This window comes from Cebidichthys violaceus, unplaced genomic scaffold (genome assembly GCF_023349555.1).
Source record: "Cebidichthys violaceus isolate CVI_PGR_0920_01 unplaced genomic scaffold, fCebVio1.0.p SCAF_8, whole genome shotgun sequence".
Classification (NCBI taxonomy): Eukaryota; Metazoa; Chordata; class Actinopteri; order Perciformes; family Stichaeidae; genus Cebidichthys; species Cebidichthys violaceus.
This window is the reverse complement of record NW_027176964.1, coordinates 15,403,494-15,475,582: the sequence shown is the minus strand read 5'-3', so window position 1 is coordinate 15,475,582 and position 72,089 is coordinate 15,403,494. Positions and strand designations below refer to the sequence as shown.

Genomic DNA, 72,089 nt, shown 5'->3' with positions numbered 1-72,089 from the left:
GTGGAAGTGCCTTCAACCTGGATTCTTTCAAATGACCAACAGGGGGCGACTCCTCTGGCTGCAAAAAGAAGTCAGACATAGAAGAAAATGACTCTACTTCTCACTTGATTTATTACCTTAGTTAACATTGGAAACATGAATTTACTGTCTCAATCGCTAGTTTCCAGTCTTCTTCAATACAGCATGTGTTTTTTTTTTTGCGTTCACAACGTTAAGTTCCACTTCCACTTTACAAACAGCTGATCGTGTCCTGTAGGTGTTTTAAAGGTGCAATATTACAACACAACATTCACCGTAGTGGGGATTGAGAACATGTTGATCACTGCGGTCGCCTAAAAATGTCTTGTTCAGTGTTCGGTTGCACTTGGCTCCACCCTTTAGTGTTACTTCTGGTCCCAAAAAAACCCAAGATGGCGATGGCCAAATTGCCAAACTCGAGGCGTCAAAAAACCGTAGTCCAAAAACCAACGGATGGCATCATGGTGACTGTGTCCACTTCGCTCATGGTGGCGCAAACTCCAATTCATAAACTAGGTAGAAAAGAGAAATAGAAAATTGTGGAAAGAATTGGGATCCTGGTTGAGCTTTCGCACACTCACAGCGCTAGCAGCTAGCAGCTAGCTACAGCTAGCAACCTAGCAAGTGAGAATTCTCTCACACGTTATTACAGCCGTGTAACTGCAGGTTGAATCAAAGCCTTTCTCCATCCAGACATTCAAAATAACACCCATTGATTAAAAGAGGCACATTCTGTACTGCAAAGGCATGTGTACAGATGCAACCCAGTGAGCCGATAAAACTGAAACTGCAGTATCCTTTTCCCTTCAGGTAAACAGAGGACTGCTGAATCACTGAAACCAAATTAAATAGCAGTCATTAGCTTCGCTGTATGTATTTGCCTCTTGTCAACATACCAGATGAGAAAACCAACAAAATCAATACACACAGAGCCAAAGAGGTTCTCCCGCCAGCAGCTGGGACAAAAGATTAGGATAGTGTCGTTTTATCATTTTGAAATAATATTCCCATTTACGGTTTTAATTATTTAACTACCAACACCGAGTCTTGTGTTCGGTTCTCCGTGCAATGTGATTACACATTGTTAGCAAAGACGGAAGGAAAAACAGAGACTGGGCTTCTGCATTTATTGCCAGAGAAAAAGGTTTGTCTAAAAGCAATTTAGCTCAGGGATAAACAGTTTGTCTGAAGTGTCACTGAGCTAAGCATTAAATATTGTACAAACACAACCATTACGCTAATAGGAAATCACATACAGTATATTAACTGAGAACGTGCGCCCAGCATTGCAGACTGTCCTTATTCTGTTCCTGTATTACGGCATCACTAAACACCATTGTACATCTGTAGGTAGCGATAATGTACAAATCTATCTTTATGAGTGTGTTTTGGACGTCACTCGGTGAAAGGGGAAGTGATGGAGTTGAAACTGCTGACACGGGTGAAGGGGGAAGGAGGAGTGTTGTTACTTCCTGTCTGAAAACATCTGTTCACAAAGGTCTAGTCTGCCTGGCATGTCTGCACATTCAGAAAACACATTGAACTCACGCAGAAATTATTACAATTACAATTGAAAACGTAATAGACTCCACTGAACCAGCAAGATACTCACAAAAACACACGCAACACAACACAAACCTTCAACAAACATAGAAAGGTTAACGTTTGAAAATCAAAGTTAAGGCTTGAAATTTCTTCAAAATGTGTCGTTTGCAATATTCCATTTGTGTTCGTGCATTCAAAGGGAAAGTAAACAATATGCCTCAGTGGGATTGCTTTCATCTAAAATTGGGACACTGCATGTGTGATCAAGAGAGAGGCATGTGGGTGCTGAGCGGAGAGGCTGGGCATCGATAAGGCCTTGAACCTTCCCGAGAGAGAACAATATGTCAAACTAGGAAGGACAAATGAAGAACTTCTTCTATTTCTGTTCATCATTTACCACATTAGACATTCTGTTTAAGGACATCGGTTTTTGTGCTTCTATCCCATTTTCAATGTCAAAAACGGTGTTATCCACTCATTCATTCGTTGCGTGATTAAAAAAAAGTTTTATCTGAGCAAATGGAGCTTGGAAATGAAAATTCACTATTCACTCACGCGCGCTTTTAGATTGTTTTTTCCGCAATTATGGGCAGACGTGCGGTGCCGTGGACCAAACAGGCTGGGTGCGTTGAGCCATTGTGAACGCGTCAAAAATGGTATTATGTTCAGGTGTTAGGATGAACATGATCTAGGGAGGGGTGTGGTTTAGGGACTGCAACCCGCTATACCAGGAACTATTTTCACATTGGACAATTCTGCACCGCATGATTTATGTCTAGCGTCAATGTTCAGTGGCAAATAACAGTGTGCTCTTAGACGGGCGTCTGACTTTCAAGAAGGCGACCAGTTTGGGCCATCACAGAACCGAATCCTCTCAGTGCGTTCCTATTCAGCGTGCCAGAAAGGTATTCTGTATGTCCCAATACATAACAAAAGGCAGTTTGCCAAAAATGGGACGTCCTACTAACATTTTAAGCTACTTGTAATACACTTGAATATTTATATTTCATGCTTCTACTCCACTGCATTTTGGAGAAAATAGAAATTAACTAATGAATTATGTTGTCTAACTACCCAGCAGTACATAACGTATTATATATGGCTCTGAAAATGGGCTTTTCTGCATAACCAATACTTTTACTTTTGTTGCTTTCATTACATTTTGATGCTAACACCTATGTACTTTTGATTGAGTGTGGTTTTGAATGCAGGGCTTCTACTTGTAACAGTAGTATTTAGACACTGTACTATGGCTACTTATAATTAAGGGAAATATCTGAATACTTCCACTACTTTATGGACCCCATACACATCTGTATATTGACTCCTTATACTGTCTGTGTGTCTGTGTCGAGCTGACCATGAGTCGGCATGCAGTCATTAGAGTGGGGAAAAAAAAAAAAAAAGTGTAAATAAAACATTATTTTCAATTTTCTCCCACACTTAACCAAGATGTATGTCAATATTGATTAGCTGCGTGATCATGGTTGGTGCAGAAGAACAACATTTGCCCACCTCCCAATAATCCAGCAGTGGTGCTTTCCAGCTTTCAGTCTTGCAGTTTTATAGATAATGATTCATACTGGGTGGTTGGGTTGCTTGTGCAGTGAATGCAAAAACAAAAAGTAACATAATATATGTAACCTCGGGGGCATTACTGGGCTCATCTTGTCTTAAACATGAGCCCAATTATTTGGAGACATACAGTAAGCAGTCCATGTGAGGCCTGGGGTTTCACATGGACCCTCTTGAAGCTCTCCTTCTCTCATTTCGCAACCCACATAATAATAATAATAATAATAAACTTTATTCATACGGCACTTTTCTTAACAAGGTAGAAAAAAAGCGCAGATAAAAAACAACAACAAAAGAATATAAAAGACAAACAACAGAGGGATCATTAAAACAAAGGGACGATAAAAATAAAGTTAAAATACATAAAACGGCCAAGAGGGACGATGAAATCCAACAATACATCAAATATTCATAAACGCTTTGCAGTAAAAAAAGAAGACGCTACGGATGTAGTCTGTCTGATTTCAATGGGCAGTCTGCAGTCTGAGGGCTCTGACTGCGAAGGCCCGGTCGGGCTGCATCCGTCGACATAAGGCCACATCCAGGCACACGGGGGTCAATAAGTCCTTGATATATTTTGGAGCAAGGCCCATTTAAAAAGGTGCTAAATTTGGCATTCAGAGCATTAACGCAGCAGCACACGGCGTGGAGTAAAGGCTCTCCCTCTGTGTGTAGTGATCAGAGCTTCTCCTCGCTTTGTTGACATTGGAATTGGAAATTTATGAATTAGATAAATGATGTGATAGGCTGATGAAAGGCTATTATCTTCAAATCATATATCTATAGGGGTGGACTGTCTGCTAACGCAGTCCAGTGTCTTAGTTTATGTACTGGAAGGTGACAAACTGATTAGTAAATGATTTTGTAGACCCCCTGACACTCCACTTTGAGACTCACTGGGCCAGTCAATGTGGCTCATACATAAAATCAATGTTCTTACAGTAGAAAGACAAAAAAAAAAGCACTGAGAATGAGGGCGATGCAGAGCAGAGCAGCGGACACATCCAGAGAGAAAAGAGGCAGAAGCAATAGGATCCACATCAAAATATAATGTTACAACCTGTGATATTAATTCACCTCATGGTATTTTTTTCTCCACTCTGACCAGAATCGTATTTTTACAATATTACAAGCTGTGCATTGATCCCTCCAAAAAACAAACAAACGATGAAAGCTTTTATTTTCACAAAAAAAAAATAAGCCTTTACCAAAATGAATTTAATAAGATGTGGCAATAATAATCACATTATGTGACAGCATTAGCTGGGTTCTTATCTGGTGGGTTAAATGAATATGCAGTGTGCTGGCTTGAAGGCTTGAAGGCTGCTCACTGTATGTGTAAAACGGCTTTCACAGCTCTGCGATCGGGCATCGGGATCTCCCTCATTAGACTTTACAAGAACGTCGAGAGCTTCCAGGAAATGAGCTCCACTTTTTGTCTGATGTGTCTGAGAAACAGACGGCACACTCGGCTGCACATCGGTGACATCATTTCCCTGTGAGCAAGTCACGCAGGTGCTCCCTCCACAGATGAAAGGCGAGCCACTTTTCGGTGTAAATTGTCAGCTCACAGCATGAAGTGAATGCGGAATGTACTGGCAAGCACAACAAAAAAAAATGTTTGCTCTGGTCTGCTGTGAAATGGCTGTGATATGGGAAATGACTCTACACTCAGTATGTGTGGATTCTCTTGTACTGAGCGACAACATCCGATTCAGGAACTTACACTGTGGTATTTCTCAATTAATGTATACATAATGTAAAATAGGGGGCTTCACAGCAACAGCTTATTTTATGATCACGTCAGATAAACCAATTTCGGGTAAATGATTGTAAAGTAATATTAACTTGTTCTAAACTAACCGCCAGAGAAAAAAATATATATATATGGATAACACAGAGTCAATTTGAGGGGCTCTGCATTTGAATTATTATCTCCAATCTTTACTTTTTTTTTGTGTGAAATATTTGATAGTTTACCTGTTTGGACCTTGATACTGTATTAAAATGAGACAATTTAAAAAAAGTTAAGAGGTCAAGATTTGTAATTTACAGACTTGTGAAACCTGCAATTAGGGGCAAAAGAGGTGACACGCCTCCAAAGTAGGGAAACACTGTCTTCATCTTGGACTTCAGGGCAGTCTGACCTTTTTTCTCATATTTCATCGCCCAAACAATAAATTGATTAACCAAGAAAATGACCGTCAAATTTACCGACAATGAACCAAATTACTTGCAGCTGTAAATGTACCACTAATGTGGATCTAATGAACAATGTGGCCCACTGACCTAACCCTAATGTACACAGCCCAGCGAGTATTTGTTTACATATCAGCCTTGAATAAGATGCTTTGACAGGCGAAAAAGGACTCAATGCCGCCACCTCCTGATGAGGTGAAGCTCCGTAATGCAGCCAAAGGCTAAACTTCCTCCAGACAAACGTAACACAAAGTTGCACGTTCTTATGAGTAATCCAGTTTTCATGGGTTTGCCACGGCGGAACATGAATAGATATTTTCCTCAGTTGGAAGAATGGAAGGAGACTCTAAACAGGTTTATGCATTTGTATGTCTGTTCACAGTTACACATACAAGATGTACTGTCTGGACTTACTCTGTGAGCCAGGAGCTTATTCAGACCCTGTTTTTCTGCCTGCAGTTGCAAAATGCTAACTCCATCCCGATTACCATACCCGCTGTTGAAAAGATCGTTTTTCACATTTAATTTTTTCCTCTTTTGCGAGCGTGGCGTTTCAAATCAAAATGGACCACCCCGCCTCCTCTCGTGAACAAATTGGCTCGGCTACTGCATCTTACTTCCATTTCAAATGAGAATCAAATGCAAGTCAGATTCCACCACTCTGCCATCCCATGAATAATGCATCTGTTTCTGCACACTCTTTTCACATTTATGTTTCATTGTGATTTTAAGTTTAGGTTCTTATCCAATTTGAGATTATTCTCTTCCTTAAAATATTCCTTTCCGAAGACGTAGGATGCATTCCTCCGGACCAGACACAAGCATCTCTGCTGGGACGGAGCCGAGCGAAGGTGACTGTGCCAAGACGAGGTCTGCAACGCGAGGTGGTTTTTTTTTTGTTGTTTTCTTTGTTTTGTTTTGTTGCAATGCCCTGTTCCCTTGTGCAGACACCCTGAGTGATGTGGTTGTAAAGAGGCCTGGACAGAGTTCTTTATCATAGGTCTATGAGACTTTCAGAGTCTCTCCAGTAATCAGGTCCACATGCCAATAGTGATGGATTCTACTCTGCAGCTACTCTGCCCCAGACAACGCACACATACAAATCAGAATTTACATGCCAAGTCCTTCTTGATCAATAAACATTTACTCCTGAGGAGAGACTGCATCTGCAAGCCTGTCTCGGTAATCAAATCAAAGCGCTCTGTTGATACATGAGATAATGCATCAATGGGATGACCTCTCGGTAAATATTTTTCCGTCAATGCACATAAACAAAATCTAATTTTCTCACATCAGCATCTGTTGTTTTTAATTCTAGTCCAGACTCTTGCGAGAAAAGTCGGACACCGAGCAAAATGCAGGTAGACACGGTCGCCAAAATTATAAAGATGCTAATGACATTGCCGTAAAACACACGGAGATCATTTTAATCAATTAGCTGAAAGCATTTGCCTTCGCTGATGAAGACAGAGAGGAGAGCAACAAATCGCCTTTGCTGAGGTTGGACGAGGAGGAAGTCGCCCTATTTCAGCCGTGACAGATGTTGGAGCGCGCCCGGGCGCCGCCGGACTGCTAAAACTTTGCAGACAGACGCTTGGTATTTCACATTCGACCTCAGTGTCTCTTCATTGCAAGAGACGGAATAGAAGTTTGACTGCCGGACTGCGAGAACAGAGTCACACTGTGACACAGATTGGAGTTTTGAATTGTGAAGAGCCTGTCTGCAGGAACAGCAGCTTGTGAAATTGTCTGCCGTCTTACTTTATATTAGGGCAATATTTGTTTTTTTTATATGAAACCATAACAATAGTAATAACTTAAACACTAAGGTGAACGGATTACAGCCATAAATTGTGTTTTGGAAATGGACTTGATTGGTTTTCTATGAATGAATACTAACGTGTGTCAATTTTGCCTCCACAAATAGAACAAACTTTAGCCTTATTTTTTTTGAATAATCCCCCTCATAGTCAACATTCTTGCAGAATTCTGAATGCTCGTGCTTCTTCTCACGGAATCTGGTTGACTGGTGCTGCTATCTCATCCGTGCAGCCAGGGGAAAGTAGATAGTGTATCATGCTCAAAGAGCAAGATCTTTTTGATTCACTTCCTCCCCTCTGCAGGGAGGTCAGAGGTCAGAGTCAGCTACAGGCCAGTAGTCCTGGAGCCGGTGGGGATTCAGTGTCACGCTCAAGGACGTTCTGGTCACAGTGTCTCTTGCCGAGTCCTCCGGCATTAAGGTCTGTGACCCTGCTCGGTGTGCCATTACCTGCTGCCCAAAAGTCACCTCTAGACTATATTTAGCATTAACTTATTGTTTTTTTTTTCCATTGATTTGAATAGAGTTTGGTAACTTGTATTTCAGAAAAGATTGTATTGCTCTACAGACTGTCTGTGTCACAATGTCAATAAACTTCAAAGGTAATGTTCGGCACATTCCCACAGCAGCGTTGTGTCCCCTGTTGATGTTCCGAGTTCTAACTGAACAATAACGCTGTGCAGAAAGCTCCCATGTGACTCTTTATCTGTTCTTCACCATAGGGAAGAAAATGAGTCACATTCATCCCACTATATGCTATTGTATCTGTAATTACAGAGGGTACATCCTCATATTTTCATTTAGACTATTTATGGTAAAATCATAAAACGCTGCCACAGTGCCACCTGCTTTCTATCTCTCATCTCTCCCCCCCCTTTCTCTCTCCGAATTATTGTGAAGGTTGAAATGTTGCATGGCTCGTCATTGAGGTTTGCTCTCCCTCCCTCCCTCCCTCCCTCCCTCCCTCCCTCCCTTCCTTCCTTACCCCTTTTCCTCTCTGTCTGTCATCCCAATAGCTTACAATCTCAAAAAAAAAGTCCAGTTCTGCCGCTCTCACATCGTAAGAGGCAAGTCTAATTAGAGTGAATCATTTGGCTGATGGTCTGTGAAACACATTGCGGCAATTATCAGTGTACTATAAACAGACTGTTATCTGTGAAATCCCTCTCTGCCTGTGAGCGTACGAGGACGGAGGCGTGATTAATATGCAAAGAAACCAGGTCACAGATAAAACTAACCAACGGTCAAACCGGAGAAAGCTGCGGTTGATTCTGAGCGGCGTGTTTTGTCCGAACGTGAGAAATGTCTCAGTTTGGGGCGAAGCACATTGTTAACATCGTAAAGCTCCAGTCTTACTGAATCCATGTTCAAACATTTAAGACTAGAGCGGTGCAGGGATGACATATTTTTTTTTTTTTAGGCCAACCCCGGAAATTGGCACCGTTTCCCTCGACAAAAAAAGCCAATGGGATTTTTGGATTATTGCAGAAAATAAGCTCTGTAGCAAACAAACGTTTATGGTACTTACAAGTTTTGCTCAGCAACATAATCTTCCCAAATGAACGGATTTTAGTCTCATTTAGCCACTTTTTAGCAACCGCATAACAACCTCAAAATTTACTGACGTATTCTAGAATTTTCTTTTTTTTTTTTTAAATCTCTTCAGCTTGTTTTAACCTCTAACCTTCTTTCAGGCATCTATAACTAAAAACCCATCAAAAACACAAGGAGTGATGCTTCTTTCACATGGAATCAGGCAAACGATAGACTGAAAAAACCCAATAATATGTCAGTGGATGACAGCAGGGCGGTAAAATGAGTTGAGGCCGGCAGAGTACCGGCAGGAGTGCCTCCCAAAGTTAAAACCTTTTTACCATTTTGCCGTCCTCTCCCACACCGGAGAAAGTTGTTTAAGTTTGGAATAGAACATTAGGAGAAAGCTGACTTTCATAGCTACATAAATTACTAGAATAATTACATAAAACAGTAGGCACAAAAACGCATTTATTTTCTATATTTTATTCCATCACCAAAGCTAGTTTTTCCTTTTACTGTCATTCTTACAGATTGTTTGTTTATTTCTCTCGTGCCGTCCAGAAGGTGTTTTCCGTCTGCGAGTGGAAAATCTGCTGTTGTAATTACTGTAAACCGCATACTGGTATGTGCACCGTAGAGCGGACAGCTTGACAGGTGAAGCAACAGTAACAAAGGGAGGGTGGGGCTTAGTGAGAGACGATGACAGCGCCATCATTACGGCGCCATCTCTCCTGCTCTGCTCTGAACTCTACAGTAGTAAAACGTTCATGCTTGGTAGAGGCGAACACTTAAAGCTCTTTGATTCGCTAGGCTGCGTTTAAATTTGAGTTCGTAAACCTTAACGTCCGACCCGTAGAGACGCGTTAAGATCGTGCCAGGAACCTCAACCCTCTTACAGCAGCTAATAACAGCAAACCTCATCACGTTATAGAATGCATCATAATGTTTACAGCACAGTTTGTAGCATCGCCAGCCCACTACGCAGTGCCTAATCTTATTAGTTATTCTGAATAGCTTGTGCTCTAGTTAACACAATTCATTTGGGTCTCATTAAAGTGTTTACAATGAATAAAAAAAAGAAGCGACATAATGTGCTGTGGTAGTGACCTGTGATGGTTAAGAACATCATTAGAATCACCAGCGATCAAAGTGTAGGCTGATCCCCGGCTGATTACCTTGAATGTGCACAAAAGCAGTTTTGAAAACCTCGTAGAGCAAATTGTGGCTTGTTTACAGTGTGCTCCTTACTGTAATTATATCCAAACATAAAGTTAATACCGGCACACGATATGTAGTTTCCTATTACTGACGGTTAGTGAAAGTAAGACAGTGGAACGTGGGTCCACATGTATGCACTCAACCCCTCACTATCACACATTGATCCTGTGAGTGCTTATGTCGTTACTCTCAATGAAATGCGTAAATTACCATGGCTACCATGTGTACATATCAGCAGCCTTGTCAAGTATTAGTACATGAAGTACCAACAATTGCATTATGGGAATCAAATGGTCACTGACCTGACACTAATTGCAGTTATGATTCTGTTTAATTTATTTAAATTACTAAGTTCCATAAATACGACACAGGATATGCAATCCTGTCATTAGGCATAGAAAGCATCTTTTCAGTTCAGATTTGGTTTCTTATGTTAATTACTTGTTCTCAAAGTTTTTTTTTTTATGTTTAAATAGACCATCTATTGCATAAGTGCTCACTGCTAAATCAAAGAAAAGGTCATCAAAGTTCAACAGATAATGATGTGTTCGATCCACCACCTCTGAACACAGTATTCACTCTGCCATTTTGTACAACTTCATGTAATAGAAAGTGCACCTGCATCATGGTGAAGTACCACGTACGATTCGAGAAAACTGCTAATGATTTCATGGCTGCAGCAGAGCAGGACTCATGGTAGGAACCAGGTGGGATGGAGACTGTTAGCAGCTACAGTAGCCTAGAGGTTAGACAATGAGGCGTATATATATATATATATATATATATATATATATATATATATATATATATATATATATATATATACAGTATATATATATATATATATATATATGGGAGTGTGATGATTTGGAAGTCTGAGGACGTGAGGGTCGGGAAGCAACTGAAAAAAAGAATCTTGTGCTCCTTGTGTTAAAATGGAAGCGCCCTTGAGCGCGGCACTTTTCATCCAACCATCCGCAGCAGAGTCGTACTTCAGTAGCAGACCATGCAATTGGTGATATATTGGACACTTTAAACATCGGAAAGGCCGAGATACAAAACATACGAACGCTTGTAAAGACGCGCAGAAACGCAGTTGAATTAGCTGCAATTTACTGAATGATTATCAAATCTATTCCACCTGTTTCACATGTCTCACATGTGTTCCAATGACATGCAGGTTAGATGAATTGGCCCGGAGACTCTAAATTGTCTATAAATGTTAATGTACATGTTTTTCTATGTGCGCTGCATTTGTTAGCCTTGTGACAGCGTGGCGACCTGTCGGGGGGGGGGGGGGGGGGGGGGACAGGAAGTAGGTCAATGCATGCTGGGACAGGCTCCAGCAGCCCCTCGCGAACATGCATAGTCTAACAAAGTGTAGATTCAATATAATCTGAAATTATACAAATTGTCTCATGAATGTGATTTGAAGTTAGCTCATGCATGCGATTTTGAAGGGCTTTAATTTTGAAATATATATATAAATATATATTTCAAAATCAAAGCCCTATATATATTCATATATGGCACTAAATAGCGCAAGTTAGATATTATTGTAATGTTCCGGACCTTTGCCCGAAGAGATTTTCTCAATCTGGCCCTTTTGGAATGTTAATTGAATACCCCTGGTGTAGAATATTAGTACATTTTAATTCCCAGCATGTAGCACACTTGGTCAACTTTTCTCTGGAAGCAGAAGAGTGAAAAAGAGTAGGTCAAAGAAGTAGCACACTAAAGAGAGACTGTATAACTTCCAAATGAAATGTTGAATTCAAGCCAATGTACATAGTCTTGCTATAATGTCAAAAAATGATCTTGTATAATCTCTCTAGTGGTGTCAATCTTTTCGCAATGTACCAATTTAAATGTGGCCGTATTGCGCTTTGGAACTGGAAAACAGCAGCATGCCCGGTGATCCACAGCCGCGCACAATAGGAGGCTAAAGGACACTGGCAAATTGTACTATTTACACCCACATACTCACATACAGCACTCAACTATCTTTACAACGCGTCTTCGGCAAAGACAAAGGTCATGAATGCAGAATAAATCCGTAGTCTTTCCTGTATTCATGTGTGTGTGTGTGTGTGTGTGTGCTCCTCAGTGTCGGCGCTGGAACGAATATCCAAGAGTTGCATGAGACTTATAGCGGGGGGGGGGGGGGCACGTTGGACGAAGGTTTTGCTTTAACATTGGGGGGGGGGGGGCACTATGGATGTTAAGAAAAAAGTTCAGGGAGCAGGTCAAGATTCAAAATATATCATGGAATAAAAATAAGGCTCTTAGGCATTCTCTATTCCTTTCAAGTGTGTATTCTCATATTGTCCTTGTTCTTTAATGTTAACCCCGCTGAGTCAGCAGACGTGTAGGCTCATGATTCGCTCCTCTTTTGTGTCTTCCTGTTTGCAAGCATCCTTCCAATAGCAAAATACATACAGTGCACACTTTTGATGATTTGTCCGTGAGCAACTGATCAGATCACAAACTGTTTGTTTCACAGTTCGCTCTATCAGCTGAAGTGGTTGCGTTGAGTTGTGATCTGCTTCCTCCGAGCAAAATTGAGACAAGTTTGGACATTGGATGGAAAGGTGCAAATGCCTTCGCTTTCTGTTTTTCCAGATTACATATTGAACTTGAAAATCATCCGTGCAAATCATCAGCATATCCACGCATTTCGAAAATTGTACCCTTGATGTATCAACACCGCATCTTCCCTGTGGGTGGAGGGAGTGGTGTTTTGCCCTAATTAACCCACTTAGATTGTATCCGAGGCCGAGATTAAACAAAACCTTTCATTCCGTGCCCGCAGTCAGCCTCATTTGTCTTCAGGACACAATCGTCTCTGTTTTAAGTCAAGGGTAAAAGAAAAAAAAACACTGTGTGGTTTACCAATTGAATAACTCAAGAGTGTGGCCAACTGAGGCAGAACACAGGGCAGAAGCACGTCAGAGCTCGCTTATGAATCCAATCAACGAGTCGTGAATCAGTCCGCCGGTTTCTTTCTTTTCTTTCTGTTTCTTTGTCTGAGTGAGGAGAGTGAAAGGTGTGTGGGGGGGGGGGGGGGGGGGGGATTCATCATGTGATGTGATATACTTTCAGTAGCACAAACCACTATCACGAAGAAAACGAAAAAAACAACCCAACAGGAAATTAGATAGGTGAGGCATTCTTCTCCACTTGAAAAAGTCCATCTTTGGTATTCATGCGAGTCCGTGAGGGACCTGTCGAGGTACCTCCCTCCTAATATTCAGGGGGATTAACTCCGGGGTGTGATAGAGGACACCCTTCATTTCACACATTCCTGTTATAAGAACTAATTAACAGGCAGGGAAAACATTCAGCCTCAAAATATTCACTCTAGTCAAATCCAAACGACTTGCAGAGACCGCTCGTTCTGAAAATGTCAGTTTGTGGCGAATACATTTTTTTTTTTTTGGCAAAGTGAATTAGTAAAGCACTTGAGTAATGAATACGTAATTCAGGTGACAGAAGGAATAGATCAGTTGCATAGATATTCAAAATGCAGCCACGCTGACGGAAGAACGGAGAGCGAATCGATAGATCAGCGTTAAACCTTTCATCGAATCGTGATGTCTTTTTGACAAACACGTTTCGCACGCAGTCGATAATGTTTGCTCGGCCGCTCTGACTCAGTCGGAGCGATTCAACAATTAAGTTTTCACCCTGACACCGAAGTCTGTCGTTAGAGCTTGTACGGCTTTTGACCACACGCTTATGCAAATTCAATCAATCTGCATATCTATTTAAGCTTTCAACAAACTGCTGTTTTCCCAGACTTCTATCGCACACACGGCTGTTTTCGATTGTACCGAGAGGAAACAAGGAGGGACTGACACTCTGGAAGTTAACTCTGAGTCTAAACAACAACACATATAAAGTTATTAAACCTTACAGTCAGTTGTTTCCTCTGCAGAGATACGTTTGTGCTCCAAAGTTTTTTATTATTAGGTCAGTTTTTATTACTTTTTATTATATTTATGTGAAAACATGATGCTGGACTGTCATATAGGAAATGATAGAAACAGATGTGTAGGTGCAGTAAATATACAGTATCTGCAATGTTATGGATGCAACTTAAAAATAATTAGTGCTAAACCTTATTTTGTATAAAAAAAAAATATATATATATATATATATATATATATACATATATATATATATATATGTCATACGTTATAATCGGACATCCAAGTTCCTTTAAGGTCAAATCTGTAATAGCTTTATTACTCCAGAGATTTATTAGACCGAAGATATAATCCATCAATCAGAAAATTCTTAATTGAGCTTTTCTTATACAAGGCCTGTCATTATTTGAAAAAGAAAATGTATGATGTGTTATAGAACAGCTAAGAACAGATTGAATAATTACAGTACAGGACTATTGTACTACATATTATTGGAGTTACTACAAAACTGTATTTTGAATTACAATGAATGCTAATGAGTTAGGCGTACTTTTTTTCTATTAAAGGCAACCTCCTCTGTGTTGTGAATTCAGCTTCACATCATCTAGTTTGAGGAGTTCTGGAGAATGTGTTTGCCTACATCGAGCAACATGAGCTTTCCTTTGGACTTGTGTCTCTGGTCCAACGTTCACCCTACGTTCGCTCTGTTTTGGACTCTACAAGCTCTTGAGGAAACTATTTGGCTCTGTAGCTGCTGAACGCTTCGCTATGTTCACCAGCTTGTTGCTAACAGTGCAACCGCTGTTTGGTACTGAGCAGGTAGAGTAGAGTGGGTTTTGAGGGCCTCGCCGTGGCCAGAACAGTAAAACAGCTAAACCTTGAGCTGAAACTCTCCTTAAATCGCTGTAAAGTCGAGGGCATAGCTGCAGATCTGGGTGGCAATTCAGACATGGCTTGACATTAGCTTTCATTGTGACTCTCCATTTAGCTCTGTTTTCGTCTGGCTCTTTGTCAGCTAAATGCTCCACTGTGTTAATTGTGTCCATCTGTCGTTTTTCGTTTTTTTTGATGTTAGGCGAACGGCCGTTTAGCTTTGTTGAAAACAGCTGCCTGATATGCCTGGAAACTACACTGATGAGAACGGGAAAGCTGGTGGCTGTTAAACAAAGAGCTGAACGTTTCGTAGAGATGATGTGAACCGTAGATTTGAGTTATAATTCACTCTGGGTTTTTCACTACTTGTATTTTTGATCCACTTGTTTATATGTAAATATTGCCTATAGTGCAGCTTTAAATGCAACTGAGCAAAAGTTGGTCAAGAAATGAATGTATTCATATAGCTAACAGTATCAAGTTGTATTGTATTTTATTTGTGTGTTTTTGCATATTAAAATGTAGCAGTCTTTAGTTTGTCAACGCCTCCGATATTAAAAATGTATTTAAAAAAAATCTGATCGACCAAAATTAAAATAACCTAACCACACGTAGATGAAATGGGCTTTTATTTTGATCCTGTTTGAAATTTAAACTGGGTGCAAAGGGATTTTAAAGAATAAAGTAAAGAGAAGCATCCATTTTTGTTGTCCTTAATCTGAAGGTTAAGACACTTTTAGAAGAATAAAAGTGCACATAAAACATGTTCACTGTAGTAAATCTTCAGCAAAAGAAGTTCAAATAGCAACTAATATAAAAACTACAGATATAAAATTCATACTTTGCCCTGTGAAAACTGTTTGAAGGGCTAAATTTGGAATTATGCCCCGCTTGTTTTTTTGTTTTTTTGTCCTTTGTTCATCATGAGGGAAAAGTTGAAACAAAAGTGTTTTCTATGCTTGTTGCTCGCAGCAACCAAATTGTTGCTGTAGTCTTTTTGATCTAGGAAGGAGTGCGCCGTCCTAGAAAGGATCTCCATTGGGAGCGTCGGGAGTGAAAGTGATACCAGGAAGAGAAAACACGCCGCAGATGAGTGACGGCTGCCGAAAAGGTGAGAGGCTCAAAGGTTGTCTGCTCAAACCTTCAGACTGGATGGGAAAATGTGGGCAGGCTAAGTGAAGGAGTTACACTCTTCCCCACCCTCAACTCATCAAGAACACCACCCGTCACAGCTAAAGAAAAAAAAAAAAAAAAAAAAATCCCATTTCATATTACAAGGCTCGTGAGCCGTGTCACCGCTGTACTCCATGGCAGCGTGTTCTTGCCAGTCAAGTGATGAAGCCTTTGAGCTGTTTTGGAGAAGTTAAGTGATGCAACCGTCTATCTCATATGCTGAAATGTGGCAAGTCATGTAGATGAAGCACACATATTCTCTTAGATGTTGGCGCAGCGGGGGGGTGGGGGGGGGGGTGGTGCAGAGGGTCTCTGCTGACATTATTGTTTCAACAACACAGGATAAAAGGCTGCGAGTGCGTCTGAAAGTTTCGCTGACCGGCGTCGACGCCGGCGCCTCTCATTCCAGTCTGACGGGCCTCAGACAGATGAGAGAGGGAAACATTTGCACACCTGTCACTCGCTCAGTCCTAAAAAAAAAAATAAAATAAAATAAAAAAAAAATGCTGTTGTGCGTCAAAAGGAGGGCGCAGCATCCGAAAGCTCTGAAAATAAGTTTATGTGATGAAGCGGAAGACATTTGGGATTCGGGGGCAGAGTTCGGGCTTGTGTGCGTGTTTACCAGAAGAAGTCTGCAGGTGCGGCACACAAATATGAATATGACTTCTACAGTGCATAGCGCGCACAATTCCAACCAGCACATGCAGCATATATATCGTGGAAAGAACTGGATTTTAAATATGGATTTTGATCAAACCAACTTTTCAAAGCAAGTTACAAATAAACGAATGTAATGCAAAAAAGTTGCGGAGCTAATTGATATGCCACATCTGCAGTTGTTTGTGCCACCAACTCCACTGATCAAACAAGCATAAAAATGAAACGACTCGAACGACAAAGCTAGGAATTTAACCAAAAATAAGCCCATCACTTACCCTCCGTCGGTTAAGATGCACTTATTCAAGCTTCCCCTCCCTACGGCAGCCATGACAGACTTTCACTAGAAATCAAAACATCTATTGAAACTTCGATGGAACATTCTGTGTCAGGTGGGAAGTTTCCCTGATGTGTGAAAAACATGTTTTTTTTCTTCTCTTCTAATTGCATTAAATTCTATGTCATTGTCCTTTCCTTCAAGTTAAATATGACGTCCACCATGGAGCTCCATATCTATCTTGTAAAACAAGCCTTCATATCCACAGGATTTAGATATTCTCTAACAGTCAGCATGATGTCAGTCTGGGGATTTCTATGAATATCTTCTTTACATTTCTTTTCTTTAAATTCTAAACTTTTGTGCAGCCTTGGCAGAGATGCACTCTCTTGTTCGGTGGTTCCATGACTATTTTATACTGTGTATATATATATATATATATATATATATATATATATATATATATGCTTAATGGTTTTAGATACATTTAGGGATTCGTCCCTTCCAGACTGACGAGACGGCGCAGGTTCTCATCCAGGCTCTTGTCATCTCCCGCCTGGACGACTGCAACTCTCTACTCGCCGGAGCCCCGGCGTCGGCCATCAGACCTCTGGAGCTTTGTCCAGAAAGCCGCAGCTCGCCTGGTGTTCAATCGCCCCAAGTTCTCCCACACAACTTCCTTTCTCCGTTCTCTACACTGGCTACCTGTAAGAGCTCGCATCCAGCTTCAGACTCTGGTGCTAGCCTACAGGGCAGTGAAAGGAACAGATCCTTCTTATCTCCAGGCCATGGTCAAGCCTTACACCCCCGCCCGACCACTTCGCTCTGCTGCCTCGGGGCGATCGGTTGCCCCGTCGCTCAGAGGTCCCTGCGGCCGATCGGCCCGGTCACGGCTGTTTTCTGTCCTGGCCCCACTGTGGTGGAATGAACTTCCCACTGACGTCAGGACAGCGGAGTCGCTGCCCATCTTTCATCAGGCTGAAGACCCACCTCTTCAGGAAGTGCTACCCTGAGCCTTCCACTCAGCACTTATTGTTTTCATATTAGTTTGTTGCACTTATTGTATTCGTACTACTTATAGCACTAACTGTTTTTCTTGTTTCTGTACTTTGGCTCTGAGTTATGCTCTGCTTCATGCTCTTAGATGCTTGTTTGGAAAAGGAAATGTACTTATGACTTCTGGTGACTAGTAGTTCTTTTGATTACCAATGTTGATGCACTTATTGTAAGTCGCTTTGGATAAAAGCGTCTGCTAAATGACTGTAATGTAATGTAATGTAATGTTATATCGTATCATATATTGGAACAATATATTTCTCAATCAGCCAACAGCTTGCTCTGCAGATTAATTTAAATTATGAACTAATAAATACAATTTAATATGCTAATATGTAAAAAGTTCTTTCTTTCATTTCCTTTATTTTTTCTCAATCTTGGTGGAGAGAGAGAGAGAAAAACCCACAAGTCTGACTCCACTGACAGTTTGACAACTTGTTTGAGGCAGATCAAACATATATGATCACATGTATGATGTTGGGAGCAGTACCACCGTGAATATCTATGCTATCACACAACGATGGCTGATTCATCATTTTAGTTTCGCTGGTCGTCTGAGACCGAGCTGAGGGCTGAGCGGTATCAGCATGTCTTTGAGCTCTGCTGGCCATCGCTTGCTCGGACGCTCGCTATGCGTCTGAGCTCCCGAATAACAGTTTCATCATTAACTGCGTCATAACTGCGGCGTTTGAAGACAGCCATTTGAATGTGCATTTTTAGTTCATGTTAATGCTGTCGAAACGATATGATAAATCTTGCAGGACCATTGCTCGTGGTCGTGTAAAAAAAAAAATATCAAAGAATCAGCCAGCCTCTTGAGTCTGTAATTGTACAGTATTCTATACTACAGGAAATCAGATGGCCACAAAAAAAACCAACCTCTCTTCTATTGCCTGTGCCTTTCATCTCTGCACATTAAAAAATCATCCTTTTTTAGGGAGAAAAGCCCAGAATACAGCCTCAGAACTCAACACACAAACTCCCTTATCTGACTCTGCTTGTAACAAGCCTGCGTATAAGTTCATTGAATGAAAAAAAATCACCCATTCATGCAGGCCAATTATGACTGTGTTCATCCAGGTATGAATCACTGACCCCAAAACATGAACAATAATGAACCTGAGTCCTTAAAGTGGTAAGTATTGAGCAGCCGGGAGAGGCATTGGCCCCTGACTGTGAGGGGAAAGAGGAAAAAAAAAAAAAAAGGCTCTCTGGGCTGCAGCTGACAGCCCAGCGCCTCTCATGGAATAAAAATGCACCTCTTATCTCTGATTCTGTGGCCTCGGCTTGATCCGCACTGATCTAAAATGACTTTGTAGTTCCAGAACATTATCCTGCCTCTCTGCAGCCATCAGTGGAATCGGCCAACACACAGGCATTAATTATAAATCCATTAAAAGGGCTGGTTCGTCCGCAATGCAGCCATTATCAGATGACATGTCATTATTTTCCCTCTTCACTGCAGCACTGAGAGGTGGCGGCTTCTGTCGGGTCCACAGGAACAAACATCTCATCTGTTTTAAGGGACTGGTTTGGGAACACATAATGCATGGTGAGCATGGTGAGTGGTCTCGGGGGGGAGGGGAGGGGGGGGGAGGGTAATGTGGCATCAGGGCTCACACTATGATGACAGTGGCTGGGACATGTTTTTGAATACATTTATTTTTGAATCCTAAAATGTTATGGACAGTATAGCCAAGATAGTTTGGTGCACTGCAACTTGAGACTAATTAAACCTGCAATAATTAATATACATTAATGATGCATCCAATGACAAAGTGTACGTGAAAGCGGCCACATCCCCGCCAGGTGTGTCTGCAACGACCACTGCTGCGTTATTTGTTGCAAATCACACTTTATTCAAACTCAAAAACTAAGCACTGATGTATTCAAGCAATCGGCCCAAAGTCTTTAAGACACACGATGTCGCCAAAAGCAAAATGAAACTCATCAAGCTGTCTTGCCTTTGTTGTGCGAGGTACAGCAGTGTGTGTGTGTGTGTGTGTGTGTGTGTGTGTGTGTTAGCTGTTAGCAGTTAGCCAAACACACCGTCCAACACATTAAAAAGTGAACCGCAGAGCAGTGAGCGGTACGCAGTGTGTGTGTGTGTGTGTGTGTGTGTGTGTGTGTGTGTACCGGTAGTTCCATCACCCAAACAAGCTGCAAACTCCATTTGAAGTCATTTTCATTCTGAACTCATGAGAGTTAAGTCAGAACAGCGACTAAGAATGCAATAGATAGATCCGTATGACAACAGAGCAAAGTCCATCCACTGATGAGGACCATGTGATGTGGTTGAAAGCAACAGAAAAAGCTGGTGAGTGCACATTGAGTTGGGAACGGTTTGTTCAGGCCAAGAATGAACTTGCCCATTGATTTTTTTTTGGGGGGGGGGGGGGGGGTTTCAGTGTTGGAATTTGCAGTTCTTCTGTATTTGCGATGCATTGTTATCTAATTAATTATCGGGGTCTTGTTCGCGAGTGAGGGAACAATGGAACGTGAGATCGGCCGGAGAATCGGAGCAGCTGGGGCGGTATATTGCGGTCGCTCTACCGCACCGTTGTGACGAAAAGAGAGCCGAGCCGTGAGGCAAAGCTCTCTATCTACCCGGCGATCTTCGTTCCTAACCCTCACCTGTGGTCATGTGGACTGGGTCATGACAGAAAGAATTAGATCGCGGGTACAACCGGCCAAAATGGGTTTCCTCAGGAGGGTGGCTGGCATCTCTCTTAGAGATAAAGGGTGAGAAGTTCGGTCATCCGTGAGGGACTCGGAGTAGAGCCGCTGCTCCTTTGCGTGGAACGGAGCCAGTCGAGGTGGTTTCGGGCATCTGGTGAGGATCCCACCTGGGCGGCATCCCTAGGGAGGTGTTCCAGGCACGACCGGCTGGGAGGAGACCCCGAGGGAGGCCCGGGACCAGGTGGAGGGACTATATCTCCAAACTGGTCCTGGGAGCGCCTCGGGATCCCCCCCCAGTCAGAGCTGGCTGATGTGGCACCGGGAAAGGGACGTTTGGGGTCCACCTGCTGGAGCTGTTGGCCCCCGCGACCCGATCCCGGATAAGCGGTTGAAGATGAGATGAGGAGATGAGATGGTATCTAACGACCTACCTATGTGTCGTCAATGTGTCTTTTATTTGCTTGTCTTTTTCTATTTGGATGTGTTTTGTAAAGTTACGATGTGTTGAGCTCTTTCAGCCGCTGCCACAGCAAGTATATCTTAAAACAAAACCCACAGCGCATAAATACTGTGTTATGTTGTTTTTTTTGCATTAAAATGCATTATTCTTTACTTTTATGGAATTTGGAATCTCTTATGGAACAGAGATGAAACTGTTCTTCCCAGAGCTCTGAGGCTTAACATGTTAAAAGTTTCCAAAAGTTCGAGCTGCTCGACTACAAGGGCTCAGATGTTCATTTAATCAACTGGGTAGAGGATCTGATGTCGGTGCCCAATCATTTCTGTATGTTTGTGTAGCAGGTGGATTGTGTGCAAACAATACAAAACCAATCCAATTGGATTTCTGCTATGTTGTGCAGGAAAGATAAGCTATCAAATGACATGGTGCAGCTCTAGAACAGGGAAATCATGCCTTGGGAAATTACACACAGAAGGCTTTTCTGTAGCTGCTTTTCTTTAACGACGTTGTCGTCTGTAGGGTAAACAGCTTTCTGTTGTTCATATCGGATGGACCTAGAAGACAGATTCACCGGCATAAAAATGCATTAAAAAAATCACTTTGACCCAAGATGAGTCAATCGGTGTCTTCCTTCAACAAGATAAAATGAAAGGACTAATTAGCGCTGTACAGATGGCCACCTAAAATTAAGTCCTGCCTGATAATAAAAATGAACTATAGAGAGGAATTCAAATCCCCCCTATCTTCAGCACCACAAGTTCTCTCATTCTATAAAAATCCCAGTATAAAGCCACAACGAGACGGGAAAATCTGCATGTACAAAATTAGCCCCAGGCTTATCATAATTTGCCCTAAATCAGACTCAAACATCTGAGCCTCTGGGCTGATCACAGGTCTGAAGGCACACAGAGAGAGAGAGAGAGAGAGAGAGAGAGAGACCGAGCCGAGTGCACCTGAACCATAACCTATTTCTATTTGTAGACTTTTGTTCTGTCAAAGGCTCACATGCGTAGTTTTTAATAATTTCCCTGGTGGCGCTTCTGGAAGGACTAATGATACTTAGAGTACAAGTTGGTTTACATTCAGTTCTTCAAACTCCCTCTATATAAAATGTACAAATTATCTCCGACTGCGCTCTCGACTGCAGAACACCTGCGCTGAGCTCTTATCCTCGTTAACTCCTGCAGACTGGAGCTGATCGTCTTCACGTTTTGCGGGTATAGATGCGATTGCTGAAGCCGCTGGCACATCAAATGTTCGATGACCTAACGACACAGCAGGGACACAAGATACTCTGATGTAGAGCAGATCCTCATATATGCTTTGAGATATGTTTTGTTAAATATGGTGAAACTGCCGGGCTGAAAGTAGAGAGTAAAGTTACTCGAATACAACAGCAGACTTTCAGTAATGATTTAGATTACCGCCCACAAATCACAGCGTAATTATTGAGCATATATCAGTAAAATACTTCAAAACAACATGTAAGTGGAAGGAGACAAGAGGTGAGGTAATACGGGGCTTATACATAAATTACACTGCATCATTTGAAGTACGGAGTACAATTTAGTTAATTACAAAGGAACATTCATATTATTGACTAATTGCAATGTAAGGGAAACAGGGTAAGTGATTGCATTAAACTGTTATAATGTAATTTTTTCAGAATTTTTGATATGCTTGCAAAACATTTTCTTTGGTAAATGAAATTGATAATACCTTTGTTCTACCTTATCTATAAAAGAGTGACAGTATGTATATTTTTTTAAAGGAATTGTTCGACGTTTATTTGTTTTCCCTTGCAAGGCGAATAAGTGTTTTTCCAAAAAATGTCGAATTGTTCCGTTAACAAAGAACAGCTTTTATGTCCTGTTATCAGGTCAGACAACTTTAAAAAAAAAAATTACAAACAAACTGTACTGCGGTTTATTGGACGACATACAGCATAAGGAGAAGTGTGGCAAGATATCGAACAGTTGAACAACCTACATGTAATTATTTGTTTGCCACGTCTTGTATAAAAATAAATAAAATGGAGGATTAATTCCACTTGAGATAATGGCTGTTACTCTAAAGTGATTTCCACACCACTGCCACCATCACTACCATCAGGACAAAGCATACGAGATGCATTTTAATGGAAGGGTCTAAATGTCATTATGAGTGTCTAACCTCTGTTGCTTCACTCTCCATATACGCACACGAAAAAAAAAAAAAAAGTGCATCTACTTTGCACTCTGCCTGATTTGTATTTTTCTCTCTCACATTTAATAATCAGCCCCACTCTCTCTGGACTTCTGTGAGTTAGCGATGATTAGTCGTGCCTCGTGTCAGTGCACTTTGCCATTAAGCTTGAAAAAAAATGAAAACCTACAACAAAAAAAAACAACATAGCGACGCAACAAACAGAAAGGCCAACCTGGAATATTTCACGTATTCAAATCTTTGTCTGCTGCCATATTTTGCATCCTGAGCTGACAGCATGGCGGGAAAGGTGAACGCGTTGCGCTCATAGGGAACGTGGAACTGGCAGATTGGGTCAAGGTTGCTCCTGTATGTGAACTCTGAACAATCCGGGCGAGCGTCATGGCCAACCCACGCAATGCAATAAGGAAATTAGAATACGGCTGTTTGGCTGCGGATCTAATTCCAAACACTGGAGTCAGTCTGTATTTGACAGCATCTCCAGATGGCAGTGGGCAAGAGGACATGGCCACATGACCGCATCCTTCTCCTCGCGGTCCATGCTGCGAGGAAGATGGCAGTACGGTCGCTGTCAGCAGTGACAGATTGCTTGAGAGGAAGCCTGTCTAAATAAAGTACAACTATCCGTGATAAACCCAATCCCATGTTTTGGGGTGGAAACTATTCGGCTTCTGTTCTGCATGTAACATTTTCTTTTGTTTTTTTTAAGGTTCCTGATCACTGCAGGGTATGTGTCCTTTGTGCTGTTTGCAGGTTAGACTGGACGCCGGTCCTGGCAGAGCGTTTTACTTCATAAATTGTAGGTAATCATGAGCACATCGATGTGGCTTCAGCTGCTTTTGTGCAAATTATGCTTGTAAAGGTTACTGGGAGAAAATCACTCCTTTGCGTCTCCTGTCATGTAACTGTCCATTTTTTTTTTTTTTGATGGTTTGAAGACTTCCTCCGCCACTGTCATTATCACAGCGAATACAGCCAAGAAGCTGCATGACTCATTTGAAAAGAAAAGGTTTTTTTGAAGAAATTACAGGGAAAATGCATGTTAGAAAATCCACGAGGCACTCTGCCATGTGTGTGTGTGTGTGTGCTTTAAAAGGACATTCTCTATACCTCCAGGAAAGAAAAAAACAGTCCTGGAGAGCTCCAGTGCTCCATTGGCATTAAAAGTATGCAAATTGTTTTTATAAGATTGGCTTCTGAGTGATACTCAGTGTGAATGCTGTTTTTTTTTATATATATATATTTAGCAAGAAAATCATACATTTCCTGTCGTAGGACATAACTGCTTCCAGTCGTAATAGCCCACTGCAAAGCATGCACATATTTTACTTTATTCCAGAATAGTGAACAGCTTTTTGAAAACTGTGCCGTATCCAAACCCGTGTCATTACAATAGACAGAAAAAGCCTCTGGAACAGGGTTGACAGAGCTCCTGTTGTAATGGAAAGGAAGCCATCTGGTGATCGTGGTCTGGAAAGAGCACAAGTAATCAAGACCTTGTTCTGCCGCTTTTTGGCAGACTGGAAGTAAAGAGTTTACATGGACACAGATCAGTCCACCGGCTTGAAGGTGAGCGTCACACGAGAAACAGAGAGAGGGAAAAGAAGGAAAGTGACACAGAAAACAGATGCCGACACCAGCGGCAAGACACACAGCGGAAGAAGATCAACTGTGTCTTCTTGGCTTTCATCAAAGTTTGTCAGGAAAGAAAATATGTCTCTGCTCTCTCACAGCCCCCAGGGGTTTATTTGTAAATGTCACACTTGTCAAATTGTCAGCAACTGTATCTCCCGCCGATGCCACAATTCCCCTGAAACAGAGAAGACCAGCAGATGCAAATTACAATATAACCCGCTGATATTTTTTTTGGATTTTTTTTTTTTGATGATTTCTTTTGGTCATCTGCAAGCAAAGGAATCCTAAAATTGAAATCTCCGCTGCAGTTAAAAATCATAATAAAAGTAAATTGAGACTCCAGCGTCAGCGCACCGGCTCACACACACACACACACACACACACACACACACACGCACAGATGAACACAGATGTTACAAGAACCTTTCTGCTGCACGTCGGCAGACAGGCAGCGTTTAGTCACCTCTCAACCACATCTTGGTTTGTGTCTCATTAAAAATGTTTGCCTGGATGACACCATTCTGTCTTTAACCAACTGTGACCGTGTCATCTGTCCCAAGAATCGGTACATTTCTGTTGTCTTAGCTGTGTTTCAGATGTGAAAGTAAAATCGCTTTCAAATGATCTACTAGAATAAACCAAGAAATTGCTCTAAATTTGAAAGTACATTTGTTTTATCTGTTAAAATTACACAAATGATGACAGGAAAAAAAACGAAAAAGGTTCTGCTAAAACAAAAACATCGTTCCTCTTTTGACAAATACAATTATTGATTTAACCGAATCAATTGGCATCAAAAATAGAGAACGTGTCAGATTTGAACGTGTAATAACCAATTCTAGCTTAGCATTTAATTAATAAAATAATAATCCGATTTAGTGTGCAGACGTATCCAAATTAGAGAGAACTGTGTCATACAATATGATTTTAATTCATTTAAAGGAATAGGTAAATAGGTATTTTGGGAAATACAATCAATTTCTTGCAGGGAGTTATGAAAAGATTCATAGCACCATGTTTGAACACTAAATATGAAGCCACTTCCAGCAGCTAGTTAGCTTAGCATAAAGACTGGAAACAGGAGCATACGGCGTCTGTGGCTCTATCCAAGGAAACAAAAGCAACAACTTACCAGCTGCTCTGAAGCTGACTAATGAACACGTTAAACCTTGTTTGTGTGAAAGACAGATGTTGTGGGGGACTAATTCTTTCTGAAGTGAAGCAACTTCGTGGAGTCTTCGCTGGAGTGTAAAGGAGCAGGTAGGTGGATTTTTACAAATTCAAGTTACCTTTGGATTTACCTTCCAGTCTTTATGCAATGCTGAGCGAAGTGCTGTAAGCTGTGGCTTCATGCAGTATTTAGCAGACAGACGTTGGTACCATCAATCTTCTCATCAACTCTCAGCAAGAAAGTGAAAGCCTATTTCTCAAAATGTCATAATCCTAACAGTGTGAAGATATAATTTAACGTCAACACAAAGTAGTCTCCAGAGGAAGGACGATAAAAAAACAATAATACGAACGCATGAAGATTTTAAAACTTAATTTGATCGACATTAAAAGCAGTTGACCTGGCAAGTCCCACGCTGAGGCGCTTGTGTTCACGCTACAGCTCTCCAGTCTGTTCACTATTGCGATCAGATCGGCCATTTTGGTGCCAAATGTGAACAGGGTCCGTGAGCGGCAGGGACTCAGACACCCAGACTGAAGGCGTTGGAGTTCAGCCTTCATCCCTACTTTGACGGATGACACTTTTAACAAGCCCATAACTCGTCTGCGCTAGAACAGGCAGAACAACTGTATAAATCATAAATCTAACTTTTCATTGTGGCTTTGACGTAAATGTTTTGAACGCAGATGACTCAGGCAGACAGAGAGACGGAGAGACCGAGAGACTTTTACTGCTGCAATCCATCAGACAATGTATTGCAATGTTTGTATAATTACTTGCATGCAGGTTCAGCGGGCGTAAATCAAACATGCTTGTTAATCATTAACTTACAGTTTGTGACCCACTGAAGGGTTTCTTTCAGGAGGTCATTTGTGTCCCTCTGTCCATCACATCTGTCTAGAAATAGGTTCAACAAGAAGTCCATTTCTTTATTCAGAAATATGTCTTCATTCAGTTGTATTCAGATGAATATTGACTTAGCGGGGAGAGAACAGAAACTGTGGAAAATGATTACACATTATTATTACATTAGAGCATTCTTTTTTTCTCAAAATCACAAGAATGGATGAAAGGTGAGCTGTGGGTTTCAAACAATATCTGGTTACAGCTCTCCAATGTGATGCATTTCTTCAGTTCAGATTTTTTGGAAATTTTATATTTTTAAGATTTTTTTTTTTAGGGTGTTGGTCGAAACTAAATACACAGTTTGAAAGTATCACTTGATTTTGGGAACCGCTTAAGGGAATTCATCATATTTGAAAGCTGTCATATTAAAAAAAATATTGTATTGCTTGACTTGTCTGCCTTTGCTTTATCATACGACAATCACCCGACCAAATCTTCACGCTGTAACCTTTATTGAAGTGCTTAATATCAGATTGTGGTTGAAAATGAAGAATACTTTTAAAACTGAAGATACTGAAATATCGTATGGATAGATGGCATTTTTCCTGAATCTTTGGAGTTTCATGATTATTCCGACCCTCGCCTGTGGTCACGAAACTCTGAGTGGTGACCGAAAGGCCGAGGTCGCGGCTACAAGCGGCCAAAAAGAGTTTCCTCGAGATAGGGCGAGGAGCTCGGACATCAGGAGGGATCTTGGAGTTGAGCCGCTACTCCTTGGCGTCGAAAGGAGTCGGCTGAGGTGGTTCGGGCATCTGATCAGGATGCCTCCTGGGCATGCCTCCCACTGGAGGTTTTCCGGGCACGCACAACTGGTAGGAGACCCCGGAGGAGACCCAGAACATCGCTGGAGGGATTACATCTCCCAGCTGGCCTGGGAACGCCTCGGGATCCCCCGGAATGAGCTGGAAAAAGAGGGAAGTCTGGGTCAGCCTGCTTGACCTGCTGCCACGGCGACCCGACCTCCGGATAAGCGGTAGGAAATGGATGGCTGGATGCATGGATTATTCCACCTTTTGGATTTTGTGTCTGCGATGTTTGCCACAGTGCTAAAGTCAATTCTAGAGTTTTGTTGGAAATGGATGAAAAATGTACATAAGTGATATTTCTAAGAGCTCAGGTGATCTGACTCTTTATCAGACACACAATTGAGGTTAAATAACGGTCAAAGCGTGTCTATTAAAATGAAACAATTCCATGACAGTGAAACGCCGGTAAATGTCCCTAAATCGAGCCTAAATGAGCGACAACATTACGGCCGTGGAAAACGAACACAACAATTGATCCTGGGGGAGCTCTACATTAACATGAGCCACCGGGGCGAGCTGCTGTGTGTTTTTTTTATCCCGGCGCGCTTACGCTTGCCTTGTTTAACCTTGTTTGACTAACTGAAACTGATTAAAATGTGAGATTGTAATCCATGTCACATATTTCACCGCGAGAGCAGCTGATGGATATCAGTGTCAAACTGTTAAATTGGCACAATGAGTGATGACAGTTTTGCCCTTCAACTCCACAGTGTCATTTGTCATTTGTGAGTGGCTCTACCTGCCACTGTGTCAACATGGCCGCAACGCCGCAACGCCGTGCAGCGTCACTGACAACAGACGGCACGAGACCTTGTCTTTGGGTCCACATCCATCCATCACGGCTCCTTCAGCGCACACCTGCAGCGAGACCACTCATGGCTTGCAGAAAGTGGCCTTCACCTCACTTGAACCTCATCACCAGCAAGAAGTATGATCCCAACACACACAAATTTCCACAAGTTATGTCGGTTTCATTTTGATTTCCAATCCGTGTTTGGCCTGAAATGGCAGCAAGAGGCAATTGACGAATGCAGGGTTTATGCGGGCAGTGGCCTACTTGAATGTTAGCGTGTGACTGATGGCTGCATCCATCACTTCAACGTCATTATTCAAAAGACATCAAGTAACTATTGGGGGGAAAAAAAAAAAGAAAAAAAGTGGGTCAAAAGAAGAAGTTGTTGAGTGGACTCATATGATATATGGGAGGGTAGCATCGGAGCATTTTGAAGTTTAGTTTTGGCTCTCCGCCCTGTGACAAATCACTGCAGCACTTGAGTTAATGTCAGTGCAGTAACTAAATTAACATGAAATGGGCGAACCCACAAGCAGAGACGGCAAAGGTGGAATTTACCTCGGGGGTCTAGAAAGTTAACGCATAATCCTGCATCGGAGGAATACCTGATGAGGACATGTTTATATGTATGAGGGCTGCTGCCACTTTTTTATATGCACATGAAATGGCGGAGCAGATGGTAATAAAGTTCACACGCCTACATGTTAATGGTGTGTGTGTTTGTGTGTGTGTGTGTGTGTGTGTTCATGCGCCGACATTGTTATGAGGAAGAGAAAATGTTACACCGCTGATGCTTGAAATACCAAAACAACAACATCCTACATACGCAACTATCTCTGGAGTTAATGACTACATTTGCGTGAGCGCACTAAATCGTGTTACTGGGACTAATCAGGTTAAGGCAAAGAAATCAGAAAGAGGCTTTTACATGCATTGTCACCACCTGCTTACCGTGAAACTTCCCAACACAGGGGCGTGTCTTTTAACCGAGATCGGCTTGTTTCAAGTGAATTGGCGAGAAGACGGCCTCTTCAGTGAGAGCGTACATTCTCTTCTGACTCAGTCCATATGTTTGAGCTCTACAGGTAGCTGAGTGGTCAGGTGTGGCGACTGACTTTGTTTGGTTTCAGTTTCAGTTCTAAATTGGACTTTGGATGTAATTATTTTGACTCTAATAGTAAGTAACAATCTCTTCATCCTGATCCTAATATTGGTTTAAAGTCTAAAGTTATGCACATTCATTCATGGGAATATTTAGGAGAATCAAATGGAGAATCAAATGGATGAGTCATTTTGATATAGTTTGATATTTTGGAAGATGAGAGGATGAATCACCTCTCTATGCTAATTATACAGCCAGGAGACGAGTTTAGTTTTGCATAAAGTCATGAAGCATCTAGCCGGTTAGGACAGTACTTAGACTGGCAAACACCCAAACCTCCAGAATTATAAGAATTAGCAAACAACAAGATCAAAAGCTGCTTCATATGAGCGTAGGATGGATAACAGAAACAGTAGTAACTCACCAGTTTTGGATCCTTTCTGGACGGATGCCCCACTGACTGATGCCTGTAGTATGATTGGTTCTCCTGATAGTAATTAATATCATCACACGTTGCATGGATATTCTTCCTAGTCGTGCTAGTATCAGTAAGTCCCGTCTACAGTTGAGTTTTTCTCTTTCATTTTTGTTTCTAATGCCACTGATGCTACATTTACTGTAAGCAACAAGAAATATCTCAAATTTAAATTACAAAAAAAAAAAAGAGACAGCCAGTCTGGCTCTGTCTAACAAAATCCACCTACCAACACCTCTAAAGCTCACTGATTAATACTAATCACAGAACACTTTAACTGTCCCCACGAATACCGTATCGATTTTGACTAATTTAAGCTCTAATAATGTAAAAATTGGCTCCGATCCACATGAATCTCCAGCGCAAAAGGTGACCCTCGAAAGCATTTAAGGGAAACTCACCGACATTATACGTCCGCGCTCAAAGGAGAAATTCACAGTCTAAACAACAGTAGTATCCGGTCCAGCCACAAGACACATTATTCACGCCGTGACCGTTTGACCCGAGCTTAATAATAAGCACGAAAAGGAACGGTGACGCGGGGCTTTTCTTGTGGAAAACCACAGAAGATGAAGGGCTGAAAAGTAAGTAGCTGGTATTTCTATTGAAGTTTGCCTCGTGGCATTCCACTTTGTTGTAATCCGGCAAAAAGAGAAAAAGAGAAAGGAGAAGGAGATAGATAGTGGCAGAGGAGGCATGGAGGCAAATACAGTAAGAAAGGATCAACTTCAAGCTTCAGAAAGCAACAGCCTGGACTCCCATGAAGCTATCCGTCATGTTTTCATGTGGACCAGTCATTCCCAAAGACATTCATACATGTAGGTTTGTTTAACCGATGAGAGGAAAACAACACGAGACAGTTAACTCCGCCCTAAATGAATCATTTGGTGTATATGTTTTAGTAAGACACATGTTGTGATTTATCAAACAGACACATCTTCAAAATTGCTGGTTTACCTTTTCAAGATAATATAATGTGATGCAGAAATGGCAGGAAAAAAAATGAATTCACGCACAAATTCGCTCTTCTCACGATTCACAGATAAGGCGCCTTTTGAATTTGGGAAACGCTGACACATCCCCACGCTGCTCAAATATGAACAGCATCCAATATTTTTCTAAATGAATCTCATGTGGAGTCTTGTGGAGTTGAGTGGGCAGAGGAGGAGACAGATGGACAGAAGGAAGATGAAGGGCAAACACCGGTGATTTGGAGGAGTGAGAATAGTGTGATTTTTGAACCCTGACCCTAACTTGGTATAGCGTTACCTCGTACTTTTAAACCAAAGTGTTGAACATCCTGAACCAGCTGTTGGCTGCAGTTTTTACTTTTACTGTATTGTCACAAGGGTGGTATCAATTTCTTATCTAACTCTCAGCGAGAAAGCAAATTTCCCAAAACATCCAAATATTTCTTACTTGTTTGGTCTACTTTTGAATTAACAACATTCATTATTTAAACAAATCTGAGCCTCACTTTCTTAGTTTCAAAATGTAAATTGGTTCTCTACATTTGACCCATCCTAAATAATGACTGTGGGCTATAGCCACACTGTGCAGCACTCAAGGCCAGTGCCTTGCTCAAGGGCAATAGTGTCCCTAATACTTAAGAAGTCTGCAAATTTATAAGTTACTTATCAAAAGTGCAACAAAAAGAAATAAGAAGGATACAAAAGTTATAAAGCAGTGAAAAGAAACCCAATTTTAGGAGCGAGGAGCAACTGCTTACTTCTCAAAAACATTTCTTTATTCAGAAATATTTTTTCATCCAGTTGTATTCAGAAGAATAATGATTTAGCGGCCAGAGGATTGGAGCAAATGAAAGTGTTCCTATGAGGCAAGAAAGATTCTAAAAATACAGTGAGTGTACACTTATAATACACTGTGTGTGTGTGTGTGTGTGTGTGTGTGTGTGTGTATAGCAGAGTAGAATAATCCTTTTGAATTCTGCTACTGCAAAGGTCTCCAAATACACAATTGAATTTTTTAGGTCAGTTTAAGCTTCTGTTGGGCAGGTTTCAGGTGTGAGACACTCCGGGTGAATAGAGTAGTGATATACATCGTAACTCATAAATGTCACCATGTTGATTACTTACATAAAGGCAATTCATTTTTTTTTTGTCTTACAGTTTTCTGAAATTGTATGCTTAAATATGCAAATGAGCCAGTATCTCATTAAATGAACCTGGATGTATCCAATGTTCAGATTTCCGAAATCTGAACATTGGATACATCCAAGTTCAAAATTCATTTTGTTGACATATTACAGTCAAAGGTTTTGAGAGAGGGAATTTGGAATATATCTTTACATCATTCCATAAATCAGAAAATACTGCAGCCAGGGGGAAAAAAAACAATGTTTTTTGAAATAAAATGTAAAATATTTGATAAATCAGGCTATGAATGATAAATGACCAAACCCTCGAGTAAAGACCTTCAGTGCTACTGAAGTGGAGACTTCTGGATCAGAGTATGAGAAAAAAAAAATATTTTGAGAAAACAGCCTGTATGGATATAGTATTTGCATAATTGCATAACTTTTTTTTGCGAGACACTGCAGGTGAAAAGGGTGACTAACTAACTGAGTAACTATCTACTTCAACTGTTTACTTTAGCTGTCGCTTACTATTTTAATTGTTTATTCATATGCAGCACAAAACACTTAATCATGTCAAATCATGATTTCTATAGTTCTTTTAATTAGGTGTGCCATCCCTCAATCTTTCCTCAGACACCATGGCAACGACAGAAGCGCCTCCTGCTGTGAGTGGGCTGTGACAGGTTAGAACAACACTGGTTGATATTTAATATTTTACTGAATCATACATGTTTTTGTTTTCTTTAGACGGCGACTTAGACGGTATGTTTTCCAGCAAAGCGACAGCAACAGAGCAAGTTTAAACAATTCTATAATGAAGACTTGCAAAACTAAAACATTTTGAATTCGCTGCTAACCATGTCTTCGTGCGACCCAGCGCCGTGTTCATCAAAGCTACCGAATACAAAAGGTTGTTGTTCTTGATCCGCTTCAAGGGGGAGAACATGACACCTTGTCCTTGCTGATGAACTCCTTGCAGTCGCAGCTCTCTTCATGCTTTTCAAAAGAGAAAATACGAAACCGTTTAGAAAGCAGTTCTATAGGTGGGGTTAACGTGAAAACAACAAACTCCTTCGATCTCTGTGAAGGAGCGTGTAAAGTTCAGGCCGGTTCACTACTTAATACAAACAGTATATCCCACAAATTATGTTTGTACAAACAGAATATTTTGTAGTACGCAAATCAATGGGTGTGACTAAAACTACTTCAGGCGACATACTGACAAAACTGGAGCTGAGATGCACTCGTCTCAAAAACTCAGAACTCCCGCCGTTATCATGCATTTTGAATTTTAATAACTGCATCAAAGCATTGTTGACTTAAAACTTTTCCATTTGAGTGTCAATGACTTTGTGAGCTCTTTGTAATCACACAGACAACAGCGCATCATTCTGCCTGTCAGACGAGGAAAAAAACAACACGTCTTTTCCGGAGAGACGCTTTTGTCTGCGACGAACTCACTGACCAATCCAGTGACACGGAGGTGCTTCACTGTGTATTTTCCAAGGCACTTCAACCGTTTACTGCATAATCATTCCAGGTTATTGCACACTCGGAGCAATAAACTCATCATGAGATCTCGCCGCTGAACATATGGTACTGTGAACTATTGTGTTGCCAAGGCTGTAAAAAAAGAAGAAAAAAAAAGAAGGGATATTAATTAATGGTGAAACTTTGACATCAATCACAGTAAAAGCCCGCTTTTTCTTTCCCACGGAACACAAGTCAAATGAAAGAGCCGACTCCTGCAGTCATTATAATTGTACGGTAGCTGCATTTATGATCTGTTTATAAATAACAAAATGCAAATTGCAAGAGTCTAACTTAATTGTAAGTTTGACAGGTATCTTATATTTCATCAAGGGTTGTAATAGCCACGTTTGGAATGGCACAGAAGAACTGTTCGACATTGATATGAGGAGAGGATTCTGTATTATTTTTTTTTTTTTGGTCTTCATTAAAGCTGAGCTCCTTTGTCTCCTCTTTTACAGCACATGCTTTATAATCGCTGCCATCAGGTTGTTATCTCTGCCTTTGTTGCTCGCAGTGAGCCAGAACTGAGATGGGATTTTCTTTTAGTTTAAATGAATTATTTGCAGCTATTTATTTCTTTTCCCTGCAGGCTTGGTCATAATAAATTGCAAAGGACAGTCGAGGTCCATTTGCTGGGTATATAAACAATCATAAAAGACACAAAAAAAAGAAACAAGATGTTTTTCAAGGTGAAAATAGTCTTTTCGGCCTTCTGGCAGCCAAACTATAATCATCGAGAATGCCGTTGTATTCTGCTTTGCAAACATGTAATTGTGTGAGCGACATTTGTTGCTGTTCATTTAGTTAGAATGCCAGCGGATAACAACAAAATACGTTTCTTGAACGCGACAAAGAAGTTTCTATTGTGGAAAAAGTGAGTCCCGCCCTCAAACGCAGACCGGCCAATCATAGCGTAGCTTCGGCTCCAACCAGCATCCGACAACTATCCAGCTCTGCTCCATAGACTGTCATGCAATCGTTTCAGAAAAGTTGTGTAATAGTGATACTCCTCACCCGAAGAGGTTGTGAGAGTTTATATATATATATATATATATATATATATATATATATATATATATATATATTTGTGTCAAGGCTTTCACAATACTATATGAGAGCATTTGACCTGTACTGTATGAGCACACTTCATTAGTACGTGTGAAATATTTTCCAATAGCCTTCACGAGAGCTTTTTTTCGTAGGCGAGTGTAATTTTTCACTTGTTTTGTGTGATTCTTTCCCTTTGTGTTGAGTAAGAGCATTTCACTTGCATGGGTGTTGCGGTGAGTGAGTTTGGTTTCATATGAGTCAGTTGGCTGCAGTCAGATCTGTTGCTTCCGGGTATCTTTAAAGCGGAGGACTAAATAAATAATGAGATGAGAACTTTGTAAGATATGAAGCCCACATGATTGCAGCTATGATCAATACTGCGATGTGAGAAGAAAAAAAAGATTCCTTCCATACCAAAGCTGCAGCTGTCAGCTGGAAGAGGAAAAAAAAATAAAAATAAATATAAAAACAAAAACAACATTCCTCCAATGAATTGCATTCTTCTTTATTTTCTCCTAGTTTTACGCTCCACCACTTTCGATATCGATTGCGAGTTTTCCACGGCTACGAGAAATATTGTGGTGGGTTTCTTTTTAAGCTGCAGACAATGTGAGTGTGTGTTCATGTTCGTGTGTCAATATGTATGCGTTTGTGTTTAGGGAGGTGTAATCGTGTGCGTGCCAAGAGCGAATGTGTGTGTGTGTGTGTGTGTGTGTGTGTGTATGTGTGTGTGTGTGTGTGTGTGTATAAACAAAACATTTCTTTAATTTAGCTTAGTGAAGCATGGGGACTCACGCCTTGTGCCGGTGTTCATTTCATAGTCCCATTTGTATTGCGCATTCGGAATGCAGATGAGCTTCACTGCTGATATTTTAGCACTTGCTGTTTGGCTTTGTCCTAATGAGGTATCAGTAAATGGGTTCCTATTACAGCAGATATGGTGCTTAAAGGCAAGACACAGAAATATGTTGACACAGAGAAGGATAACCTTAATGAGCTCAGACTGGAGATTCCCTACACAGATATACAGAAGGAAATCATGTCATTAGGTGTGATGACTTAAAGTCCTGTGATAAGTGGACTAATGTTTCCTTCCGGATAGTTGCTCTAAAGTGAAACTGCCGCCTCAGCGCTGAGCCGCTGAGTGTCACATCCCCCTGAACAAACTAATATTTGTTCCGACGCCCCACAAGGAATTTCACTCTATTTCGAGGCACTGCAAAGTGAGGCTGCACCCACCTACTCCTCATGAGACTCACACACAGACAGGCATGCATATTGCAGCCGCACACACACACACACACACACACACACACACACACACACACACACACACACACACACACAGACACAGACACACACGCTCCCTTCAGATGTAGTCTCAGACGCTAGAGCTCCCGGGGATCCAGTTGAGAGGGATCGATGATGGTGTCTGCACCTCCTGACCTGCTCTCTGAGTCCCTGCCACCTCTCCTCCAGCCTCCAACAGCCAAGAGGCACACAAAAAAAAAGACGAAAAAAAACACACCATAAACTCACCGTGAAATGAGATACTCGCTCTGAAAAATGTCTGCGGCTTTATGTGCTCAATGCCAAGAAAGGTCCTCTGAATCCACTCATACTTACAAGAGTGCTGTCTTAAACAAAAGGTTTGGAGGTTTTCCCCTTTAAGTGCTGCTGAACTTCATCGGCTTTTAGCTGTTTGGGAAGTTCTGTCACATCAGTGCGGCTGAAGAGTACTCCGCCAAGGTTAACAACTTTTACAGCATTTTATTGCAACAGGGGCAAATTTAGAAGAAAAACACAATTAAAATATAGTGGGGGAAAAAAAACACACACACAGGGGAAATAGAAGGAATGCAGGTGATATTAAAAAACCCAAGGGGCTCATGAAAGCATCCTACTTCAAAACAAAGAACCAAAAAAACAACAACTTGGATCTCCTTCTGTTCACATCCTCATCATGTTAATATGAAGTTTGTTCATCTTAATGATTAAAACTGTAAACATTTGAATCCTTTTGACGATTCAAAAATCTTCTACCGCGTGAAAATCTGTGTTTAGTGCTTAGATCAGTTGAGATTCCAGTATTCCACTTCATTCTGGCACTCCTCGCAGTCCCTGACGATAGGCGAGGACGGCTTCTCATTCCATTTCCACAAGCGCCACGTCGGCAGTCTGAAACCTGCAGCGGCTTTAGCTCGCGACCAGGACTCTAATCTGTATGCTGGTCACCGTTAAGGAAACATCAGCAGTAATAACTGACAACTGACAGTCAAAAGAGACCTTTGGTGAGGCCGACATACACCCGGAAGCGTAAAAACATCAAAATACTGTGCGACCGCACTCTTCTGGAAGTATAAAGATGCGGACGCCCTTGGGGAAATCAGTGATCTCAGGTCAGCCATTAACCACACGGCGGCAGAAAAAGATGTTTCTCCTTTTTGATAAAACGTGACGAACAACCTGAACTAATGTGTCACCGGCTGCTTTAAACACACTCACTAGTGTGCGTCATAAATCAGACATACATATGATATCATAAGAGATACGAGTCTCTTTGCTATTTGTATTTTTGTGCTGAAGTCCAGCAACCCCTCTATCCTACGGTGAGCCTGCCTATCAAAATGCGGTCGAGTAGATCCAGACCATCATGACTCATTAACCCAAACACAGGGTGCAGCTCAGAGGCCCCTGGGCCAGATCAGGGTGTCACACATTACAAGTCTCCTAAAAAATGTCTTATACGTCTTATTTCATTTGCCGCATGCATTTTCTAATAAATTTGATCGCTGCCTTGTGTTGATTTTCTTATACTGCGCAGGACTTGATTTTTTTTTAACCTTTAACCTGTATCACAATATTTCTCCAGCATGGATTTTTAGAAATACTGAAATAAGGAGTCCAAAACTTCCCCTAGCAGAACTTCACCCAACTAAGACATGTTTGACTAATAACCAAGCTCTGTCAAAATGATTTAAGAAAGTCACACTATTTTATTATTTGAATGCTATTCTGCTGGAAAAAACAAAATTCCTATTATTTCAAATTGTTCAGATATGTATTTTGAGCTCTGTGAGACCCTGAAAATATCTGAAATTGCGAGAAATGAGTTGCCGGCAAAAACATTGTTTTTTCTATGGTGTGGCGTCGGGCGCCGCGTTTTTCAAGCGATATTTTAGACGTGCATAAAAGTTAAAATACTCAGGCTGCCAAGCAAATCATTACATTACATTACTGTCATTTAGCAGACGCTTTTATCCAACGCAACTTACAATTCAGTATCTATCTACACACCGTAGACGCAGATTAAGTGTCTTGCTCAAGGACACATTGACATGAGAGTAGTAGAGCAGGAGCCGGGGATCGAACAGCCGACTTGAAAGGCAGCCCTGCTCTCCACTTAGCCACGGTCACCCTAATCAAGCAAGAGGCTTTACTACTTCACCACTGCCTTCTTTTGATGTGGTAGGGGTTAGCTCGCTAGTTAGCTTTTTGGGCTAAGAGAGAGCTACGGTATTGTAAGAGGGAATTCATATCTCATGCCGTGTTAGTTTCATCTAGGCTACACATTAGCGAGCACATTATCCATTTTCCGCTAATCGCATACGATCAGTTGTGCACGCAGGGCCCCGCTCCACAGGCGCACCACGACGTTCAGCCTGACCTGCTTCGCCGAGACATTTCTGAAGCGGCAGGGCTTCTATCATTTCACCAGATGATGGGTGTCCTCAACAGAGTCTACTGCTGGTGCTGCAGCAATACCAAACAACTGGTCATGATGCTTTAGTGGATATTGTATATGAAATACACTGTCATTGCATGAATCATTATAATAAGATGATTTTCGCTACGGTAATCCACGAGCTGTGAGGTTTCCAACAAATCATACACATTTAATTTTTAGGAATCCCAAATTTAACATAAGCTGAAACCTTAAAAGCAGTCTTGCTACAAACAAAATGCTCAGATGGACTGTGATGTTCATATTAGATGAGGGATCACACATCAAAACCCTGTTTGATTTAATTATTTTAAAATGCGGTCGACTCTTGTTGTTTATATTTACTATGAACTACAAGGAAGGACCCTGACGTTTCTCTTACTGAAAAGGTATAACTACATATTAACAATGGAGGAATCCATGTTGCAAAAAAAAAAAAACAAGATGCACTCTTCTCTATGAAATTGCATAATCTGACAAAACCAGGGCAAGTAGGAGTTGAGGACATCTACCGATGCATGTACATGATCGAGATGAGCAGCTGTTAAATACGACTTCTCTGAGTTTACTCTTGCCTTGAACTCTTACCCAGAGCAAAACCTGATTTCTAAATGAATCCCTAATCCAAAATCGTAAACCTCAACTAGCAACTAGACCGGGGGAAAGTGAGGACTGGCACAAAATGACCTGACTTCTCCCAAAAGTCCAAAGCTCAAATGACACGAGCAAGCAGAACAACTTAGTCCATAAAACACACACACACACACACACACACACTCTCTCTTTCTTGATCTCTTTTCCAGGCGGGGGATTGGACACACTTCATCCACTGGACAGCATAATCTCACACCCGCTATCTCCAACTCACTAAGAATTTAGTACACGACAGCACCGTGTTGCGTATATTATGTGTGGTGCAAGAAACGTCACGATAAACAGACGACTGCAGCTGAAGAGGTTAACGAGGACCAGCGGCTCCTACACAGGTAACAGGGGGTCGAGTGATTTCCGTATAACGAGAGTTGTGTTGCACACAAGAGGGGCGCTGAGTGAAAGAGAACATTGCATCTCCGCACAAACACTTTTAGAATCGGAAAGTGAAGGAGGAGCGTTCACAACAAATGCGCTTCCGCCTCAAAGAAGTTTCAGTCAGGGTTGAGTATGAGAGGCTGCAGGGCAGAGATTAATAGACAGATAGACAGACAGATATACACTGTGACAGGGGATGGGAGAGAGGAAGAGCACATGAAGAAAGCAAAGACTTCAAATTCAAATAAGAGGCTTAGTTTTAGTCAAAGGACTCTCTTTAGTGTCCTTTGCTCCTTTATAAAAGCTGACAGCGCAGATTATCCTGACAGCAAGGGGGTCAGAGTGAATGTCGTGTCTGTCTTTTAGCACAAAACGCAACAATTTCTCACGACAATAACACGGTTCTGTGACATAACTCAAAGCCAAATATAAAAAGTAACATGATGTCCTGGTGAAAATGTGCCCTACTTTTGTTTCTGAGACAAGGACTTTACTGTCATGAAATACAAAGCGGACTAAGAGTCTTTCAGATTCACACACACACACTGCAGCTTGGTCAGTGGCTCTACGCTTTAAACAAAAGCCGCCTTTTAGAGTGAACTTCTGAAATGCCAATAAAAACGCTGTTTACCATCGGCGGATGACCTCAGCTAGTATTGTCAGAATTTGGCGCTGTAGGCTTGACCATCTAACCATCTACAAGAGAAGAATTAAAATGCTTGAATTGTTCTTTCACGTCAGCTAGTGTTGGCCATGTTTCATGCTGTCTGGAGACGAAGACAAGCATTTCCGTGCTAAATATCAGAGTTTATTAGGCTTTCCCATGAATCCATTCAGCGCATCAATTTGTTTGTGACAAAGTCAAAAAAAAACACCTCAAGCGTAAAAACTGTTTTTACAAATTCTGCCTTCTCCGAGAAGCACTTCCTAATGCGATACTTCAAAATGCTCATAAAAGCATAAGAACTGAAACATGATGCTCTAAGTAACCCTCTAGCTTCAAGTTTTGCACGTGTCAATTTCAGCAAGTTACAAGCATCCATGTCTTTTCAAAAAAACTTCTGTGTTCACAGGATCGGTTTAAGCAACCAACGTTCTCAGGGGCTGCGGAGACGTTGGGCGCATTGACAGGATAGAATGCCATAATTAATGGGACATAAGTAGAACAACCAACTTGAAAGCATTTCAGTAAATTTACAACGCTCTATGAAAGTGCCAAAGAATCTCATTCCACTAATACAGAGAAGGGCTTTATCCAGTTATGCTAACTGCATTCTGACAACAATACTACTGTCAGGACCGAGCGCAGGCGGGCGCTCTCCAAGGTGCCGGACACCTCCCTAGACAGCTTTCCCACAGCGCTGACAAATACAGGCACCAGGGTGAATATGCAATAGTTACAGAAAAGCTAAATAACAACAAGATGAGGCTGTTATTTAAAGAGTAGATTTACCAGAGGGATCACAAAGAGCAGCTCGCAGCTCTCAGGGCACACAGCCTCTTTAATAGCAAGCTCAGCCTCAGCCTACATTTGTCCTTATTGACTAAAAAAAAAAGAAGCTTTTAACATGATCTTAACGGCAGTGGTCTGTTGTACAAAGTAGGCTACAAGGCACCTTCAAGGGCCTATGATTTCCCTACTGATTTGCTTTTGCGTTTTTTAATTAAAGGATTTTATTAAATTATTACAAATTTTCACGACTGATATGAGCCCGTGTGTCTTTAATAAGAACGGTTTTTATTGTCATAATAATAAAAAGGTGCTTTGTAGACATCTGAATCTCACTAACAGCTGTATCCTTCTCTAATTATTTGAAATGAAAGCCTTGGGTCCAGCTCATGAATAGCAATATCTAAAGCAGGGGTCTGGTTACGTACTATTTTACCTACTTTACGTAACTTAAATGTTTCTCACTGGACACAAACACCGGTGTCCTGTGGATTTTGACCCATTGAAAATATCAATAATATATATATATATATATATATATATATATATATATATATATATATATATATATATAGCTGATATATGCTACTGTGGAAATGCATAAACAAGCTTCCATCATATTAGTCATGATCACTGAGCACTGATTGCTACTCAGTGTGATTATCATTTTAAAAACCAAGTGCTGAAGCACCAACATGAAATACAGCATTGCAACAGAAACCTCATATTAAACAGCTTATTCTAAAGTACAGACTACTTTTATTCTACTACAACAGTAATACCGGGAAATACTCGACACATTTTGTCAACGTATATCCTTTCATGACAGCAACACACTAAATAAATAAACATGCTAATATTAGCTATTTAGCAGTACGCACAAAGTATAGCTGAGACTGATGGGAATGTAATTAGTTCGTACAATGAAAAGTTCGTACAATTCATCCTGAGGGGGGGGGGCATGTTTGTCCCAATCGTCATGACAATCCGTGAAATAGTTGTGGAGAAACTGCAAAACGTGAAGCTCACGGTGGCACTGTTGGAGACATCAGGGGATCAGTAGGGTTCGTCCTCTGGACACCATGAATGCTGAGACATTTCAAATCGTCATGGCTACAGAGCCACGCCGTTAACATGGATACAAAGTATATACAACAGTGACTCTGTTACGCAACTTTGACAATGCCAACAAATCATCACAACATCCTCCTAATCAAATGAGGAATTTTACGAAACCATGATAGGAAAAACAAATGTGTATCCGTCTCTTCTGACCAGAGGAAACGCAGCGAGTCTGACCTTGCTGCTGGAACACATCGTTATATATTCTTTTGGTGTAATGAGCCAGTGGATGTATTCTGCAGAAGAGTTTTTGGCAACTAAATTTCTCGCGCAAATTACTTACACGATGCAAAAATAATGAGAGCTGAAGGTCACACTTTGTTTCAGCAAACTGACACCTGCTGTACAGTTTGAAAAAAAAAAAAAAAAAAGAAAAAGTTTGGAGGTGCTCAGGTGAGCCGGCAAACCGGTTCATTTGGAAACGGCAGCGACAGGCTTCAGAGTGTGTACACAGCTTTGCCCACAGTGATATATTAGCAATTGTTTGGATTAGACATAATGTGATGTATTCAAATGACACCGGCCTGGCAAAAAAAAAAACGCTCATGATGTTTTCTTTCCACGTGTTAATGCGCCACTGACCGAGGAATCGTTACATATTCACAAAAGCTTTTTTCCTGTGCTAAAGCTCACAAAAATACATTATGAGCAATTATGATGCATGAGGAGCATCGCAGGGCTGTCTGATAGAGCGCTCGTAACATTCATCTTTTATAACAATCAAATGATGACTTTGTTCCTCCATATTGCACGGAATAGTCCATCAAATGATCCTCAGTGGCTCTCTTTGTGCCTCTGAGCGGCCAGCTGTTTGACTGAAACACCCGGCGAGCTCGAGACCGATTCCGAGGTCAACTGCTGTCGATCAACGGAGCGGCCCGGCATGGGTTGTTAAAGTTCATTAGTGTTTCCACAGTTGCAGCTAAGAAAAGTGATGGTTTGAAATTATTCAAAGTGAGAAAAAAAAATATATAGAATCAGCACAATTGGATTGACTGTTACAGTGACAAGGAGCTAGCGAAACAGTTACATGACTGTGTCAGTGCTTCTGCACGTTTTAGCTCATTTACAAATCAAAGAGTTGTAGTCCAGCCACCCGATTCCACTCTTTTCACTTTGCAATAAAAGTCGCAGAGAGGTGTAACTTGCTTGAGATCGATAATCCATCACAGGGAACATCATACTGTATGTGCTTTTTTTTTTTTTCAAGATTAAGTCAGTGTTGTAATGCAGTGCTAGAGCTTTAAAATCGAGGGACATTAACGGTTGCGTTAAAAGCACACGGTCGTCACGGCTTACTGATTTAAGGCAAGTTCAACTTTGGAAAGAAAGGATGCAAGACATCAAGAAAAACCGCATACTGTGCAATAAATTCACTCCACTGATCTGATCTGATCTGATTCATTGACATTTGCACAGATACAGGACAGTACAGGTACATTGGAGAGAAAAAAAAGACAATTAAAGGCTTAAGAAAAAGAAACACACATTTTATGCAAATATGTACACTCTTTATGAAAATGACACACGTATATGAATTATTGCACCATCAATCGTTTCACTGTCAATTATTGCACAAAATAATAGTCTGAGTAAAGACTATGTATGACAGAGATAAGTGTAGTCCCAGACATTGAGAGGCTGTGCGGCAGTTGAAAACAGAAGCACAGTTTATAAGGTGCGTGAGTGAAGTGTTAAGTGTCCTATAGTGTGTTGCCTTAATGTCCTTGTCACTGTACACTACCTGCTCAGCACTAAATGGCAGAAAGATAAAGTTAGCGAGTGGCTGGTGAACATAGCGGAGCATTCAGTAGTTAAAGAATTCCCCTTTGGGAGTCGGTGGAGACTAAAACGGAGCTAAAAGGAGAGTAGATGTTGGACTCTAAATGCATGATGATGTTGTTTTGTAAGTGCTAGATGTAGAAATAGGAAGTAAGAAGTTCACCATATTAACTTAAAAGGTCAATGGCCAACAAAAAAAATGTATTTCAATAACACGCCATGAAAAAACAAAACAGCAATTAGTAAATCGGGAAAAACACAAAATGTGAATAAAGTGAATATATTTAGCATAAAATAAACTCAACCATCCCTGACCCTAAAAAAAGATGAATAGTTATGTTTTTGCTTTGCAAGTCAAGACTGAAAATTACAAGTGCAGAATTTCTTTTTCTATAAAGGAGACAATAAAACAATCAACCTTAACACGAGTCGAAGGTCATGGTGACTGCTTGACTTCTAATGAGAAAAAGAGCTTTGATTTATTCTTTGAAACCGGTGCCATTTCAGGAGCATAATAAAATGTGTCAATAGGATCCGGCTGTATTGTGTGTACCTTCAACAAAATGTGACATTGTGACAATTTCCAATGCGAGGGTCGGAGGAAGAGGCCGTCATGTATTGTACAGATTGTAAATCCCCGGAGGAAAGTTTGTGATCTGTGATATTGGGCTATATGAATAAAATGTAACTGAATTGATTTTCTTTTTTTTTTGTGCAAATTATTTAACATTCATTCTGTCCAAAGACAGTTTCAGTTATAAAACTAAACAGGAAATGAAGCATTTAATAAGAACTTTTCATTATTCTTTAAATGCAGTAAAATAACCAAACCGATTCCCCGATTAAATTCAGGAAATTCAGGAAATTCAGTTTGCGGCTGAGAGTTAGATTTGAAGAACGTTAGATTAGAAGAACGATGCCACTCAACTTGAGTGTTTTTTTTGTTTTTTTTATGACTGTACGCTAAATACGGAGCTATAGTGCCAGCAACTGGTTAGCTTAGCTTAGCATAACGACTGAAAATTGGGGGGAAACCGGCTAGTCTTAGTTTGTCTTAGAGCTTCATATGGATTCTGTGCCACAACCTCACAGAGACAGAGAGACTCCAGTTTATTCAGCAGGAACAGGAGTGTGTAAATAAACATGTTGCCTCTGAAGTAAACTGATTTGCATATGCAGATTATATATTTTATCACATTACTGGAGAAACATAAGATGAGATGTGCCGCTGCTTGATTAGAGTCCTCATGAGCAATATATTGAGCTCAAAAGCACAATAATTATCCACCAAGTGCATTTTTGCACAAATACGCGATGCCATTCAAAGGCACCAATCATCGACAAGTGCATGTCTAAGCACTGCTGTCTGTTTGAGGCTATCTAATGGATGGAAAAGCGGTGTTATCTCCTGAGTGGCGTTATTGTTTAGTTACCTTTTCTGTGCACGGATGTTCCCGTCCTGTTGTGTGACAGGCTTTCAGCATTCTAGGTCAGCCCTCCAAATGCTCCAGTGTGACTCAAGAATGAAAGGGCATGTACAGGGAAGGAGCAAAAATAGCAGCTGGGCCACAGAAGCAAAAGCTTTGACAAAGCCTCGGACATGTGTGTTCCCTGACCTGAATAACCAAGAGAGTTGCGGTGCGCTCAACCAGGTAGGCCCCCCCCCCCCGAACGTGTTCGGGAAAATAACACAATTTTTCTTTTCACATCCATCGGCACTTTTCCTTTGTTGTTTGCTTCCCCCCCCCCTAACTTACAGCGACAGCAATAGCAGAGCCGACACTATTTGGTCTCCTCAACAAAAAACAAGAGTCTAGAGAAAAGCTAATCAAACATAAATTTGTTAATTTTAATAAATCTCAGTGTTGAGATCATGTTTAATGTGCTGAAACGATTTGCTAATGTGCCTCGGCCCCCTTAGCGCTCTCATGAAAGTGTGAGGGCATTTTGCCGCTTCGTTTCCAAACATCTTTTCTGCAACGCTCGTCCAATTACTCACACCAGAGAGGTTTCTGTCCAATCGCCGTCTTCACTCCAGGCTTGAATGGAATTAGCAAAGCCGAGACCTCGTCGTTCACGCGTTCCATTTTTTGTTCGCACTTTCACGTTCGACAACCTGCCAAGTCGCATCCCATTTTTTTTTGGAGAGACTTTCAAAGAACAATGGGCACACGGCGCACAACAGTGTGTCCGTGATCCGTTTCACACCGAGCTCGTCGACTACAATTCACTCCTTCACAATACAAGGTGCGCGGGAAGTAATTACTCAGTAAAAAACACATTTGTAGTCGGGGGGGGGGGGGGGGGGGCAGCCACAGCGTGTTATCAGTTGAAACAGAAACACGTGCGCAGACCTCTTTGAGAGCTGCCAGAGCTCTTGAGAAAAATTAGTCATTTTTTATGTCATTTCAACAACGGAGTCGACGCCAAGCTTCACATGCACACAGTCACAGACAGACACACACACACACACACACACACACACACACGGTCCTGTTTCATGCCAAAGCCTTCATGTCACAAGGTGCAGCTGAACCTCTTTCCTCTGACTTCCTAGTGTGGGAGGAATCACAATGTCATTCTTGACTCGTCATTACTTTGGCACATTGCATGTTACCGGGCTGGAGGCGTTTGTGTTCAGGCATATTGACACCACTGCAACATCAAGCCCTTTCACATCATCTTCCTGGACCATTCTGAGTTCCTCCGCCCTTTCCTCATCCGCTGGAAGAGCTTGATTCAGCGGGATGGTTGGGGGCGCAAATGATCAAAATCGACTACATTCGTCCTAAAGCTCAGCAGGCGGCCGCGGAGGGAGGAGGGGAGGAGGGGAGGAGGGGAGGAGGGGAGGAGGGGAGGAGGGGAGCGGGAGGGAATGAGTCAAACGAGAGATGACAGAGAATTCAAATAGACAGAAGAAGCAAAGACGCTGAAAGAAAAAGGAAAGACTGCTGGTTTGGGTGGTGGAAGGGAAGTAAGGGTATGTCAGGCTGGGGGGACTAGGGAGAGCGAGAGGAAAGCAAAAGGAAGGAAGAGAGAAATGGGAGGCTGGAACTTTTCAATTACAGCACACGCAGACAACAAAGACCCAGATTTCAAGAGACTATAACAGTCTGCAGCCCGGAGGGAAAAGCTCATTTAGCCTCCTTCATTCCTCTATATCCTTTCTCCACACAAATTGCAAGTTGGAATATTTAATGCGTTCCTTTTGTTGCACAAGCAAACGCAGGCTCCTCTATTATTACAGATGTCCCGAATACCAAGATCAGCTACCTGGGGAGGCAGATCCTCCTGTAGAATAACCCCCCCCCCCCCCCCGCTTTAAATTTCAAAGTGTTTCAGTTGATTGAGACGGTCAGCAGCACCGACGGTGACTACAGCTATTTAGGCTTTGAAGATGTTATTGAACTGACTGTCTTAATTTGAGCTACAAAAAGAAAAAGAAAAAAAAACGTCCCCTGGCATCCAGAGGAGGGGGGGGGCTTGCCAAATAAAATTAAAGCAAAAGGGAATCAATGGAGGCAGGCTATTGATTCAACCCCATCAGGGATGACAGACACTCTCCTCGCAGCCCATTTAACACAGGGAGGCCTTTGTCAATCAGCTTTTCAGTGTGAACGACAAGCATAATGACAAGAATGACTTAAAAGAGCGAGACAAAGGACTCTCCTGGCAAACACAAAGTAATTGCCCGAACGTCAAACAAATTCTGGCTCTAGAATTTAGCTTTTTTTTTTTCCACTGTTGTAATCCCCGAAGAGCAGATACAGGAGCCTAATTAGAGATTCATCTGATGTACCTGTCGACCTCTTTCCCCAAACACACAAACACGCAGAGCTTTGTCCCTGCTACCTCCTCCACCACAATTCGAAGGCTTGAGGCAGATACATTTTCCTCTAACGGCATTCAGCTTCCACGTGCACCGAAAGATTTGTCGACTCTCCGTCAAAGTAGTTTGTGATGTTGCTGCGAGGGAGGCAGGCAAGTGGGGAAAAAGTAATCCACATCAGCATCTGTTCCAACCTGCCTCGCCCATCACTACACCGTTTGTAATGTGAATTCATGCTAAAAAAAAAAATGTTTTGAGGGTTCAAAGTTTATTATTTGCAAGTAACAGATCAAATGTTTCTTTTGCGTAATTATGGTTGCCGGCGTCCTTTTTACACGGGGAAACAGTTTAATGCAAATGAGGTGGCAAAAATGAAGACGCACTCCCTGAACTTGAATCCCATCACCCAAAGAAACCTGTTCCCCGATAATGGCCTGTAATTATTCTCGCTGGTAAAACCAGCAATGTGCATGTCACCATGTAGGTTGAGGTGAGCCATTTAGTCGTGCAAGCTGCAGGCTCTGGAGCTGTGGCACAGGACAATAAAACAGGGGGGGGGGGCAACACTGGGAGATAATTAGTCTATTATCAAGCTTCTTTTATAACACTTTTAAAATGCCATGATTTCAGAGAGAGGAACATGCTGTGAAAGCAAATAATGAGGATGAATTATGTGAAGGTAAAAGGTGAATGATAGAAGCCCTGATGCACCATCATCATCATCATCATCATCATCCTGCTGTCCTCAAAACTTGAATACACTCAGACTGTATATTTCGCCCTCATTATGATGCACTTGCTCGCCCTCTTGCTTTCTCACTCGTAAAAAAAAAAAAAAAAAAAAACGGGAAGAAAAAGCTCTCTGTGTGGAAGCAGGCGCTCATTCATGCAGCTCACTCTGCGGAGGAGGGGGGAATAACAGCTCGATGCGCGACGTTCTGCGTGAATTTAGATGAATAAGAGCAACTTAAAAGGGATCACATAGGTGCGTTGATTCCGCTCAGGATGGAGAAATCTACCTTTTGCATTCAGCCTCTGGAAATATCAGTGACCGCGCGGACGTCCCCAAAATGAACTCCTCCGTGCCCGTGCCTCCGCTGCTGCAACTTCTCGCCGAGGAGCGGGTGATTCACGGATGCGGGAGGGATCGCCTCCCGAAATAAAAGTTGAGCGAGAGCAGGAATCAAGTTGGAGTAGCGCTTTGAAAGAAAGGACTCATCGCGAATTAATGAATGTGTCCGGATCGCTGAACCGGAGAGGTTTTATCCGCAGCTCTCGCAAGATAGAGTTCACTTCTTCTTGAGAGCGCATCACTTGATCCCTATTGCAAAATCAGGTACGTGTACTTTCAGTATAATAAAACACTTGATCATGCACTAACTCTCAACTACTCGGTTTTAAATAAGGAAATGTTCACCCCCCCCCCCCCCACCCCCCCAAAAAAAATGTGCTAGTCGCACTACTTTTCCATCCCTAAAATGAAACTGTCTGCCCTCTTCCCAGTCCGGAGAGAATGAGGTGTCGCTGGGTGAAGCATGAGCTGTCAGAGAATCAGTCATAAGCGGCTGTCTCTGCTATGGGTGAGGGCGGCTCTCGGCCTCTGGCTCTGCTGTTGCTGGACCTCCGGGGCCGGTGGTGCCGCGTCCGCGGCCGGACAAGACGCCGGCACCCCCGGCTCCCTGGGCTGGCTGCTATCGGATAAAGGGCCCTTCCACCAGGCCCTGGAGTTCACGGAGGCTGCGGAGAGATACCAGCAGGGCTTCAGCACCAGATACAAGATCTACAGGTGAGACTGATGGAGAGCTCTGTGTGTGTTTGTTGTATGTTTCAGGTGTGGGCTGTGAGCGTTTTGCGGGTTTTCACCACATATGCCACTGGATAATTTCACTGATGAGCACTCTGAGCCAGAGAGGAACTAATCAGGGGAAAGCAGCTGCTGAGAGTGTTTGGAAGGAAAACATGCACACTCTCAGGATTGCCCCTCACAGGTACCACACCTGCACCGAATTAGTTGCAAGCTGATGAGCAAATTTGAAGAACTACTGTAGCGGTGCAGAGTGTGCCCTTCACTCCTGCTTTCAAGCATTCGCACTGAAAGCTAATCAGCCGTGTGAATGGCACCAGACAGTCATTTATTCCTTTCTTGGGTTTTGTGCTTTAGGGTTTGACATTTGACTACAGCAGGAGTTACTCCCCTGACTATGTGTGGACACTTACAGCCTTTCAGTGACTTCCTGCAGTGTCCCAGTGCTGCACTCCACTGCCGCTGCCTTTTGTCTAACATTCCTCACAAGCATTCACAAAACGATATACACCTATTCTTGCTTTGTTCCAACTATTAGACGACCAAAAAAATGTTGATAAATGCGTTACCCACGCAGTTATTATGCAATGCAATGGATTGGAATGAGTTGTATTCGGAATTACAGATGAGTTTGTGTTTATGATTTTGTCGAAAGTGTTGATATTTTGACTGAAAAGCTACAAAATAGGGTGCATATTTAGAGGCTTTTATCTTGCTGAGAAGAAGACATCCTCGTAAGAAGTCTGCTGTTGTGTTTATTGGTGCGGTTTTCATTATGCTTAGTGTTTAGGTGCCTTATCAATGCCTCAATGCCCACGTTCCTTTTTCTGAAAAGACACTTCATGGTCCGCATCTACCGTAGGTGCATGAATCAACTGGTCTGTTATCTCCTCTCAGGAATCTTTTAGCTTGTGGTGTTTATCGCTTGGTGACAGCTGCATTGCTTTTTCAATAGACCTGCTGCACAAACGTCCCAATAGCCCCCCCCCCCCCTGACTTGAGACTTCTTCTTTTCCCCAAAAAACGTTCGTAAAAAAAATGATTGACAAAGGAGCAGACAGGTCGGACCGTCAGCGGCAGGCCACCATCTGCCTGGCTGACGTTCTCACCGCTCGAGGGTCTTTTACCCTGAAGCGGTCGATCCTGCAACCCGTAAGCCGCCGGCTCACATTTCTAACCCAAGGGCTGTTTTAAGGATTAGGGATTAAGGATTTAGGGGAAGAATCCAAAATGAGGCCCAACTTTTGTTAAAAAAAAAAAACAACCACTCCAGTAACAAGGTGATAACTGACAGGAGAGTCTATTTGAAGCAGTTTCTAGTTCATTTGCCTGTTTTGGACTATAATGTCTTGTAGGTGAAAAGAATAAATTGTGGAAACACAAAAGGCAGTTATTCGTAGAAATGCGTGCAACTTATTTTCCATTCCCCACAGAGTTGCAGATGTTCAGTATTATTATTATTATTATTATTACATGTGCTCTTAAATAGCCTGGAGGCTGAACTGATATATTTGCCCCGCTGACCTCTGTAATAACCGAACCAGAACAGCTGTCAATCATGCAGCAGCATTTAAGCAGTCGATGTGCTTCTCGCCGCCTCTTTTACAGTGCTTTCCCTCCAAGGACTTGCTTTCATCACCATCGATTGCTTACAGTACATACAGTAAGCATCCATTTAGATTGCCGAGTACATTCCTACAGTAAACACCCCTCAGTGTGTGCATGCTGATGGAATAGCTTTAGGCTAAAGCCTGGGCTGGAACCACAACGCCCATCTGTCCACCAGGGACCGACTCTCAGCCTGTCCCCCTCGTTATGAAGATTGGCTGTAATGACACACTCCACACACTGTCCCGGTTCCCCAATTATTTCGCTGCCGATCATTTTTCTTGTGGCAGTGATTTGATTGCCTCCCAGAAGGAGAGGGAGGTACACAGAGCAGCAGGCATTACGGTGGGGAGAGGTAGACATTAAGTGATGCTATGGAGGGAGGAACAGACAGAGAGTGAGAGTGAGAGTGAGAGTGAGAGTGAGAGAGAGAGAGAGAGAGAGAGAGAGAGAGAGCAGCAGCAGCCGTATCTCCCAGACGGTTTGTGAATAGCTAGCGTTCATCGAGACTTGTGTCCAAAAGGCACAAGATAACAAATGATGGCAGCTGATAATGTTGGACTATATTTTGGTTTTTACGTCTTTCCGTTGCCGTGGGAAATGCAGCGCTGCATGTGAATAAGTTCTGTTTTATCCGTGCAGTTGTTATTTAAAGCTGTGACAGGCTTGTTCAGACAACAGCGACAGATAACGATTCCCAACCAACATGGAAATATTGTGGAGGAGCTCAGCTAATTTGAAAAAGATGACATTCCCATTTACCAAATAACCTTCTAGCGATGACAGGCGGACTACACAGGACATGTTTCTGTCCAACCTGAGGACGTTTTAACAACTGGACACCAATAGTCTTATTTGAATATAGCAGGTCTTTTAGTTTGACATTTTGGAAAATGCGCTCATTCGCTTCCTAGTTCAGATAAACACCTTTATCACATCAGAGTGCTAAATATTCAGCTTCAACCAGTTAACTTAACCAGCACCTCTAGAGCTCACTAATTACCACGTTGTGTGTGGTTTCTTTAATCCGTAAAAAAAAGAAGAAAAGAAGCAAATGCTAAGCTAACAAGCTAAGCGGCTGCTAGCAGTAGCTTCATATTTATCGTACAGACATCTGGATGGTGTCAATCTACACATGTAACTCTCTGCAAGAAAGCAAATGAAGTTCTCTTCAAGGGAATTCCTCTGAAAATGAACAACTGATTCTAAACTCAACACAACAGCCTCTCTAGATTGCCAGAAAGAAAGAAGAAATAGTGGAATACTGCATCCTGGTAGAAAAGTACTGTTATGAGCCGAAAGAAGGTTTTTACTGAATAATGTAAAAACCCCTTCCAGGTAGCTATAAAACCCCAGACTTTTCTGACAAAGTAACAGGGACATGACCTCAGTGTTCTCAATAGCAGCTACAGCCACACCATTAAGAGTGCATCAGAACCAGTTAGCAAGTAGAAACCTGCTGGATAAATGGTTGAAATGTCAAGCTTCTGCTCCGAGTGTACTATGACGGCTGAAGCCACTGATATAGGAAAAAAAAAAAAAAATCATCAAGCCTAAACAATCAACAATCCACTTTTACACTGTGTCAATCATAGGGTTAAACAGCATTTCATTCAAATTGCCTCTATAAACTATAAATGAATGTGACTGCCAGTGGAAAAACTGAAAGCCAACACACACAAACAATACAAGTAGGTAGTTAAAAGTGGTTTTCTTATACATTAGAGGAATATTATCAGAGGATGCGTCACATCGTGTGATAATGAAGTATGTGTATGTGTGTGCGGTCAGTACTGTACAGTACTATATATCGTCTCTCAGAGTAACACACATTTACCGAAGCCTTTTTTTTCCCCCCTACACAGCTTGTTAAACAGCCGCCTGGGGCTTAATACACCACTAAAGGCCTAAATAAAGTGAGAAAATGTCTCTGTGCATTTGTGTGTGTGTGTGTGTGTGTGTGTGTGTGTGTGTGTGTGTGTGTGTGTGTGTGTGTGTGTGTGTGTGTGCGGGTTGTTGTGTCTCCAGGGAGTTTGGTCGATGGAAGGTCAACAGCCTGGCGGTGGAGAAGAGGAATGGTTTAGGTGGCAGTGGTGGCCTGGCTCTGCCCCTCGACCCCGACTTCACGCACACCATCCGCCAGCTGGGGAGGCGGCCAACCCTCCAGACGATTACAGAGAGTCTAATCAAGAAATATGGCACCCACCTCCTCCTCTCTGCCACTCTGGGAGGTACAGTAGAGTACAAAGCAAGACTGATTCACACGGCTTCAAATGGGATTTTGTTTTCTCAGCACATGGGGCAGCGATTTTTACTGTCTGCTGCTTTCTAAACAACAAAGCATATAATATTTTTTCTGGATCAGTGTCTTTCGGCTCACAAAAAAAAAAAATCTAATCGCTATGGTTTAGTGTACAAGAAATAATTTGGAGAAGGCAGTGACAGGCAGATTCAATATTTTTGTTTGGCTGTCAAAATAGGATGTTTCCCTAAATGGAGCTTCAACACTTTAGTACAACACTATCATTTGTATGAAATTGGCTTATCTTTTCTTTCTCTGGTAAATCACTATACGTAATTATACTTTATCAATAGAAGGTTGGGTTTGAAAGGATTCTGCTGTAAAAAAAAAAAAAAAAAAAAAAAGAAGAAGACAGATTTGAAGGAGCTATCCAAATGCAAATGTTGTTGGAAACAGCTACTGGCAAACCTTTAAAACTACGATTATTTTGATGTTTGGTGCACTATTATCTTATTCCCATTAATACAGTAACTGGCCAAAAACATCCGTACAGTAAACATACAGCTTGGATGTCAGTATCTCAGAACTGAAGACAAAAAAAATCTTTATAGTTTAAACATTTCATACCAGAATTAAAAAAAACGTTCAGGCATTTAAAAAAAGACAAAGATACAATCGCCTCCACTGACAGTGGACTCAGCAGATCGCAATAAATAGAGGCAGGTTCCCAAAAATGTCAATGTTTTTGAAATGAACTCGGTCTCGTCACTGCCTCTTACCTTTGAGATTCTTTTAACTTGTCTTGTTCTGTGTTTTTCGGTCTGTAACTATGTGTTTCTTATGTTGCTGCCTGTCTTGGCCAGGTCTCCCTTGAAGAAGAGATTTTTTAATCTCAATGGGACTCTCCTGGTTAGATAAAGGTCTAAATAAAAAAAACAGAAAATACAACACAGGAATGTTTCCCCTGGAACAGCTCCTGATACGAGACGTAGCTGATGTTGCGGGTGGTAAAACTCCACTGCAAGCAAAACAGTCAATTCATGTTTTTTGGGGGGGGTTTGATATTTAACTTGGACGGACCGCTGTTCCTATCAGATTTACACTGATAAACAATGTCATCCCGCCGGTAGAGGCATTGAATCACGATGGCTATTCATGCGACTATTTTCTGATTTGTCGCTGTTATGATCAAGGCTTGATTTGGTTTATGCTCCAAAACTACTCGGTGTAGGATCGAAAACAGTGGTGGTCATGATTTAAAAAAAAAAAAAGACAAAAACAATGTTGAAACAAACAGCACTGTACTGTCCACTGTGCAAAAGTCAACGGTGTTTACTTTTAACCATGACCGTGATTCATTGCCTGCACGCAATTTTTGGTGACTGAAATATGAATTATTGTGGTCAAACTGGGAGAATTAAGGCTCTTCCCTGGCTGAAGTTTCGCTGATTTAAAAAAAAAAAAAAATCCCATATGAAGGAAAAGCAGAAATCTTTGGTACATTGCAAGAACAAATGCACCTCATTTGGAGTGATACTCTGTAAGTGCGGCGAAGGACTAATAACGCTTGTATCGACAAAATAGACAGGAAATGCTGTAAGTGTTATGAAAGGATTTAATCCTCCGGCTTGCTAAAGTGTTTCACGCTGGGCGCTCTTTTACTCATTGAAACATACAGCACTCAACATTCTTTTAAATAAGAGCCTGTATTTTCCTGGTAACTCTGGTAACCAGCCCTTTAGACAAAATAATTGGGTTTATTAATGTTAGCTATATAGGTCAGTGTGGACACGTCGTGCTATTGATCTTTTACCTGCAATGAAATGTAATAACTCACAGCTGAATGTAGCAATTTCATAGAATTTCTCTGGGGCACAGACACTGAAAGTCATGTTGAGAAATGTGGGGAAATCAACTATTGCAATAGAAACAGGGTAGATGAGGCAGTTTGAGTAAAAATGTCAAAAACAACATCATTTATCACAAAGAGTCCTGGGGCCAGATGCATCACGCTCAAACTGTGTTCTCACAAAGACACAAATGTGCATATATGCGTTCTTTTCATCGGATTCATAAAGCCCGATTCTTGTTTTTTTTTTATAGATGTCAATTGTTGTCGAATTGGGCACATAGGCCTCATTTCTAGTCCCACAGTTGGCGGTAGCTGGATGTGGAAACGCCCTAAAACATCTATTTGTGTATCGATAGCGCCCGCTCCACCACTCAGTAGACCTGTCAATGAGAAGGATGACAACGAAAGCCGTGCAGTTTCACCAATTGTGACGCATCGGTGAAGTACTGCAACAAGCACCGCAGCAGCTGTCATTACGCGCAGCTATAGCTATCTGTAGTGAACACCCTAATTCCAACGCATGGACCTGCAAACCACCTCAATCATCATTATTAAACGTCAGACAGATGAGCAATGATTTATTTACAGAGCTCTTATTGAAACAGACTTTACAAAGTGCTTCACAATTCAGGATACAATTGAAAGATCATTACCCGTGAAATAATGACTCAAATGTAAATAAAAATAACGACAAAATTCAGTAATAATACAATCAGTGAAAGAACCTAAACAACTCTCACCCTGTATTTCATATTCACCTAATAACATAGCACCAGCATAACATCTGGTCCCCGCATTTCAAAAAATACTGTTGGTGTTAGAAGACGTATGGAGTCTGTTGTGGTAGTTTGGTTTTCCTGGCGGCTTCTTATACGCATGTACAAATATTAATTGTTAGAGATTTTTCAAAGTATTGAATGTACTTGTCTCCCAGAGAAGACCTGAGATCTGTTGTATTTCTAATGTCATTTTTAATACTGTAATTAAGATAATTAGAACAATTAGGGTAAGTTGATTAATGATCTTGGATAAGCTCTCTGTTCCTGAGGAGAGTTTAACAGATGCAGAGACCTTGTCTGTACTTTTTCCACCAATCATCCAAACTATCAGTTCCACCACAGCACTTAATCACTTCTGCGCTTTTCTATCGGATCTGAAAAGATACTAATGAAAGGTGATTAGCGCTGCTCTGTCAGAGCTAATGAAGCTCTCCTTTCCCTCTGCCTGACTTTCACCAGGGGAGGAGTCTTTGACAATATTTGTGGACAAAAGGAAGCTCAGCCAGGAGTCTTCGCCCGTGGGCGCCGATGGCAGCCGTAGCACCAACAGGAACTCGAACACGACGGGGACGGTGACCCTGGAGGCCCTCCACCAGCTGGCTGCCTCCTACTTCACCGACAGAGAGAGCACCCTGCGCAGGCTGCACCACCTCCAGATCGCATCCACCGCCATACGGGTATGTGGAAGTCAAGTAAAACTCGAAAAATACTGTTTGTTGATGAAACGCTGTGCATGCAGTTACTGCCTAAAGGCTAGCTGCCAGCATTTACACATGGGAACAGCAAGATATAAAGCGTCGAGGTGGACTGGCTTGGTTTTGGGTTCAGTTGCTAAACATGTTTGAATGAATTATTCCATTGTCATTATCCCAGTCGATCAATAAATAAACACATACACACATCACTAGACAACAAAAATTGACCCAGTGAGTCAATATAGCGCCAACAAAATACTTGGCTGTTTTAAGTATGTACATACATGCCTCCATAACTTTAGAGGTATGCATAATTTATGTATTTATTGTTTTTTTTTTACTGTGAGCCAAAGATCAGTGGAGTATTTAGGCCATTTACTCAAGTAAATGTGGCAATATCACACAATAGAAAACTGTCTTCAAAAGCATTCCAAAAAAGATTTTAGCAGGTGATACATGTTTTTGAAGTAAAATGATATTAACATTAACATTAAATGTTACACACTGTCAGTAAATGTCACATATTTTTGCAACAAAGTGTACTTTTAAAAAAAGCATTACCTGCTAAAATTTAGTTTTTTTGCTGACCTTCGCTGGTTTGACTTCTTATCTTGCTGAAGCGATGTAGAAGTGTACTTCAGGGTGTGTCAGAAATTTCAACAAGAGAGGGAAGTTAAATACAATCAAAGGAACTCATTATGCAGACTGATCCCCTAACAATGTTATATTTGTTATCTCCATCAGACCTGTTGAGAGGTCACAGTATGTGTCGAGAATGAATGTCTGTCTGTCGGTTGGTAGTGGCCACTAACGATAACACAGCGGAGAAGCATCTACGACGCCCAGCTTCTACCTTGCGCCCAGAGACACAGTTGGGGTGGGGGGGGTAACAGTTTGCACACTGTTATTGTTTTGGACGATTTATTTGGCTTGGGGCTAACAGCTAACGAAGCCAACGGTGCACACGCCGCTGTACCTCGCTAACGGTGCACACGCCGCTGTACCTCGCTAACGGTGCACACGTCGCTGTACCTCGCTAACGGTGCACACGCCGCTGTACCTCGCCAACGGTGCACACACTGCCTGTACCTCGCTAACGGTGCACATGCTGCTGTACCTCGCCAACGGTGCACACACTGCTCTACCTCGCTAACGGTGCACACGCCGCTGTACCTCGCTAACGGTGCACACCCTGCTGTACCTCGCTAACGGTGCACACGCCGCTGTACCTCGCCAACGGTGCACACACTGCCTGTACCTCGCCAACGGTGCACACGCCGCTGTACCTCGCTAACGGTGCACACGCCGCTGTACCTCGCTAACGGTGCACACCCTGCTGTACCTCGCTAACGGTGCACACCCTGCTGTACCTCGCTAACGGTGCACACCCTGCTGTACCTCGCTAACGGTGCACACGCCGCTGTACCTCGCTAACGGTGCACACGCCGCTGTACCTCGCTAATGGTGCACACCCTGCTGTACCTCGCTAACGGCGCACACGCCGCTGTACCTCGCTAACGGCGCACACCCTGCTGTACCTCTCTAACGGAGCACACCCTGCTGTACCTCGCTAACGGAGCACACCCTGCTGTACCTCGCTAACGGAGCACACCCTGCTGTACCTCGCTAACGGAGCACACCCTGCTGTACTTCGCTAACGGCGCACACGCCGCTGTACCTCGCTAACGGCACACACGCCGCTGTACCTCGCTAACGGCGCACACGTTGCTGTCCCTCGCTAACGGTGCACACCCTGCTGTACCTCGCTAACGGTGCACACCCTGCTGTACCTCGCTAACGGAGCACACCCTGCTGTACCTCTCTAACGGAGCACACCCTGCTGTACCTCGTTAACGGTGCACACGCTGCTGTACCTCGCTAACGGTGCACACACCGCTGTACCTCGCTAACAGTGCAGCTGCTGCTATACGGCCAGGCAGCTTGGAGAGTTTACCTTTCACGATGGCACGACTGTATAAAGTGCAAAACACAATTACTTCAGGCCCATTACTTGTTACACCGTCGCTTGTTTTTGAGTTTGAATGAAGTCTGTTTGACGACACTTCACAGCACTCGTTGTATTCATTCAATCACACGGTACAGCGGTGGTTGTTGCAGAATGACTTGGCACTGATCTGCACATACTGAGTGCACTTTTCTAGTCTTATTATTGGATCTGTATAGTTGATGCATTGACATGGTACTTGGTTGAGGTGGAACTCATTTAAAAAGCTTTTTGTATTTTTTGTTGGTTGTTTCAGCTGTAAGAAGGATTTATATTTTACAAACAGATCATATGGGTTGTGTGTAAAATCTTAATATGATAAGTAACTAGAAACTTTACCTTTAACATTTTTATTTTTATTAAATTAAAATTAATTGTGCATTCCTCTGATGTATGTTTTTAGATATTTCTCTCTATTTCATCTCCTTGGTATCATTGGGTTTCTTGAAAAGCACTTCCTAAAAAAATATATATTTTTATTATTATTATTAAAATAAATGTAATCAAGTTAACATACATCCCTCTCAGACAGAGGAAAAAAGATAAAGTACCCAAACTAAAAACACTTAAGTTAAATACAAGTGCCTTAAAAATTGTATTTAAGTTCAGTACGCAGCTTTTCACCACTAACTGTGATTCAGTCACAAGTTACAGTTTAAGTTCATGACACTGTGCAGATAACGTGCACCAACAAACTTTAATTCCCACTTAGGGAATTTACTTCCATAACTTTTTTTAATCGGGTAGGATTAAGAACAAATGCTTATTTACAGAATTGCCCTGACACCAGCACATTCACCTGTTGTAGCTGCAGGGCTGCAGCAAATCTATCTCTCCTGTTTTTCGCTCTTTGGCGTGCCGTTTATCGTCGCATAAATGTGTGCCGAAGGAACTGGGAGGGGGGGGTTTGATTTGCATCAGACTCTGATGAAGGAATTTCTAAATCTTTCTTTGTAAGATGGTCAAAACGTGTCTGTGCTAATCACCCATTACAGACTAATTGACTGTTTTAAGGCAGTGGAAAACAATATAAAAAAAAAGTACAAGGTCTCACAGCCTCCCCGGTATGAGGCTTTAAAGAGGAGAGAACAGCAGCGGCGCTGCGTCCTGTACCATAAAACACCAATCATCCATTTTATCATCTGAAGTGGCCATTAGAGTGTACGCATTAATCAGCCTGAGGGGCAAACATAGATGCTAAAGTGAGTAGCCACTGATGAAGACAAGCTGCCCCACCCCCCCCCAAAACTGAGAACATGTTCCTACAGATATGCATCAGCTTGATGGATTAGAAATATCATCCCATTAATTTCCAGCCAGGCTTACTTCCATTCATTTGCCACTTTGCAGTGTGTGGAGTTCAGGCAGATTGAAGATCAGTTCCAGAGATGAATACCACATTTTATGAGGGATGCAAAGCAGCACCTGCGATACATGGTCATTCATTAAAATTACACACAGTGCTGAGGGTTCAGGCAGAAATAGGACCGATCCCGAGCTGAAACTTATGCTAATACGCAGTAAGTTATGTGTTTTTGTGTTTCAGCGTGTCGGAATTTTCGAAGTTCAGCATCAAGATTAATTACCGTTAGAAATAAGCAGAGAAGTGAATCAGTTTAAAGTTTTTCAGTCAGAGGGAAGTTGATTTCTTCTCTCAGATCAGAGCAAATTATTCCGTCTGAGAAAGGCTTTCTAAATGAAGGCCTTTTCAATATTACTTCAGTGACTCATTGCAATCAAAATTCATTTTAGGCATGCCTTTGATGATATTTTGTACGTTCTTTTGGGCTTCTTTATTTGGAAATACACGAGTAAGATGAGGCAATACACACAGGTCCTTTCAAAAGTGACTAATGACTGTCCCCAGTGAATAAACAAATACGAAGGGGGGGGGGGGGGGGGGAGAGTGAAATGACAAAAAAAATAAAAAGATTCACGTTCTCAAAAATGTCTTGCAGGTGACAGAAACCAGAACTGGGCCGCTTGGATGCAGCAACTATGACAATCTGGACACAGTCAGCTCCGTACTGGTTCACAGTCCGGAAAACAAGGTTCAGCTACAAGGTAAAATCTGTTCAAAATGGGATTTTTTTTTTTTTTTGAACAATCAATTAAAAGTGTTTTGGTATTAACCTCGAGCGGCCATGACAAATTTGACTCCTGTCTGCCAGAAACAAAAAGCAGATGTAGCGCGATTTTGCTTTGAAGCCGGGAGAACTTCACAGGGTCGAGGCGGATCGACACGGCGACAAAGCGTTTAACTTTGACGCAAGCAGCCCCCGTTGGTTTCTGGTTTCTATACCAACAGCAAAGAAAGTTGTTTTCTTCTAGCAGTCATGTCTATGAGTCATTTTTTTCAAGCATCATTTTGTAACAGTTTTTGAAAGGCACTGACAAAACAATGTCATTCTGCCGATAGGGACATTAGATCAGAATGACTTTTTGTGACTATTTTCTGATCCGTCACCGTTATGATCAAGGTTTGGTTTAGGTTTAAGTTCTGAATCCTCTTAGTAAAGCAGGAAACGGTGAATCATGGTGAATCATGGTGGTCATGATTTCAAAAAAAACCAAAACAGTGAAAACACACAGCACTCTCCTGTGTCCAAGTCACACACCTTTTAGTCAGTCCAAGGTCAACCCTGTTTTCCTTTAGTATGAATCATTCGTTCCACACGAGTCATTTCTGTAACCGTACTTATGTAACAGTTGTTAAAAAGACACTGACAACAGACGGAAAGCGCTCGTGTCACTTCGGAAAGCAAGTTAGTTTTGGAGAAGTGGTGCACCTTTCGTAATGTCACATCATCTGGCGATGGCTTATATATTTATTCTTTTGGTCAAACTGGGAAGATTTGGATAAAGAAGACATCAGCAGGAGCCTTACATCTCTCGAACAGACACGGACGTGATATTGATCATCTCATCTAACTCTCAGCGAGAAAGTGAATAGGCGCATTTCCCAGAAATTCAAACTATTGCTTTCAAGGATACATATGGCTTTATTCTAGATTTGTTGTTACTGTCTACAAATCCCATCAAACAGCCAAAACCAACAATGCGCTATTCTTTTTCTCAGTTCAATCCAATTTCCTGAACCTGAGGCATTCAGCTCCAAACCCATTGTTTACTGCTTAAGGCATAGATTTATAAAAGCGGGTCACAAATATACGTTTCTTTCTTCTTCTTCTTTTTTTTTTTTTTTTTTTACAAAACAGAAATACATTTCTAAAGCAGCTGGGCGCTGTGGTTCTTAGTAAACAGCACTCAAACAGGAACAGATAGTGTGTTTGTATCAGACTATTTTATGCCGAGGACTATTACATATTTGGTGCATTAGTGAGTATTTATGGCAGCACGACAGTAGTGTGTGTGTGTGTGTGTGTGTGTGTGTGTGTGTGTGTGTTCATGGTAGTTACACTACATTTTACCCAGTGCAATGATGTGACTCATTTATGTGTTTTAAATAGCTTAAGTGCACTTAAACATGTTTTTTTTAACACTAAATTATATGACTGCACTGAGATGAATCACATAATTGATGATGTTAATATTTACATTTCTTGCCAAATCAATAAAAAAAAAAGAAAAAAATCAGCATTTCATTGAAAATGGCTCAAAACTTTGAAATCAGCCTTAACTGTTCGGGAATAATCTAAGTCGTGAAATGAAAGAATGTCAACGCCCTTTAATCACACCTCGTCTTATTTATGGTCTGATAAACAGTAAATCCATCACACTCAGTGCCCTGTCTTTATTTTCCACAGCTACAGTAGCTGTCATGTTCGTAAACGCTGCGTCAGGTCTTTTGTCACAAGAAAGTGGGCGTGGTTTCATCTCTCAGCCCTTTACTTTTTAGCATTTTTCTAAATTATGCAGTGGGTGGACTTATACTCTGACCTCGGGGTGAAGTTACACTTTACAGATCAATCAAGGTCTATCGCAGGGGCTGAGGTACATCAGGCTTTGGCTACACAGACAATGCTTGTTAGTAGGATCAATTAATATTGGGTTTTGTTCTTTTCCTAGACTTTACCGGCAATAACGAAGATATAGACCATCAGCAACTTTGTCTATTTTCATTGTCTATCTGCCCTTGTTTGAATGTGTTTCATTTTTATTATTTGGGAAAAATAAGTATCTCTAGTAAGAAAAGTGCTGTTTTTTTTTATTTTTATGATTATAACAATTTGACATAATGTATTCCCATGTGACCTCAGCCCGTCGTCACAGAGTCTTGTACCTCCCACAGGGCTGCAGGTCATCCTACCAGGCTACTTGCAGAGCCGCTTCATTCAGGCGGCCCTCAACTACGTCGGCTGTAAATCCGAGGGCCACTTTGTGTGCCGGAGCGGCGACTGCTGGTGCGAGTGCAGCGTGGACTTCCCCCTGTGCAACTGTCCTCTCTCGGACCTGGAAACTCTGGAAAGCAACCTGATGCGCATCAGAGACACCTGGAGGCTGACGAACCAAGAGTTTAAAGAATCTGGTGAGTCGGGGAATTTAATTCACTCTGACGCACCACAACAGGACGTGGAAATGGCGCTTTCAAAAAAAAAAAGCTCTTTTGGCTTTTGAAACCCCCAGAATGCTGTACTTTGGGATACAGGTTATTTTTCGCTACATTTAAAACTTCAAAATAAGAGCTAACATGAACAAAAACACATATCTTGTTGTTGTTCTAAAAGCATTCTTGGCTGTCAAACACTGCCAGCTGCTGAACCAAGAGGCCTGTCACTCACTGTGTCACATCAAATGAGGCTTCTGGTCCTCTTTAGGCGCTCAGGGCTGCAAGTGTGTGAAAATGCACAGATCTTTTCAGCCTGTTCTCAAAGTGCTGTGAAGAATCACGTGAAAAAGGTGTAATGGCATTTAAGGATTGTTTGCTTGATGAGAAGATGAATACCTCTCTCATGCCTACTGTAAATATAAAACGTGCATCGTATTTCTTTAATCTGTACAAAGTGTAAAAATAGCTCAGATGATAACTTCAAATAAAACCCACCTCAATGTTGTTCAAACACGAGCTGTAGCGCGTTAATTAGTGAGCTTCAGAGGCGCCGCGTGTTTCCGGTCTTTATGCTAAGCTATTCTAAACAACCGGTGGCTGTAGCTTCATGTTTACCGCGGAGATATGAGCTACATAATCTTTTTATTTTACTCTCAGGGAGATTTTTTTTTCTCGAAAATGTCAAATACTTTTCATAAAGTCAATCATTTAAAGCTCTCATAATGAAAAAAAAAAAAAGACAAATCCAAATTAAAAAAAAAAGGTAAACCAACATACAAAAAGTGTCCAAAACAAATTAAGGTTATGAAATCATAACGCATAAAGTAAGTTGTACTCCGCCTCTAATTTGTTCTACATTGGCCGCTGCAGTTAGAGCACCACTGACCTCGTCGTCACGGCCGGTGAGCGTAACCACTGTGGAGCTCCGTCATCGATCGCCGGACGTTGATTGAAAGGCCTCCCGTATCACGGCACGCCGACTGTATTTTACCCTGATTTACGGCTCCTGTAGTAATTTCCCTCAGCTTCTGTGCGCGTGAAAAAAAGTGTCTACACGCACAAATGAACCAACCCGCTACACAAAGCCTGGCCGGCTTATCGAAACACCTACTGAAATAATGTATTATTGCGCTAATTTCTAGACGGTGCTGTAGTTAACCACAAACGCACCAGAAGATTAGCAGCAAGTAGCAATTTACCCGGAACTCGGAGAGATTGTTCCGCGGCACGAATCAGGAGAAAGGGGACCTGCTTGATAGAGTTCATGCGACGATACTATTATTGATGTTTGAGGAACGTGACAGAAAGTTTCCTCCTGCATCCGAAAATGTCACGCAACTTTTCAGACATCGTTTTGGTGTAGTGTTTTGAAACCGTGCGTGATTTAAGTCACAGCGGCAACCCACCTGTACTTTCACGTTGTTGACGGCAAAAAAAAAGCCGCAATTTTGCTTTCGGTGTCACTCATTTCTAATTAGAGACGGGTTGCTTTGAAGGCGCACAGTGCTCTATGCTGGCAATAGGTGGTGAACATGGATCCTCTCGCTGAAACGGAATATGAAAGGAGTCTGTTGTCTGACATGCTCATGAAATCAGCATTCCCTTCCTCTGAAGAAAATCTAAATAACAAAACATGCTTTCTTGGCATGTTGCAGCTGTTATTTCTCCTCTTGAGCTGTTTGCTTTTCTGGGACAAACAATGAGAAGAAGACAGTTTTTTTTTTTTTTTGTGTTTTTTTTTTTCCAGGGATAGTGTTACCCTGCGGCTCGTAGCCACAGGCAGAGTTTATTTATTCATGTTCTTTCTTTCCTACCAGAGGAGTTCCAAAGCTTTGTTGAGAAACTGCCAACCCATTACGCTGTAAACACATCTGTCGTGGAGCACATGTGGAGGACGGATGCCAGCGTGCTCCAGCGCTACAGGAAGCTGGAGACCAGTGGCAACCAGCTTTTCGCTAAAGCTCGCCGCACCGTTAACAAGCTCTTCAGCCTCAGCAAGAGGTGCCGAAAAAAGCCGAAAATACTCCTGCAGAGGACGAGGTAAGAGGCGAGGCACGGCTAAGAGAGGGGACTATTTATACCGCTGGCCGTTAACCCAAGGTGCTCCCCAAAAAAACTTATAATTATGAAAATGATTTATGCGCCAGGCGCCTGGAGAAAGCAGCAGAGCAGGACGGTACTTATTAGAAGGCACTTGAAGGAACAAGTAGTTGTGGAGTGATGTGAAAAGTGCTGACAAAGCTGCTCTTCTGTTCCACCGTGGGGGACGGGGGGACGGGGGGGACGGGGGGGAGGGAGACAAAACAAAACAAACGGGATCATGTTCGGACAAACAGACAACTTTCACAGTTTGAGGTTTGAACTGCATTACAATCAATACAGCATTTTAAAATGTCTCGTATAATAATCCATTTGTTTTAATGGAATCACATCCTAGAATTTAAGCTGCTGTGGCCAGTAATACATGACGACTTTGGTTAGATTTATCACTGCATTGTTTTTACTATAACAGCTGCTGTTTCAGCAGCAGTCCCACCTGGATAATCTATTTATGCAGCCTATCGGAGACCAATGTGGTCATAACTTCACTCAGATTTATTCCTCTCTCATGCACACTCTATGTTTATAGCTATTTCTGGCAGGGAAATTAACTAAATGACACAATCCATCAGCTCACTAGTCAAATGCAGGCGCTGCATCTTTATCACAACCCTTCTGCTTGTAAAAAAAAAAAAGAATACAATAGTGGTTTTAGGGTCACTGGGGAAGTCTGTTTTTTTGTGTCCATTTGAAACTGAATGTTTGTGTGTTTTATTTATTGGCTTTTTCACATTGTAATTGTATTTTAATAGCATAGTCATTGTGCTCTGTCTGCTGTAAAAGTAGGATAAACGTGAGACAAAAAAGCCACAAAACAAAAAGAGTAAAGTATGTATGTATGTATGTATGTATGTATGTATGTATGTATGTATGTATGTATGTATGTGCATTTGTTAGTATGTTGTGTCATCACCACCCATCTGCAACACAGCAGGGGAATTCAATACATTTAAATATTCATTTTGATCAGATTCTGCTTCTGGAACTCCAGCTGAGTTTGGCTAAAATTGTTTTTGCTGCACATTAAAAAAAATCACATTTCCTTTTAATGTTAAAGTTACAAAATATGAATGAGATGTTCTGTGTCTGTCTGTCTCGTCTTCAGGCCTCTGCACTCCTGGTTGAGCTACGCCCTCTCCATTTTATACTGCAGTGAGAACAATCAGGTTGGCGTTTACAGCGACGAGAACCGCAGCTGCTCCTGCCCTTACAACCACCCGCCTTGCCAGGGCCTCATCCCCTGCTCTGTGGGCGACGGTGCCCGCTGCGCCTCCTGCTCCACGGAGAACAGGACGCGGTGCTCCAGCTGTAACCTTGGCTTCACCCTCACCCAGGGAGCCTGCCGGCCCGCCGTGCCCGACCCTACGGACCCCTACCTGGGCTTGGAGAGTGACCGGGACCTGCAGGATCTGGAGCTGCGCTACCTGCTCCAGCGGCGCGACCCCCGCATCGCTCTGCACGGTGTGTTTGTGAGCAATGACGTGCGCGTCAACACTTGGTTTGACCCGTCCTGGAGGAAAAGGATGCTGCTCACCCTCAAGAGCAACCGGGTGAAGTCCAACCGCGTTCACATGCTCCTCGGACTTGCCGTCCAGTTTTGCCTCACCAGAAACAGCACCCTGGAGCCGGCGTTATCTCTGTTCGTGAATCCCTTCGGGGGCAGCCATTCAGAGAGCTGGACCATGCCTATAGGTCAGCACGGATACCCTGACTGGGAGCGAACCAAGCTGGATATCCCTTTGGACTGCTATAATTGGACTTTAACTCTAGGAAACAGATGGAAGAGTTTTTTTGAGACGGTTCATTTCTACCTGAGGAGTCGTATCAGGGACCCTGTGGGAGTGACAGGAGGCAACAAGAACACGACGGTGTACTATGAGCCTCTGGAGGCGACAGAGCCGTCGAACAACATCGGCTACATGAAAGTGAATAGCATGCAGCTGTTCGGATACAGCGTGCATTTCGACCCCGAGGCGATCCAGGACCTGATTCTGCAGATAGACTACCCGTACACTCAGGGATCACAGGACTCGGCCCTGCTGCAGCTGGTGGAGCTGCGCTACAGGGTTAACCGGCTCTCTCCTCCCGGGGCCCCACACGTGGATCTGTTCGCCTGTTTGCTCCGCCACAGACTCAAACTGTCCAGCGCAGACGTGACCAGGATACTCACCGCCCTGCAAGCGTTCAGCGCCAGACAGCCGAACTACGAGGAGTACGAGGCGAATAAACTGTGCAGTTAGTTGACGGCCACTGTTTGATGTTTTGTACTATTTCCTCGCCACGAACAGACCCTGTATCCTTTTGTCAGCTGGATCCATTTGTGTCAAGTGTGTGGTATGTTGTTCAAGGATGTGTTGTACATACACTTATGTGCAATTAAATGTGATGGTTTTTTTTATAATTTCAGTGTAGTTTTATGGAATAAAACCCCCTGAAAAATTCTCAATATAATAGGAAACATTTGTGACTTAATAAGCAACAATCAGAGACTTAAAGTTTGGGAAAGAAAAACACCCAGAGGCACCATTTACACCATTAGTTCAACATTTTATACTCTGATTCATCAGGACAGTGTGGACTGACCACATGGGCAAACAACCTGACAACTGTTATCATGCTCTGATTTACAATCTGCTAAACCCTGATCATGATCGATGCTATCAATAAATAACCAAAACTGTTACAGAAAATATTGTGTTCGTGTACGAGCCCACTGCTCATAGTAAGAGGCTGACTGAGAAAACAACATACTATTATCATTTTACAATTTAAATAGTTTTGCACATTAAGCTAGACCGCATCAAGATATCCTTATAGCCTTCCTAGTTATCTCACTGGAGAGTCGTAGTGGTGTGCGTGTGTGTGTGTGTGTGTGTGTGTGTGTGTGTGTGTGTGTGTGTGTGTGTGTGTGTGTGTGTGTGTGTGTGTGTGTGTGTGTGTGTTGTGTTGTGTTGTTTTTGCCCATCTGGAGCCTCGGAACACAAGGTCTCCATTCTCCATTGAGGGAATAGCCTCGGCACAGATTACTAAGTGCCTAGCGAGAGAAGGGAGGGGTCGGAGCAGCCTGCCTCTGTTCCTCCGCCCGTCCCCGTCCGCCATTCACACTTACTGTGATAGATGAGCTGCAGCGCCTCAGAGACATGTCCAACATCAAACAACAGTGCGCTGTGGTATCAGCGACAAGGATAGTACTCTCGGCCAGCACCGGAGCGAGTCGGACACTCAAAAGAGTGACTCACACCAAAAGAGAAATCAGATTTAATCCCCCCCCCAAGGGGCGTCGTCGGCGGAGCCACAGGCTCGCAGCGTGATGCGGCTTTGATTAGCCTCGCGCGTCTAAAGAGCTCGTAGCAAAGACGTAGCTTCATCAAGATTCACCTGCCATGTTTCTCCCGAGATTAAAGCCAAACAGAATTTGCTCTGACGCTATCGGTCAGAACCAATGTGAAAACGGTGGATGAGGCCGCTGAGGTTGCCGAGCTTACTGCTACCAGCGGGCCCCCGACTGTCATCCGGATTGACCGTACAGTATGATGCGTTACGCTGCAGCGGTACAGTAAAAGATCAGTTTAATCAGTTTGTGCGGAGTGGCTGAGCGGATTGGCAAAGTAAGACATCACCTTTATGACGAGCATCTCCCATAGGCTGCTTTTGAGCTTAAATATTGATTTTTTACAATTTTAAGACGCAGCAGGGTTGTCCTCAGGCTGTAACACAAGTCTTTTACTAAGCAATCCAATATCACAAGAGCGTAGTGTTGGCAAGTTATCATGTTAGACCCACCTTATAAAATTCCTCTTTACAATCCTTTTTCTCTCACGCTCCTATTTTAAAAGTCATTTTACTTTCTAGCAGTTGATGCACTGGAAGTAGTTGCTGTAGTAATATTTCACATGTCAACATCAACCACCTCTACTCTGTGTTTGAATTGACCGCAGGGGGGGGGGGGGGGGGGGGGGGGGGGGGGAGTCTGTGTGTGAGGAGAAAGATATTGAATCTGGACCACGTCCCAGCAAAGGGTTAAGCAGTGAGCATCTGGCGTGATTTTAAAATCTTTTTAACAAGTTAATATTCTGCATCTGGGTGGGAAAATGTGGTGCAGGGCAAATGGAGACAGTCCAGCGTCCCTCAGGGCTGACAGACGGGGACGAGGATGAAAGAGTGCGTTGTTATGAGCAGCTCTGGTTTAGAAGTTCTAGTCTGACAAGGTTGTTGGTTTTTTTTGATAAAGAAGGCAACGTCCTTGACTTAATTAGCAGTTAATGGGCTGAACACTTTGACAGAGGTTGTCTTTTTCACTTTCAATTGACTTGGATACAAATGAAAGCTACATTAGCGAATTCCAATAGAAAGCAATTATACAGAGAAAAGTTTTAGTGTCACTCAAGGATTACCTTTAATTAGGCCCCAAAAAGCATCTGAACAAACGTGTAGCTTCACTATAGCCTTGAGGAATATGTGTTCAAAGACAAAAAGTCACGACGAAGGATCCGGAAACAAACTTTACCTCCATTAAAGCAATAGCTCAACATTTTGGGAAAGTAGTCTTAATCATTTTCTCGCCAATAATTACGTGAGAAAATGCTAAATAAGTAGCTACAGCTACGAGGCGACTAGCTGTGTGCAGAACAAAGATGAAACTAACATGTTAGCACTTCAGTTGTTACCAATAGAATGTAACACGTTACAATAATGATCTTTGCAGTTGCTGGTAGGTCGATTTTGTTACATTTGGACACAGTCAGGCTCGCCTTTTTTCCTGTTTCCAGTCTTTAAGCATAACTAAGCTAACAGGCTGCTAGCATTAGCTTTATATTAAGCAAACAGATCTTCTAATATCTAACGCTCTACTATTCCTTTCAAGCTGAGATTTGATCTTTTATGTCATGAATATGTCTAAAAGTGATGTGCATCACATGGGGATTTGATTTGCTAATAAAGAAAGAGCTTAATTTAATATTTTTTTCAAAATAAACAATATAAATATTTCATATTTATATAGTGCTCGCTTGTCTTATCTGCCCACCGAGGCCTGTGCTGCGTGACCCGAATGGACAGCGTTCAATTTTGAACATCTTCTTCGTGAAGTCAGGAAATTATTAATAAGGAAACGTACCCGATTTTTAAACAACGGACAGATTGTGAACTCTCTGTGGCAACTGGAAACAACAGGGACACTAATGAGAAAATCCTTAGGTTAAATTACTGAAAGATTTGATTGGAACAATTCGGGTCTTGCTCTGTTTATTTTGTCACTAATAGCGGTGTAATGGCCTGCTTCTGGTGTTTACCAGGAGCATACGGTTTGTGCTCACGCAGGAGCTGACTTGATCGCTCTCCGCTGCACAGGCCCGGATGCTGCAACACATCTGGGATGTTAGTTCTGCAGATTTAGTTCATCACACTGATGCTGCGATTTGGTTTCGCTTACTGTTGCTTAGCTTACCCTTGGGTAAGTCTCTGTATGTGATACTTCAGACTACTTTCGATGTGCTTGACCTCAACGCTTTTGAGGAACTTAGATGCAGATACAGTGATGAGACTGCCTTCAAACTCCACTTAACCTGCAGAGGTTTATGCATCAAAGACGAGAGTTCCTCTTGGCGCGGATGAATCTGAATATACAGTATGTTGGGGTGATATGTTAAGCTATGTATCAGAATATTTTTTTTACAAGGTTCCTTCTTTATCACGATATTTATATTTTTATTCAAGTGGAAGATTTGCATATGTTCCCCTCTGCTAAAGGATTCTGGGTCAAACCTTCTCCAGTTCAAGCCAAACGAATCAAACACACTTTGCTGTTTAGAGGTAGGATGCTGGGATAAAGAAAAAGTATGCATACTTCGAGAGGTTTTATCCGGAGGGCAGAGCAGGAGTATAATGTACACACTCACACACTTACTTGCACACACACACACACACACACACACACAGGGCAGAGGCTGAGTGATAAGCAGGAGCTTTGACTTGGCAGGCTTGTGGGCCTCTGAGGAAACATGAGTTAGACTAATGTGTGTGTCTGTTTAACAAGCATGCTGGTGATGGGAGGCAGGGGCTCAGTGAAGGGGAAGAGTTTATGGAGAGGACAACCCCATGGGAGGCATCTGGAATAATAGCTGACGGTACGTCAGAACGGCCCAGACAGCTTGCTTTAAAAGCCACGAGGGAGACCGTCCTTGGAAACTAACTGTAGAGCGTCGCTTCTTTCTGCACATTTTTTTTTTTTTTTTACGATGAACAGAACACGCAAAGGAGCAGGAAACAGGCTATTGATCATATATTTCACGTTTCGCAAAAATAAATCTTTTTAATTTTTTTTGGCTTTACATTTAACAAACACTCTCGTGCCGCTTAGAGGCCGTGTTTGTTGCGCTTTTGTGACCTAATTGGATGTCCACAGGTGCCATCAGTCCTGAATGAGAAAGCATTTTGTCTACAGGAGATGTGGGTGGGCAATGGGGGGGGGGGGGGGGGGGCTTTTCTCTTCACTTGAAAGGCTGTCTACTAAAAGCTATTAAAAACCCATTTAATTAGCATGAGGGCATGTTAATTTAGAAAATTAAGAGCGGGGCTATGTTCCAGCAGTAATAGGCGGTCTAATGTAGACTGGAATAATGATAAGACGTCAAGTAAGGCGACGCCAATCCAGCGGTGTAACACGACACTTGCAAATCAAATGAGATCTGACACACTGCTGTTTGAATACGCCGTCACGGCTCATGAAGATGTCCAAAGCAAACCTCACGATCGCCCAAGATCGGTTTGAC

The 72,089-nt window shown here is 42.1% G+C and overlaps 1 protein-coding gene across 1 annotated transcript; it reads left to right on the top strand.

The window, feature by feature from the left end:
• The first annotated feature begins 48,624 nt into the window (after nucleotides 1-48,624).
• On the top strand, nucleotides 48,625-67,996 carry LOC137866205 (BMP/retinoic acid-inducible neural-specific protein 3-like). The gene is made up of 8 exons (XM_068701956.1): nucleotides 48,625-49,060; nucleotides 49,228-49,510; nucleotides 53,165-53,367; nucleotides 56,469-56,686; nucleotides 60,668-60,773; nucleotides 62,962-63,198; nucleotides 65,037-65,259; nucleotides 66,425-67,996. Exons 2-8 carry the CDS (start codon nucleotides 49,260-49,262, stop codon nucleotides 67,557-67,559), a joined length of 2,373 nt encoding a protein of 790 aa, XP_068558057.1. The 5' UTR covers nucleotides 48,625-49,060; nucleotides 49,228-49,259; the 3' UTR covers nucleotides 67,560-67,996.
• Nucleotides 67,997-72,089: the final 4,093 nt, after the last annotated feature.

Coding starts and splice junctions, on each gene's coding strand:
- LOC137866205 (XM_068701956.1), top strand. CDS start 49,260: ATGAGCTGTCAGAGAATCAGTCATAAGCGGCTGTCTCTGCTATGGGTG. Junction 53,368..56,468: donor CCTCTCTGCCACTCTGGGAG/GTACAGTAGAGT, acceptor GACTTTCACCAG/GGGAGGAGTCTTTGACAATA. Junction 56,687..60,667: donor TCGCATCCACCGCCATACGG/GTATGTGGAAGT, acceptor AATGTCTTGCAG/GTGACAGAAACCAGAACTGG.